This window comes from Humulus lupulus, chromosome 8, assembly GCF_963169125.1.
Source record: "Humulus lupulus chromosome 8, drHumLupu1.1, whole genome shotgun sequence".
Taxonomy (NCBI): Eukaryota; Viridiplantae; Streptophyta; class Magnoliopsida; order Rosales; family Cannabaceae; genus Humulus; species Humulus lupulus.
The window spans coordinates 47,037,906-47,109,994 of record NC_084800.1 but is presented as its reverse complement, the minus strand read 5'-3'; the positions used below and the strand labels follow the sequence as shown (position 1 = coordinate 47,109,994).

General features: G+C 33.8%; 1 protein-coding gene and 1 pseudogene across 1 annotated transcript; both read right to left on the bottom strand.

Annotated features, from left to right (window-relative positions):
* Positions 1–24,358: 24,358 nt before the first annotated feature.
* Positions 24,359–25,282, bottom strand: LOC133793768 (uncharacterized). Its single transcript, XM_062231052.1, has 2 exons — positions 24,634–25,282; positions 24,359–24,545 (listed from the first exon to the last, which is right to left on the bottom strand). The coding sequence occupies exons 1-2, from the start codon at positions 24,946–24,948 to the stop codon at positions 24,480–24,482; spliced, it is 381 nt and encodes a 126-aa protein (XP_062087036.1). The 5' UTR covers positions 24,949–25,282; the 3' UTR covers positions 24,359–24,479.
* A 24,392-nt stretch (positions 25,283–49,674) lies between these two features.
* LOC133795359 (uncharacterized) lies at positions 49,675–51,701 on the bottom strand (annotated as a pseudogene).
* Between the last annotated feature and the right edge of the window lie 20,388 nt (positions 51,702–72,089).

The window sequence follows — 72,089 nt, the reverse complement described above, 5'->3', positions numbered from 1 at the left end:
CCTTAATTATTTTCTTGAGTTGGAGATCGCCGAAGAGTCCAAGTTTCAGGTTGTTGAAGCTTCTAGAACTTATAGCAAAGTTCGTCAAAGTGTGGAGATGGTCAAAGTGTGGAGATGGAGATTTGTTTCATCAATGACTTTTTTTGGGAGATATTTGTCTATGTATGTTTTTGGGAGTGATGATATCACTATTTCCCAATCTATCCCTTTGTTGTTTACATTGTTTTCCCTTTAAATTTAAGTTTTTTTTTAGCTACTCATTTGATTCCCATATTCTCTATTTTTTAAAAATTATTCCGATAAAATTTAGGAAAAGTAAATCCCCACATTTTTGCAAATAGTATGAGTAAATCCAAAAAAATCTGAAAAATTCAATTTTTTTTAGTTTCAGGAATCACGCTAAAAGGGAGAGTTTCATCGAAGCCCATGTTGGTATATTAAATCGGGCTTCATCATGCACAAATCAAGCAAGAGAGTTTTGAAATTTCTTGCTAAAAAAGCCTTTTAATACAGTTATATATATATATACATTTATATGAATATAGTGTTTAGGATAAATTTTGTAAGCTATATATACATGTATATGATCGATATTTATATCTGGTATCAGATTCAGAAAATGTATTTCTGTAATTAAAAAAAAACTAAAATTCTTATTTTTGAAAATCTAAAACTATATTTTTTAAATGAAAAAAAATCTAAAAATAAATAGTTATCAAAACAAGTTTTATTTGAAACAATACTAAACAGAAAATAATTAGCTAATTTTTTAAAATTTCCCTTATCTATAAGTTTCTCAACCCATAACACATTTCATAAATAATGCTAAATAACAAAATAAAAAAAAAGGACATTTGCTAACTCAGCACACAAAACCAAGGATGAATTTTGAGTGACATATTTTTTTCCTATTACTCACCATTTTCTTTATTGAAAAATTTATGACATTAGATTAATACATGACTTAATTTTTAGGCTATAACACAATTTTAAGGAAACCAACCAACCTAATGAATTATAAAAAACCTTCTTGTTATGTTCTATTTACAAGTTACCAAATAGTATCCAAAACTACATTTAAAAAAAAATTGATAAGTTTTTAAAGTGGTTTAGGATTATGATAACTTTTAATTTTACAATAAAAATATACTTTTTGGTTATTGATGGAATTTACTTTTGAACTTTCTAGCCCGATGATAGAAAAAATACATGTTTTAGTGACTTACTGAATTTTTGAATTATACCTAATTTTTTGTTAACCAAATAGGAAAGTTACTTGTGAATCATATCACAAAACCGACGTGGAGAAAAAGTGTGGAAAAAAATATATGATATTTTCAATTTACAAACTTAAAAATCCAGTACTTTTGGGTCGTATTTTTGTAAATAAGATGTGTTTTTCAAACAAAAATGTAATTATTCCTGTACAATGACTTGTATTTATTAGAATGGGTTTATCATTAGTGTACAATCCAAGTCCAACCAACCAACTCGAAGTTGAACAGTGAAGGCCCAGTAGTGAGTAGGCCCAGAGCCGCATAAATAACCAAACAGTTCCTTGTTTAATTTCCAAGGTGTTACAAATAAATTTATTAATTAGTATATGTTGGTGGGTTTATTGGGTGTTTTTCTGAGCAATGGGTTTTTTCTGTTTGAAGATTTGATAAGAAAAATAAGAAACACAAGAAAGTCATTCTGAGCAATGGGTCTTTTTCTGTTTGAATGTGTCACCCTGTCACATTATCTTTTTCTTGACCCTACTTTGGGACTGGGGTATTCATTGACAGTGCTATTCTCTACCTAACAATCTTTGCCGACTATATTTTCAACGATTCATCTCTTTCTCTCACAAACATTATAACATAATACCACAACATAATGAGTAATAAATACAAGAGAAAAACATTGCCCAAATTTAATAATTTTTGGTCATGTCTAACCCCATAATTCATACCGACTTGAATCACCATTGTAAAAAAGTATCACGGAGACAAAAAACATTTTATTGATAAATAAGTTTTGGATTCTATTTTAGGTGAGGGTTGCAGAATTAAAGTCCCAGCTCCCCAATCATAATATATAGTTGTGCTTAGAATTCAAATTCAGTCCAAACACAAAACTCATGTTGGGTTGTCAAGAAAGGTAGTGCTGGGCCAGCTCTCTGTCTCTGTGTCACTATTCATAGAACTGTGTGCTCTGCCTAAACTGACAGTCGATAAAAAAACACAGGTTTGTGGCCCAAAACGTTGAACAGTCTTCAGGAAATTCGGAAGGAGACCTTGTGAGGACATGGATATTGAATAATGTCATGTGGAGATGATGTTAATGTTTTGACTACTCGGCTCTTTTTTTTCTTGTATTCTTGAGCAACTTGTACTTGAAACTTTCGCATGAGCCACCAGTTATTGCCTCCAATTCCCGACAATTATAACTACCAATTCTCCTAGTCCAATATTAAGCCTTGAACTACGATAGAATTCCAAACCCATCAACCACTACTCGATTTTTGTTTATTCAGATCATAAAATGTTGTAAATCCAAGTGTAGAATAGCATTTTCAAAGTCATGTTAGTCTTCTAGTTGTCATCATTGCTTGTTTATGTAAATATATATATATATATATGTTAGTAAAAGTTCTTTAGATTTATTTTTATCATTTTTTTTGGTTGGGAGTTTTGTAATTTTGAAAAATTCATGATGATTGTCTATTTTAACCAAGCAAAATGGTATAATGTATCAAACCACGAATTATCAAAGTTAAAAATATTGTACAGGGAGTTAGCAATGATTTTAATTAAGTGTGGCGCGTATATAAATATATTAGTAAAATTTATTTAGGCTTTTGAATGGGACTTTTATCATTATTTGTTTATTAAAGAGTTTTGTAACTTTGAAAAATTCCTGATGATTGTCTAATTTAACCAAACAAAATGGTAAAATGTATCGAACCACGAATTATCAAAGCTGAAACTGTAGTATAGTGAGTTAGCAATGATTTCAATTAAGTGTGACACATCACTTTACACTCTACGAGTGGACGAGAATACTCAAACAGTTACTATTACTTTTTGGCTTATTTATTCCCTTTATTTTATATGGTTTTTTTTTGGATCATCATGGCTATCTTTTCAGATAAGATAAGGAACAGATTATTATGAAAATAACTTCACTTCTAAAAGAGAAAATTCATACATAACAAAGCCAATAATTTAGTGTAACAAAAAATGTGATACATAACATCCCTATCTCATTTCTATATAATTATTTGGAATTTATTACAAATTAGAAAGTGGGGAGCAAAGAATAAGACTCACTCATGTAACATATCTTTGAGGGATTTTATTTGCCTTTAGTTCTGTCCCGAGCGTAGTTTTGGACCTTCCAGTCCACACCACACCGTAGGAGATTTTCTACACGTGGGGCTCAGAAAGGTACACGTGCGAAGAATACTGAAAAAAGTTATTTATTTATTTAAAAAATAATAGAAATAATTAAAGTTAAAAAAAGAAATTAAGCCTTTAAAAAAAAGAAGCAATTATTTGATGACGAGAGTATAGGACACAAAAATTGAAAATATGTCTGGACTTGGTGGTGGTAGGGTGATGAGTGAGTACTACGGAATGTTGTGTAGAGTTAGACGCCGCAAATCCTCGAGTGTGGCTCCTCATATATGCTGTTCCTCACCTCAGCGTAACCCCACCACACCGCCCAGCCTTTTTCAATGCCACGTGCACCAGTAATATCATTAGAGTCAGTGTTTGACTATGGACCCAAATCTTCTTAACCTATGACCAAGCCCCAAAAGGGCTTTACCACCGTGGATATGACCCAATCTTATTGTTGATCGAGCGGCTCACAACCCATGCTGGGATCGTAGATTTTCCAATTTGGGTGGTCGGCAAAATCTGGTTGGTGCAAACCGATGGGGCCCTGTATCTTTGTGCCTCTTCGTTTCTTCAAATATCAATAATTAAGTGCGCAATTTCTTGGGGACCCATTAAGTAATGTGGTAGGTGTTTTAGGCCCATCAATCCCTTCTTGACCCATTTCCAATTTCAACTCCTTATCTCTCTCTGTCTTCTTAATTTCTTTTTTGTCAGAAAAACAAATTGCTACGCAAAAGGAAATGCGATAACCTCACATTCTTAAACAGTTGATTTTTCTTCCAAAAAAATTATTGAAAATAGTTGATAATTATCAAAAGTTGTATTATTCATTCTTTAGTCAAAAGAAAATAAAAAAGCATGTCGATGTGTCATGCACTATATTCACAATTTTCCTTAAAAAAACTGTTCATTATTAAATCTTCTTACAGATATTATTTATAATAAGTGGAGAAAATGTATATTGCTAGCTAAAAGATGCCTCTTGTCCTCTACACTGGTAAAAGAGCAATGTATCTTTATCAAAAACAAAAATAATTGAAGTATCTTTGAGGGTCTGCGAGAACAGTCGATCATCATTGCTCTTTGATTACGTGCATTTTTTTGTCCATAAAAACATTGATGATTATTCATTACTAATGTTAGAAAGAAAGAAAAAAAGATTATTATACACTATATATGTATATATCATGAAAGCATTTATCTCATGCGAAAAATAATAAATAAATAATAAGATAATCTATAAATATAATCAAGTGTAACTTTTATAAGGGAATAATTTATGGTTGGCATGGTGAGGCGTCGACATATATAGAAATATAACTTAGAGCCAAGATTTTTTTGTTAAAAAAAGAAAACTTATTAGGAACGACATAAACACACATCATTTCTTTGTTGAAAAATAACAATTTATCTCTGAGGTTAATTGTCGACCTGTTGTCCACAACTAAAGACTAAGCCAATTGCAAAATAATAAAACAAGACATATATATTAAAATATATAATCTTTTTTTTTACGCAAACATTTTAATTTGAACCACTATATGGACAAATTGCACTTTTGGACCAGATTATTTTCATCATGCCCTAGCTCCTTTCTTGCATTGCATGCATGTATGAGAATCTTATTTCCAGTACTATTGTCTGGCTCTCATTATTTTCTTCCATTCCACCTTAAAATATATATATATAAAAAAAAAATTCATCATTGTCCAAAAAAATATGTGTTGTTGGATCATCTAAATTTTGTCCCTTAAGAAGAATAAAAAAAAAACATGTGCCGAAACAAAAAGGTTAAAGATGTACACGAATATTATTTTGCTTTTAGGGACTATTATGCAATACTCGAAGGGGTCTCATGCAGAATTATTAGTTCCATGACAAATTTTATAAGTCAACATAAAGAAGAACGACAACTTCTCGAAAGTGAAATATTGGAGAAAAATAGGGTCCCATTTCCGTAAGAAAATTTTCAATTATTCTTCGTTTTTTGTTTAAATAATGGAATTTTTAAAATTATGCAATCGAAAATTCAAGCTCCCCAATCCTAATATATGCTATATGAAAAATTAAATGTTAACGGTCGTACTTTTTCTTCATTATCCATCAGGATCAAAATTGACCTGATGTAACATTGTTTATATATTTATTGTTTTGAGAATGATGTAACATTATTTATGATGCATCGCTGTTATTAGGTGTATAAGTGTTGAGCGGGACATTGATATACTGACTAATCCTGATTATTAAATTTTACATATTTTAGAATTATAAATATAATTCTAAAATTTTCTGTTAACGAAATGATTACAGACTAAGTTTTTTGTTTGTTTGTAATAACAATATTTCTGTTTGTAAACATAATTATATAAATTCCTTACTAAAAATATATAAATTGTAAATATGATTAATTAAATTATTAAATTTGGTTAGAGGTTGTCATTTTTTTCAAATATATATGTTATTAACCTTTTCATCAATTAAAAAATAATACTTCATTATACTAAAAATTCACTCACATACCTCTATAATCATTTGCATTTTTTTATACTTGTAACGATTCCAAAATAAGTAACTACACTATATATTATTTTTAGTTCGAGACACCGATATATGAGGAGGTTTAATAGTAATAATCAGTCCGTTACGATGTTTTTTGTTTTTATTTTGTACAAAGTTGAAAGCAAAAGCAAAAAAAAAAGTTTTCTAACTCGTGCTGCCAACCTGGAATAAAATCAATATTAACCAATTTTGTTTAAAACTATTAATTAATTTGATAAGTATAACATTTCAGGATTAAGCCCATCGTTAAGTAACTATCGAAAGCTCAAAGTCTCCAACCGAAGCCCACTTCAGGCCCAACCAAATACACAAACGAAAGGTCAAACCTTTGTCAATTTTTTTTACAGCCGCAAATCTTGAAAATTTTAAAACAAATTAAAAAGGCACTTTGTTTTGTTTTATTTAAATATATATTTTAAAATATGAAAAAAAAAGTAAATAAAAAAAATAAGAGATATTATATTTGTACTCCAATATTTAATTAATACACCTCATTTTTATTAAAAATTAATATATAATATATTTTTATGTCAACTTATGATTATATTTTTTTGATTTTTTTCTTTTATATAATTTAAAAAATATATATAAATAATATTTATTTAAATAATAAAAAAATTAAACAAAAAATATAAAAACTTGTTAAAGTATGAGTTTTTTTTTTTTTTTAAATTATGAAAACAAAATAAAACAAAATGCTAAAATTGATAAAAAAGAAATTAAAGAATGTCAAAAAAATTATTGGGAAAAAATTATTATTTTTTTAATTAATGAGGTACCTATTTATATTTTTAGAGTACAAATTATGGGTATTCATTAGTACGTTTGGTCGGATTGTAACATATTTTAATCAATCAAATTTAAAAATCGCATTGCAAAATACAACTTTAACCCATCCAATTAAGAAAAAAAAAATTATTCCGTTCAATGTTTTAGGCAGTTTGGTCAGGTTAACCCGCCCAAACCAATCTTAATTTTTTTAAAAAAAAATTCAAATAATTAGATTCAATAAACTAAAAATATAGGATACATCTTCTAAACTTAGACATAAATTCTAAATTGAAATTTTAAAACATTATTTTAAATTAATTGTTAAAAATAATATTTAATATTACATATAATATATGTAATAATATACGTAATATATTTATATATAAATAAAGAAAAAAAATTCTTAATTGATTTATTCATGTTATTTAGGCATGTTGATAGAATTTCACAACCATCTAATTAATTGGACAGTTTGAATTTGTATTTTTGGTCGATTTTTTTAATTTGTTCGGACAATTTATTCGGACTGAACACTTAACAAAAACTTTTTCACAACCTGAATACAAATATAATGACCCAAAAATAAAAATGAAATGGTTCAAAAAAATTGAAATGAGGAAATGGACAGTTTTACCCCTCTTAGCCAGCATAGGGAGTAGGGACCAATGTCCCCTGATCTTTAAATAGTGGGGAGAAAAAAAGACTTGTGTATTAGAGTGAAGAAGAGTCGACGGGGTATTCGAGAGGCCATGCCAGATGGTTATATATGAACTTTGAAGTGTGCACGTGCAGTGACCTCCCAATGCCGACAGTCACTGTTTATTGGCCACTGTCCCTTTCACAAGTAATTTTCTTTTAAAATGAAAAAAATAAAATTAAAAGAGTTAAATTTTTGTATGACCGTCACCAGTAACCACCTGGAGTGGTAAAGAGCAACAGTCACACGCCCCAGACGCGGTTCCTACGCCGATGCCGTGGCCTCTCTCCCGCCAAAATGAGAGGCAGCGGTGCACGTGACCTGACAAATCATTACACGTGTGTGTTTTTACGTGCGTGAGAATGCTGATGATATAATAAATAATTAATTAATTAGGAATGTAATTAAGTAAATATTGACAGAAGACTAGGAGTCTAGGGCTGTTAAATGCTGATTATTTGTGTATATATGTATTCATCATTGTAGTTTGGAATAATTGTGTACTTTATATTAGACTTAAAATGAAAATAGACGTGTAAGTCGACAAATGGGTGTTCGTGGTGATGGTGTTGCGGGATTTTGTTAATTTATTGGACCACATTGCATGTGTGGTTTGAGTAATTCTTCAAACCAACCATACCGTATGGACTTCAAACCAAATAAACTGTATTGCAAAAATTAAGTGTGGTACGTTACGGTATAGGCACTTTACATATATCGCAAAATAATTTATACAAATAATAAAGATTCATTATAAAGTTGATAACCAAAGATTGTTTAACAAAACAATAACTATGCAACAAATTAATATCTTTTAGCCTAGTCATAAAAAAACAACAAACTAATAGAAGTAAAGATTTTGATTAAGAATGAATATTTTTATGTTCAAGTAGAATATGTGTTAGTATCATATGAAGTATAATAATTTTTCTAGATATTGTATATATTATAATATATAATATATAATATATATGCATTAAGTTTAAATGTAGTAAAATTGAAAAAAAATATAAAAAAAATTAATACATATAACGTTGTGGTGCGGTGCAGTTTGAACCGCATTTATGAAATTTAAAAACACAAATCGCACCACATCGTGCAGTTTGGCAAAAATGCAAACTGCAACCACACTGCGAAGGGTAATAATTTTGCAAATAGACAAAGGAGATTTGAGAGATAATCAAAAGGGATGCTATGTTTTCATTATGTCATTAAGATAAGAATAAGAGTACAAGAGCAACAAAATATATAGCCAAAATAATGAGAGGCTAAAAGACTAAATTACCCTTACATATTAATAAAACTTATATTATTAACATCCCCTCAAACTCACGATGCATTTGCAGGAAGCATCGAGAGTATGCTAACTAAGAAACGAAAATGAGAAATAGAATGAGCCTTCATAAACAAGTCGGCAATCTGCATAGTAGAAGTGACAAATGGTAAGGTGATGGTCCCATTCTGATAGTGGTGACGAGTAAGATGACAATCTATCTCAATATGTTTCGTGCGCTCACGAAAAACGGAGTTGCGAGTAATCTGAATAGCACTAACATTGTCACAATGCATCGGAGTGGGATTTGAGAGAATAACACCCATATCGGCAAGTAACCAACGCAACCAAACAATTTCAGCGATAGTGGAGGCCATGGTACGATATTCTGCTTCTATAGATGATCGAAAGACAACAGTCTATTTTTTACTCTTCCAAGAAATAAGAGAATCTCCCAATCTACACAAATCCGATCTCACTCGTATTGATCCATTTGATTCTTGTACTATTGATACTCTTAACTTTGCAGATGTCAGTTCTCAGCTTGTCGAAGTCCCTTCTGTCCCTACTACTGCCCAAGATGTTTATGAGATTGTGCTCAACAAACACAATATGACAAGAAACATAGAGATTTTTTACTAACAGGATCATAACATCGATATCCTTTTTGACCTTCACCATAACCAAGAAATACACAAAGAGAGGAACGAGAAGTAAGCTTACTACGTTCAACATGAGGACGGAGAACAAAACAAGTGGAACCAAAGAATCTCAATGAAGAATAATCAGGAGGGTGACCATAAATTTTTTCAAAGGGAGACAGACCTGAAGTGACAGATGATGAAATTCTATTGATTGAATGAACTGCAGTCAGAATGACTTCCTCCCATAACTCACTAGGAACATAATCAGACAATAAGAGAGAACGAGCAATTTCAACAATGTGTCTGTGTTTTCTTTCGGCAACCCCATTTTGCTCTGGTGTATCGGTACAAGAGCTACCATCTAAAGCAAGCAATTCAAAGAAATGATTGGAGGTATATTCACCACCCAGATCACATCGAAAATATTTGATAACAGCATTATGTTGAGTTTTAACAAAAGCACGAAACATATGATAAATCCTGAGGAAATTAGAACGATGTTTCATAAGATAGACCCAACAAAAACGAGTATAATCATCGAGAAAAGAGACATAGTAACGTGAGCCTCCTTTTGTTAGAACGGGTGATGGCCTCCACACATCAGAGTGAATCAAATCAAAAGGTGCTAGAGAAACAGAAACACTCTTATAAAAGGGTAAAGCATAAAATTTTGCCAATTTGCAACCACAACAATCTGAAATATCATGAGTTTGTAACTTTCCTAATGCTCTTGTGGAAGCTAAGTACTTTAAACGTGAACCAGAGACATGTCCAAGATGAGAATGCCATATATAAAAACTAGACGAAGATGAACTTAAACAAAATGAAGACAAATTGACATTAAAAGCTGCAACATCAGGAACTCTAAGCTCATCTAAAATGTAAAGCCTCCCTTCCTACGGCCTGTCCCAATCAGCTTCTTTGAATGAGGATCCTGCACATAATAACAAGAATTGGAGAAAATAACTTTGAAACCAGAGTCACATAATTGACCAACAGAGACAAGATTCAAAGTAAGATTTGGAATATGATATACATCAGAGAATGACATTTTTGGAGTGCAAATCGAGCCAATCCCTGCTAATGGCATGGGAGTGCCATCAACGGTCATGACAGATACAGAGGGTGCTGATTTAATGGACAAGAAAGAATTGGAATTAGGTGACATATAGAGGACTCATATAGAGGAAGATATACCTGGTGTGCTACTAGAAGGCAAACCTATGTGTGAGGGGGCTGACATGGTGTGTGGCTGCGAGGCAATGAACTTCTGAAATTGCTCTGTGAGTGTAGCAATCGATGTACTAAGAGTGCTTCCAAAATCTGCAGGTGGAACAATAGATGCCATATTCGAAGACATAGAGTGAAGAGATCGGTGAGCTTGGTTGCTAGATTTCCAGTGAAGAGGCTCATTCGGTGATTGCACCCTGTTCAGCAGTTTGGGACAATGAGCCTTCCAGTGTCCTTTTTGCTTGTAAAATCTGCATTCGTCATCGCCAACCTTGGCTTGAGTCTTGTGTTGAGTGTTGGAGGCTGGCCGACGAGGAACTGCAAACACAGAGGGGTTCGGAGAAGGAAGAATCCCCTTTTCTGCCCCCCTTTATCAACTCGAGACTACAAGCGCTTCTCTTTTGCTCACAACTCATTAACCACTGAATCAACCGACGGAAGAGGACTGCGATACATGATTGTTCTACGAAGACCTTCAAACTCATCTCGAAGAGCCATAAAAAACTGAACTAGACGTTGTACGTCTCTCTGAGCAATGTAAGGGGCAAATGCCCGTAACTCCACTGATTCAGTCAAAGCAAGCTGATCCCACAGATTAGACATAGCAGAATAAAATTCCGAAATATTCATGCTATTCTGTTGAAGGGCCCGAATGTCAATCTCCAACTGATACTGTAATGCCCCGAATTTCCTAATAAGGATTAGGACCTTGATTAGGAGGCCGAGAGGGCCATAATTGAATTATGATGCTATTTAATGATCATATGCATGTTCATGTGAATTATATTATTATATGATGGTAAATGCATGCATATGGGTGTATTTATAATTATAAGGGTAATTTGGCCGCTGTGGGCGTAATTGTGTATTTTGGGTGCATGGTTGTGATTAATTAATATAGCCACATTATAAGGTGGATTGGTTCGAGCTATTCGGCATGAGACGATCATGAAATGTAAGTGTTCGGTCTAGTCATAACGGGTTTAAGTTCGGGGCTCGGGATGAGTCTCGGGGTCATTTTGATGATTAGAACATTACCGGGAATAAAAGGGTAATGGGATATGATTTATAGGCATTTGAGATTGTTGAGAATAGCGGGAATTGGAGAGCGTTAATTATAATTAACGAGATAAACGGGAAAGGACAGTTTTACCCTTGGGAGTGTTTAGGAGCCTTTATTTGACCTAGGGACAAAATGGTCTTTTCACCCCTAAGTTTTATATCAGCCTTTGGGAGAGTTTAGAAGGCTGTAGAAGTGTAAAAAAAAAACAGAGCATCATTATCCTCATCCTTCTCCCTCACCCGTACACCATTTTCTCTCTTTCTTCCTTTGGAATTTCGAAGCTAACTTGAGGAGTTAAGCTAGGAGATCAAAGGTGGGAGCTTAGGGACGTGATTCAGCCATTGAGGGGGATTCAAAACTAAGTTTGAGGTAAGTTCCAGCCATGAATTTTATGGTATACTCTGTTTTTGAGTTAAGTTTTAGTTGGTGATTTATTGATGGAAAGTTTGGATTAATGGAAGTTTTGATTGATGTTTACTTTGGGTTTTGATGAGGGTGAGTTGTGGATGGTGTTTAATGGTTGAATTGGGTGTTCGGTTGAGGTTTGGGACTGGTTTGAAGGATTGGTTTCGGGGAAAAACGCAGGGGAAGCAAGCTGGTGGCTTGCTGGTTTGCGAAAAGGGCCGCGGCCTGGCTATGGTGTGCCGCGGCCTGGGTGTGTTTCAGGGGAGGATTTTGCATCTGTTTGAAGGTGAGCCGTGGCATGGCTAGGGAGGGCCGCAGCCCATAGAGGCAGATTTGGCCAGAATAGGGTTTTTAACTTGGGGATGCTTGCCATAGGCCTCGGGGTTGATCCTACTACTTGGTTAAGTGTGGATTGATGTCCCGGAGGCTAGATATTGGTTTGAGAAATTATATTGATCATTTTTATTGATGGTGTCCTATATTTGGTTATGACTAGGTGACCGCTAAAGGACTAAAAGTTGATCGTTCTCAATGGTCGTTCTTTTAATCATTCTAGCTCGACTCTGAGGTAAGAAAATTGCACCCTGCGTAAATGTGACATGCATGGCTATTATTGATGCATGTTGGTTGGTTATTAAATGTGACATGCATGGATATTATTGATGCATGTTGATTATTAAATGTGATATGCATGGCTGTTATTGATGCATGTTGGTTGATTATTAAATGTGACATGCATGGCTATTATTGGTGCATGTTGGATTATTAAATATAATGCATGTGATGCACAAGAAACATGTGATTAGGACATGCTTTGAGTTCTGAGTATGATATTGTTCAGAGCTTGTGCCTCTGGGTTTGCGCATGGTCCTAATTGTACTAGTACCTGTTAAGTAAGCATGTTGAATACCTTGTTTATTAATGCTGGACCGACCCTAAAGTCGATGAACTTGCATTGAATGGCTCTATGGCATTAATGCTGGACCGACCCTAAAGTCGATGAACTTGCATTGAATGGCTCTATGGCAATAATGCTGGACCGACCCTAAAGTCGATGAACTTATACGTGCTTGCCTGGTCTAAGACCAAATGATCAAAGCCAGGGCATATGGCCCCGGTGACTGTTTGTCACATGGCTAGGGAACGTTGTTCCAAGATTATGACTCTATGGTCATGGGGAAAGGTTATGTTGGTGACTATTCACCATACAGCAATCCTGTTCAAACTTATGAAAGGTTCTCATATCAGTTGAGCCCTGGTGACCCTATCGTCACACGGCAAAAAGGAGTTGTACCCACTTTTGTGATTTTTGCTACTGTCACCTACTTATTTTGGGATTGAGAGTCCTGGATGATTATTATGATCATTTTTTATATTACATCATGTTATATTGTGTTTTCTTGCTGGGCTTCGGCTCACGGGTGCTTTGTGGTGCAGGTAAAGGTAAAAGAAAACTGGACCATCCTTGAGTTAGAGAGCATGGGTGATGATGTGTACATATGCAACTGCTCGCCCGCCACGGCCGAGGTTTAAAGTGGAATTAGGGTTAAACCCCGTTTTGCCGCATAGAACGGCCTGTTGTAAATATTTTGTAATGCCCCAGATTCTCTATTATGGTTAATGGTTGGAATAGTAAGCCGGGAGGGCCATAACTGTTTAATTATGCCATTAAATGTGTTTATGCATGTTTATGAGAATTATATTATAATATGATGTTAAATGCATGCATGTGAGACCACATTTGCCTATAGGGGTATTTTGGTAATTTGGCCCGTTGAGGGTATACTTGAATATTTGTTTGCGTGATAATGATATATTGTGAGACCACATTATAATGTGGATTGGTTCAAGTATTTCGACATGAGACGATCTTTAAACATGATTTATCGGTTTGGTCATAACAGGTTTGAGCTCGGGGCTCGGGGTGAGTCTCGGGGTGATATTGGTGGTTATAGCGTTACCGGGGATTTTAGGGTAATGGGATATGAACTATTGGTGTTTGAGGATATTGATATTAGCGGGAATTGGGAAGCGTTAATTATAATTAAAGGGTTAAGCGGGAAGTACCAATTTTGCCCTTGGGGTGGCTTTAGAGGCTTAAGATGACACAAGGGGTATTTTGGTCCTTTTGGAAGGATATATATGACTTAAGTGGCTTAGAAAGCTGTGGAATAAACAGAGTAAAACAGGGGTTTGCTTCTTCTCTTCCCGTACCTTCTCCTAGCTTCATCTTCTCCATTGCCTTCTTTGAGGGTTTTGAGTTCTAGGTGGGATATCAAGCTAAGGAACTTCAAGGCTGAGTTGGTAGACTTGGTTCTGCTTGTGTGGGAAGTTCAAAACAGGTTTTGAGGTATGTTTTGATCACTGAACTTAAGCTATGCTCTGTTTTCGTTTTAGCTTTTCAGTCATGAGTTTTGATGTGGAAAGTGTGAATCAAAGGGGGTTTTAATGTTAGTTTGATTGGGGTTTGATGTGAGTGAGCTAAGGGAGTTGTTTGGGGGGTTTAATTATGTGTTTGGAGGAGGTTTAAGGATGGTTTGAGGGACTGGTTTGAAGGGGGAAACGCAGGGTTAAAATTCTGGTTCGTGTGTGGCCCACTTAGCCGTTCTGGGCTGAGCGCCGCTGCGCAGCAGGGGAGCGCCGCGGCCCTTGGTGTCTATCAGGAGGGAGCCCTTCTATCTGAAGGGCGCGCCGCGGCGCATCAGGAGAGGGTCGCGGCCCTTAAGGCCAATTTTGCTAAAATATGGTTTTTAGCTTGGGGATTCAAGCCATAGGCCTCGGGGTTGGACCTAGTACCCGGTTGGGTAGTATTTGATGTCTTGGGGGGCTGGGATTTGGTTTGGGAACCCTCGGTTATCATTTTTATTGATAAATTCTATAATTTGGTTATGACCAGGTGACCGTCAAGGATTTTAAAGGTTGATCGTTCTCAGGGGTCGTTCATATTATAATCCTCACTCGAACCAAAGGTAAGAAAACAATGTATGAATACAGTTGCACCCTGTGTAGATATATGGCATGTATGGTTTGATATTTGAGGCATGCTGGTTGACATATGTGGACATGGATTGCATATTAAATGCTATTGAACGCTGATTACCTGCTTGAGACACTGACTAGTCAGGGACCGACTCTAAAGTCGAGAATCATGCATTGAATGGCTCTATGGCATTAATGCCAGACCGACCCTAGGGTTAAGAAACTTACAAGCGCTTGCCTGGTCTACGACCAGATGACTATAGCCAAGGTATATGACCCCGGTGACTGTTTGTCACAAGGCTAAGGGACGTTGTCCATAGTTTCGACTCTAGAGTCGTGAGGAAGGTTATGTTGGTGACCAATCACCATGCACCTGTCCTGAACAAGCTTATGGAAGAATCACCTATCTGTTAAGCCCTGGTGACTCTATCGTCACATGGCTAAAGGGAGCGATGCTCATTATTGTGACTTTTGGCTATTGTCACCTATTTGTTGGACTGATAGTCCTGAATGGTTATTATGATCGTTGTTGATATTATATCATGTTTTATTATGTTTTCTTGCTGGACATTGGCTCATGGGTGCTGTGTGGTGCAGGTAAAGGAAAGGAAAAGCTTGGCCAGCCTTGAGTGGAGAGCTTGGGCGATGTAATGTACATACAGGGCCGCTTGACTGCCACAGTCAAGGAGTTCTCAGAGGGACTAGGGGTTTACCCTATTTTTCCCGCTTAGGCCGGCGGGGATTGTAAATCTGAAACTGTAGCAACTCTTTTGTATTACGAACTACTTGTAAACATTTTAAAAGGCTCATGAGCAGTTTATTTACTTAATGAAATGTACCCGTTCTTTTTTATTGGTTTTTCACCTTAACCTGTTAATGGTACCTAGATCACGTTTTTAACCAAAGGACTCGGGTAGCGAGTCAAATTTCCGGTTCACCGTTCACCGTAACTGTTCTGGGGTAACCAGGGCGTTACATATTTTCTTGTAGTAGACTCCAAAATTATACTTTTGGGCTCCCAGTATATGTGTTAAACGTTCTAATGAAACGTTACATCTTAACCAGAATTTTTAATCCCTAAACCGCTGATCACACTTAGTTACACAATTTTGGCCAAATGACTCGATTAGTGAGTTTAACACTGTTTACAAGGCACACCGTAACGGTCCCTGGAGTTGGGGCGTTACAGATACTGCTTTGCGAAATTAGACTGTGAATACAACCTTTCCAAGTGCTCCCAAACTTCCTTCGCCGTCTCATATTTCGTCAGCTGGATACCGATTGATTGTTGAACCGAGTTGTTGATCCAAGTGATGATTTTCGAATTGTTGGCATCCCAAAGATACAACTGTTCTGCAAAGCTCTCATCCTTATCGTCCTTCGGTTTCGTGGAAGTTCCAGAAACATAACCCCACATACGTTTCCCTTTCAGAAAAATTTTCATGACATAATGCCAATACGAATAATTATGCCCATTCAATTGCACATTGATGGACTAAAGCGAATCATCTTTTGCGCCAGCTATGACGAATAATCGAAATCCCAATAGACAGAACAAAGTGCGAAATCCCCAAGATTGATGCAAAATCCCCAAAATCGGTGCGAAAACCGAGACCATAATCTTAGCGCAACCAAATCGAGGGTACTCAAGAACCTTGCTCTGATACCATGATAATTTTGCAAATAGACAAAGGAGCTTTGATAGAGAATCAAAAGTGAGGCTAGGTTTTCATTATATCATTAAGATAAGAATAAGAGTACAAGAGTAACAAAATATATAGTCAAAACAATGATAGGCTAAAAGACTAAACTACCATTTCATATTAATAAAACTTATATTATTAACAAAGGATTCCAAACTATAAACTGCGGCGTGGTGTGAGCGGTTTACGCAATGTGGACAGTTTGATGAACACCCATAATTGGACGGGAATGCCTCTTCTGTTCCTGCCCCTATTCCTCCTTGCATAATTTGTAGCGAGTGGGTGGAAAAATAAATAAAATTATTCAAAATTATATAATACATTAAATATATTTTAAAAAAAGTATATGTATTACATAAACAAACAGAAATTAATAAAATATTTTTTTAAATATATACATATAATAAAAAAAAACATTCTCAATAATAACATGAATAGAATGGGGTGTGCCACTACACATGCATTCGGGAAGAAAAATGTTCCCTCCAATCCATTCCTCATTTTTCACTTTAGGCAGGCCATTCCATTAAAGGCGACCGGAGATCGTCCTATACGAAAAAATTTCCTTCCTAATAACAAATTTTATTTCTTTGTTTGTTTGTTTTTTTTTAAACGAGACTCAAAAGTAGTTTGGCTTGAATGAAAGTAGTCTATATCCAATGTCCAATTATATTGATTAAGACATTTATTGTTGATTGTAATAATCCTATATTCTAATCATTTGTTTGTCAAACTTCATTGGCTCGTGTACTCTATCACAAATTAGTTGCTCTTCTTACTCAAAGTCACACACACTAGGTCGTTATCCCTTTAGCATTTGAGCCGCTCACATAAGTGTCCCATGCATACATACTCTTGTTATTTTACTTATACTTTATGCAACGTGTTTCTTCTACGAGCTAAAACTGTTTCATCATGTATTGGCTATTTTTAAATTGCTCGTGAAAGTCTTGTCTTAATGACAACAACTTAAGAAAATGATGATAAATGAGTTTCGGCCACTAGCACAATAGCCTGAGTACTCCAAGTATCTTTTAGTATTTGTCTTATTATTCATGTACGTAACATTTGTTTCCAGCCAATTCTGTCACTCTTCTTCGTGTTAAATGCTCCGAGAGTAGGCACATCACAAATAATTAGGATAATTTCTCTTGAAATATATACCTATAGTGAAGAGTTTGATGAGAGACCAAGGTTCAACTTGAAGGGATGTCAAGGTTCAAGGCTGAAGAGATTATACAACAATTTCACTAAAGGGATTATTCTATAATTCAATAAACGTGCAAGTGAAAAGCTCATTGAAGTGTGAGTTTGTACAAATTAAGTTTAGATTTAAAGTAATTGTGGTTATGGTAATTAATACTTTGATCATATAACAAATTCTTAATTGTGTACTTTTAGATAAATGTTACATTTGATAACTATTATTTTTTTAAAAAAAATATCAATATACTTCTCTTAGAATTTGGTAAATTACATCATTTTTAGTATGCATGTATGAATTTTCATCAACTTTGATAGTCACGTATTGTGGAATTAATTATAAGATTCATTCTAGGACATTTCACCAACAGAATATTCGCTTCATACGATGTCTATGTAAGTAGTTATGATTTTTGTTATTATATGTATAATAATATAATCCTCGTTATATCTTGATTATAATTTTACCATGCATCACTCTCACTTTATGATTATCATAAACTTTAATAAATACTTTATTTTGTCGTGTTGTTTAATATGGGGGACCGGAGTGGTATTTTTTTTTTCTTTCTAAAAAGAAGCTTAATATTCGTTGGACCCACACGAAAATGGCTTGTGAAAAAGCTTTGGTAGTCGCTGTAGCCTATATGGAAATAATATGGTTGGATGGAGCCTTTTCTAAAAAGAAAAGTTTAGAAAAAAGCTTGGAGATCAAGGCGAGTAAATTATTAGATAGTAACGTCAGTCAAAAAGTACCCAATATTGTCGTTTTCATATCTAATCTCTGGATTATATAACATGTAGATAATATATAAGAAAATGGTTCAATAATGAATTAACAAATCCCTAATCACAACTTTTAATTAACTGTAGAAGCTAATCAATGCGCATGCCCCGTGGACACTTACGATTAGATAATAGCTTTCTTGTAAATTATCTTTTTGCTTCCTTAAAGATCGATTGTTCATTAAACTATTTAAGGAGAAATATGGACCAATGTAGGAAATTGGTGATATATAATACATACTTAATTAAAATATAAATATACACATATTTTTCCAGTTGTGGGAAGCGTTTTCTGCATTAATATATATGTTTTTAATACTCCGAATTATTGTTAACTAATTAAGTATAGTTTATTCCTCAGTAAAACTTGTTATTTTATAATAAAAGATAAGAGATTCTAATAATAATATATTAGACTATGTTTATAACTAAAATTGTTTTGTTAGTGTTTTTTTTTTAAAAAAAAACGAAGAATAACTCTGCGTGGACTGCTGTAATAGGTATGTACCTAGAGTGCGCCAAAGCAATATAGGATCCATTAAATTTTGGTTAAATGAGCATGCTGCACTATGTTGTCTTATCTATAAAATGAAGTTTCAATCAATTCACTTTAATTATTAACACATAAATTGTTAATGATTCAGAACATTTGAGGTCCCATGCAAGTAATGTTTATCTGCTATGATCAATCTCATTTTGTTTGCCTTTTAATTTCTTATGAAATTTTACTTCTATAATTCATTATTTTAATAAATATATTTTGAATGTATATTATTATTTATAATGTTATAGGATAGGACCTTATTGAGAGGACTACATGCATATTCCCATTACAAAATATAAATAAAAAAATTTAGTCACAAAAAATGAAAAAATATATATAACTAAAAGAAATAACATTATAACTTCCCAGTTACTAAAAATTTCTTGATTAAAAGTCGGAAATTTAGTCATTTGATACCTTGTATTTTTGTAAAGTATTGTTTTGGTAGTTTCTTTTTTCAATAATGTTTATATGGTATTTTGTATTTTCAAATCATATATATTAGGTACCGTAGACTCAGATTTAATAAATAAAATTGTATCAATATAAATAAATTGTCATCAATTATATATAATTAAGTAATTAAATTTGAATTTGAAACTCATATAATTTAGAGCAGTTTAATTAAATTGACAAAATTTTATTAATTAAATTTAAGTTTAGAGAACAAAATATGTACAATTTCAAAATACAGAATACCAAATAATCATTATGGTAAACACATAGTACCAAAAACAATACTTTACAAAAATATAGAGTAACAAATGGTGAAGTATTAGTTATAAAAATTATAATTTGTTGTGACTAAATATATTGTCACAACAAAAAATATTAATATATAATAAGTTGTGATTAAAATTATATTAGTAACAATTCATGACTAAATGTTATTTTTAAGTTACATATAATTTTTTGTTATAACTAAAAAATTGTTATTAAATAATAATTTTTTAGTGTCTATTCCTTTTATATGATATATGGCATGTAATTTGCATAGATCATAATAGGGTCATAAATATGGAACAATGTGGATTAACATTGTTCTGTATTTTGTAAAACACGATTGGTACAGACAAAATCCTATGCTCTTTATAAATGGACTTAAAAGTTAATTTGCAGTTAAACATGTAGACACTAGACATAATGATTACGTGCCAAAGCAATGGATTATATGGCCATAACCAATTATTTGTGATATTGTAATAAGTATATATAGTCAAAAGTATCTAATTGCTTGTTAACTTTTTTCTTCTTTAACTTTCAAGTTTTCAAATCATTAGTGATCGATGCAAGTACTGGTGTTGATTAATTAGAGAAAGACTATTCTCAGTGGGTGTGAAGAGTTAAAAATGCTTACGTGTCATTATGCCATATTCACTCGATTGCCAATTACAATTTGTGATTTGGATTATCTTGTTAATGATGGCAAATGTTTTTTATTTCTTTTTCTCTTAAATGATGGCAAATGTTACTTCTGAAATAGTTTCAACTTTCATGCACACATGTATTCTTACATCGGCATTACATCATGGACAACATTTGCTACTCTTCAACGTGTTGACATGTACTGCATATGCATATTTCATCTTGTTTGATTATGTCGTTTAATTAATTCTAAGAGTTTATAATTAACTTAAGTACATTGTTAATTTGGAGTAAGTATTAGTAATCATAAGAGCATTACACTGGTCAACAATGTGTGTTGAGGAGTTGGATCAAACAAAGTGTGAGTACGATGACCACTACTAAAAAGGCGAGAATCAATCACTTTTGTAAAACTACATAAATATCTAACTTACTATTTTCTTTGCATTTTACCATTTGCAAAAAAAAAAAAAATCCCCATAACAGTGGATTAGACTAAATTTAATTCAAATCACGTTAAAAATATATGTATTAGTACTCATACAGTAAAAACTCTATATACGAATACGAATACTCTATATAAGAATTACTTCTATTTTATTATAAAAAAAATTAGTTCTAATTTAGACCAATTATAAATAAAAATAACATCTAAAATGTAATTAGTTATACATTTTTAAGTCACTACAACAAAATAGGGGTTTTATGACTTTATTTGAGAGACATTGAAAGTCTACAATGTCTCCCAATTGGGTAGACATTGTAGGCAGGGTCATTGAAGGTATAGGTCTCACGTCTCCTATTGGGAGAGGTGGCAGACTTCCCACGTCTCCCAGTGGGAGAGGTTGAAAGTCGACGTTGGAAGTCTAAAAAGTTGGGAGACTTCCAACGTCTCCCATTGGAAGAGGTGGGAGACTTCCCACGTCTCCCAGATTAAAAATAAATAAATTTATAATTAATATTATTTAAATTTGATTTATTAATTAATTAAATTGAAATGATTTTAATATTAATTTAATAATTAATTAAATTGAAACCAATTTAATATTAATTTAAATTAAAATTGACATAATTAATAAAATAAAAATATGCAAGAAACACAAAATTTGTTAGACATATACAAGAAATACAATATTTGTTAGACATATTCAAAATTAACAAATATTGTATTGTGTATGAAGAAAAATGTAAAAAATAAAAAAACCAAATACAATATTTGTTAGACATATTAAAAATTAACAAATATTGCATTTATGTATGAAGAAAGAGGTAAAAAATAAAATAACCAATCAACGAGGTCGGTTACTTTGGATTATTGGTAACATATATGTCGCCTATTCTTGTCGCAACTCATCAATTTGTGCATCTGTATATGCCGTACTTGTTAGCTGCAAAAAATATAAAGTAAAATATATTAATTAATTATTTGATTACATTTATATATATGGTTTCAAAAATAATTTGTAAATTTTAATTAATAATACCGTTCTCAAGTAATGTCCGGGACTCGTATGTTCATTCAAATCCTTCAACATCCTCATTATGTAGTATCCACATGCCACATTGTCCGGTTGGTGTGGACACTAATTATTTAAAAGTATCAGTAATTCATTATTAAATTGAAACTTGTTAAAAAATACATACATATTATTCTACTTAACAAATTGTAAAAGTTCAAAATTTTAAGTTGTAATTACTTACCTGAGGTTGCTTAATGCGTAGAGTATCAGGGATCTCGACGTCAAGAAGATTCATAGAGAAAAAAAGATTGAAAGCGCTGACGATCACTGATACAATCTCCTCATGGTTATTCAGATCTGAATTCACCGGATCACAACAATAAACATGATATGCATACGGTGCCAAAATAAGCAACTTCCAATGTTCAATGTATAAGAAAAACCAAAAAAATTATAACTCAAATGTTAAACAAAGAAAGTATTGATATGGGTCAGAAAAATGATAACTTTTTAAACTTACCCATGGTTCCAAGGGACAAGCATAACTTGTTCTTTTGATTTTATGTCATTGCATCGTCTGAACAGATTTTGAACACAATCGTCGAATGAACTCCCTTGAGTGGCTACAATATTAGGATTGACAAATAAAAACTTATTTTGGCGACCTTGTTGTACCACATATCTGTAAATGAACCTAATACAAAAATATGAAAATTGTTATATGATTGAATAAATCAAATTAGAAAATTAAATTAACGAACTTTGTGAGATGATGATATATACCTCATGTAGCTAACGACCATTACTTGTCCAATCTTATCCTTTCGAGCAAACTGAAGTATGTCATCCTTAAATATATAACAGTGAGACATATCTTGATCAAAAACTTCAGACTCTATGCCTAGATTGACACACTCTCCATCAGCCCAATGAGATACGATATTTTGTAATCGTTCCAATGGAGTGTGGGGCAATTGTGTTGGAGGAGTTTGTGGTCGTCTTCTTTCTCGTGGTTGTTGTGTTGATGGAGCTTTTGGTCGTTGTGATCTGGTCCTACTTGTAGAGGGAGCCTGTATACAACAATATCAACAATTAAAAAAGAATGCAAACAAATAAATATAGAATTGTAAAGATAATTATGTAAAAATTTGGCATCACCTCATGATATATATCTTTAGATATAATGACCAAATCCTTAGGCCACGCTATTGGCGTCCCAATGGCTTGAGCAACTATGTACATGTCCAAATCAGGATATGCAAAAGGGAGAGGACAGGTTGGCTTAATAACGCTAGTAATCATAACTTGGTAGTTGTTGCCTGCCTCTCTTTCAATGAGTTTACTTGATGCAACAACGTTTGAAACCGAACCAATTGCTAATTGGCATGCTCGGCCCTGCACAAGAAACATATTATATACAAATAAGCATGTTGAAACAGTAAAGAAATTTATTTGGTTTCAAAATATTCAAAAAAGTTTAATTACCTTTTGCAAAAGCGGTTGTAGTGCAATAATTTGATCTTCTGCTTGAGGCACTAGTGGGTCAGGAGTATAGTAGGATGCATGCGCTGGTGGCACTGGTGGGTCGGGCACATAGTATGATGTTGGTGCTGGTGGGACTCCAACGTTGGATTCTGACCCACTCTGTTGGGCCATGAATTTTCTCAAGAGCTCATCTTGTTGTTGAAGGCGCTTTTCTAAATGTTGTGCTTGTTGACGATGCTCTTCTTCTTGTTTTCGAAATCTTTCTTCAAACTCCTTTCTAATGTCGTCATTCGAAGAAGAGGATTTCGATTTATTTTTCGTTGAGGTAGGTGTTGGAGTATTCCAATATACTGTGCGGGACACACCGTGTCCTCCAGCCCTAACACGTCCTCGGGGCTCAGGAGTGCCCAACGCCCTCGTCAGCACATCATCAGGACCATCAGGTGCCCATTTACCCTCGGCTTGGAGTTGTCGATAATGATCCTGTGAAACAATATTCACATAAAGTTATATATAGAAGCTAATATATAATTTGATATATCAACATTATTAAATATGAACACTTACAATATTTTTTTGAATCTCAGAGGCCTCTCCAACTAGCTCTCCTTTTGCATTCCGACGACCCATGCTCCACAAGTCTGCCTTGTCAAGTTCAGTCAGACTTTCCCCACTTTGTTCCATTAACATCTCTTCAAATAGCCTCCTCTAGAGAGATTGTGATTGTATTTATTCAATGCTCGATAATTTTGCATCTCTTCTCTCTTTCTACGCCACTCGGCAGTTAATCTTAAGTTTACAAACTTTAACCATTCATCTGGAATTATGACATTCTCAAATCCAAGTGGAATAGCTGGCGGGAACTCATTTGGGAATTTTTTCATAGCGTCATACACGTGTACCCTTGTGAGATTAGTCTTCCAATTTCAGAAGTACTTTCCCGCATCCATCAACATTTGTTTCTTATGTTTGGGGTCCAAATCATAAGTTTTCTGCAAGTTTGAGAGTAATAAGAATCATATTATCAAAACAATATATATTTTAAAAACATTAAATGAATTATAATTAATAAAATCATACCTTCATTGTATCCCATATTATATTTTTATCCACCATACTAACATCGTTCCAAGTGTTAGTGTTGATGGACACAGTGGCTCGAACAATAGCTCCAAGTTGTGATGAAACATTGCTTCTAGTCTCACCAACTATTTGACCATACTCGTTGTATTCAACAGGTGTAAGATGTCCTTCACTCCTTTTTTTGGTGTTTTTAGACATCCATGTACGTCCTCTCGCAGTTTTTTGTTCTTGTTCCACTGGCTGAGAATGAGGGCGATGCTCCCCCTCATCAGAATTACCACCAAAAGGATCACCCTCCATCTGTAACAACATAAATATAATTATTATAACAATTTTGGAACCTCATAATCATAAAAAAAAAGTTATACAAACATTTGAATTAAAGATGAAACAAAAATATGAAACTAAAAATTTCACATATCATAAACATATCAAACTCATTAAATGGTACCTCAAGACCCATTATCATCAACCCATAATCCTTCACCGTTTTCACGGAAACAAATACAATCATCATCAACTTCATCATTATCTTCTAGTGCGGTGAATGTGACAAGTTCTTCTTCGAGAGGTATATCATGTAAATCACCATCTTTAATGTTCCATTCTCTTGTTTGCATTGGAAGAACAATTGACCATTGGTTGTCTGAAGGATCATTCACATAAAATACTTGTTTGGCTTGTGAAGCTAATATAAATCGGTCAGATTTGTGCCCAATTCGGTTTAGATTAACTAATGTGAAACCATAATCTTCATATATTATGCCGCTGTCACTTTTCACCCAATCACAAAAGAAAACAGGTACTCGAGTCGTGATATAATCTAACTCCCAAATTTCATTAACTACTCCATAAAAAGTCATATCACATTCAACTGGATTTTTATCTTTTGCACTAGAGACTTGCACAGTTTTAGCAACAAGGCTAACACCACTGTTTTGTGTGATTTTGTTGCTATCGCGCTCCCTAGTGTTAAATAGAGTACCGTTAATCATGTATGATGAAAACTTGATGACATTAACACAAGGTCCTCGAGAAATCCACTTAGCGATGTCTGAAACCTTATTTGATGTGTTTTGTAATTCTGCCACAACCTATTAAATCAACATACCAAAAACAAATCACTAAAAATAACCAACCATGTCATCTTGTAATTACCAATTAATGACAACTTTCCATAATCAATACAGTTTACCTTTTGTTCTATCCAACTAATAAAAGTTTGATAATGTTCGTCTTGTAACCATTTTGAGGTCCTTGATTTGGATGGAAATTTGGTCTTTATCCAATTAAAATGTTCCCTTCAATTATACATATATGTTGTTAAACAACTGAACATACAAAATTAAACAACTTAAACTAAAAGTATTATATGAATATAACTTACTCGATATAAGGTTGAATTTAATTTATATTCTGCAATACAAGACGATGCGCTTCATCTAGTATATCTCGACTTACTGTGCATACAACGCTACCACGACGACTCTGAATCTCAACATTTTCAACATCATTTAACCCGATTCTTTGTACACCAGTCAGGTATTCAGAACAAAATTCAACTGCCTCTTCTGCAATATAACATTCGACGATGCATCCTTCTGGCCGACTTCTATTCCTAACATACCCCTTAAGAATCTTCATATATCGCTCAAATGGATACATCCATCTTAAATAAACAGGACCACAATATCTTAGTTCTCTAACCAAGTGAACTGTCAGATGGATCATTATATCAAAAAATGCCGGCGGAAAATATTTCTCCAACTCACACGGTACCTCAACAATTTCATCTCTTAACTTAGGTAACTTAATTGGATCAATCTCCTTACAACACAATGACTTGAAAAACAAGCATAACCTTGTGATTACATCTCGAACCTTCCTAGGCAACACAGATCGAATGGCCACTGGTAGTAAATGTTGCATTAGAATATGACAATCGTGAGATTTCATACCAGTCAGAATACAACTTTTCATGTCGACCAATGACCTTATATTTGAGGAATATCCGTCTGGAACTTTTATATTAAACAAACATCTACAAATGTCCATTCTTTCCTCTTTAGTCAGAGTGTAAGCAGCAGGAGGTAAATATGTTCGTCTCTTATCTGGTTTTGAAGTTAATTCATCCCTTATACACATTGCAACCAAGTCTTGTCTAGCCTTAATTCTATCCTTAGTTTTCCGAGGAATATTCAACAAAGTGCCAATCAAACTATCACATACATTTTTCTCTATGTGCATAATATCTAAATTATGGCGTATAAGTAAGAAATGCCAATATTCAAGTTCGAAGAAAACATATTTCTTTTTATAACACCCTTTTGGCTCCTCCACAACCTTAGCCTTACGACTATGTTTCATCTTTGTAGGTGTATGAACTTTAGGCTTCCCTAACTTGAACACAATTTTAGACATCTTCTCAAGTACTTGGATCCCATTCAATGGCCCAGGAGCCTCCTCAAACTCTTGTTTACCATTGTATGCCTTCTTCCATGTTCGAAGTTTATGTGTATTAGGCAAGAACTTCCTATGTCCCATATAACATATTTTCCGAGAGTGTTTCAAATATTCAGAACATGTTTTTTCTTCACAAACAGGGCAAGCCTTATATCCTTTCACACTAAACCCAGATAAATTTCCATAAGCAAGAAAGTCATAAATTGTCCATAATAAGATCGCTATAAGATTAAATTCTTCCTACCTATACGCATCATAAACCTTAACCCCTTCATCCCACAAAGTTTTCAAGTCATTTATAAGAGGAGCTAGATAGACGTCAATGTCATTACCAGGTTGTTTAGGTCCTGATATCAATAAGGTCAAAAGCGTAAACTTTCTCTTCATACACAACCATGGGAGTAGATTGTAAATAACAAGCATAACAAGCCAACAACTATACTTACTGCTAAGAGATGCGTGTGGATTAAACCCGTCAGTTGAAAGACCTAGACGAATATTACGAGATTCATTTCCAAAAGAATGCCACTTCAAATCAACTCTTTTCCAAGCTAGGGTGTCAGCTGGATGTCTTAATTTACCATCATTTATTCTTTCATTAGCATGCCATGACAAACTGTTATATTATTTTATGATATAATGTAATATTATATTATTTTATAATATAATGTTTTAGATTAAATAAATGTGACATAGAGTGTCACATATTGTAACATATAATAGAGAGTTACATTATTTGGATATATGTGAAATATCCAAACATGTAACTCCTAAATATCACCCATTATTGTGTAGATTTGTTGTTACACAATATTGAGATGAATTTCTTAAAGCCATATGAGAAATGGCTGATAGAGATGTGATTTTAACTCCCATATTGTGTATGGAAGTTACAAAATCAAGTGGGAATAAATTGGAACGTTTTGGAAAAAACTGAAAAATGTGTTGCTGAAATTGACTGAGGGCCGCGGCGCCTGGAACTAGCGCCGCGGCCCTAATGCCTGACAGCTTCTATAATTTCAGTTTTTTATCAAACTTTGAACGATTCCAACAGCTTAGTAACTCCCAATTCTCTATTTTAATTCCATAAAACATCCAATTAATCATTGGTAACAGCCATGGGGGTTGGTGGAATTTGAAATTCAAAGGGTGTCTCTAAACTCTATAAATAGGAGCCTAATGCTCACTTGTAAGACACACCACTTTCTATCCACTAGAGCACTTGGCTAGAAACACCTTGAGGCTTGATTATTCCAGAAAACATTTCCAAAATCTGAGAGAGATCCCTTAGTGCTTGAGTTAGGGGGAAATAAGCTTTTGGACAAAGGTTTTAAACCTTGTTCAAGTTGGTGATCCCCAATCCTCTTCACTTAGGTTGTGTAAGTGAGAGTTTGTTTGTGGTTTATGTTCTTCCTTTTATTCTATTGTTCTTCTTCTTATTCTCTTGTTTTATTTACTTATATATTTTGTTTAAGAGTTGTAATCTCTTCATTTGGTCCAAACACTTTATTTTACTTGTAACTTTTGTTTTGAGTTGTACTTTACTATTCTCTTCTTCTTCATCATCTTCTTCATTTCCTTTGTTTTATTTGTATTTTCAGTTATAGAGTTGTAACACTTTATTCAATCAATCTTGTCCATTGTAATATTTTGCATAGAGTTGTAACATTATCTTACCTTTTCCATTGAGGCAATATTATTTTTCCTAACACAAACTTTTAGCATGTTCGGCATTTCTAAACAATCGGATGAACCGAGGAATTGGCGGAAGGTACCACAAAATTTTGGCAGGTACTCCTTCCTTGGCATCGTCACCATTTCTTTTCTTTATACATCATGACTCACCACAAGTAGGACACGATTTTGCGTCTGGAAAGCTATTTCGATATAATATGCAATCATTAGGACATGCATGAATTTTTTCGTAATGCATGCCTAATGAGCATAACGTCTTCTTTGCCTTATAAAATGAAATTAGAATCTCATTATCTTCGGGCAATACCTCCTTCATAAAACTAAATAAATCAGTAATGCTTTTATCACTCCAGCCATGTTTAGCTTTTAGATTGTACAACCTAAGAAGCGCGGATAATTTTTTAAATCTTGTACAACCAGGGTAAATTGATTTCTCAGCATCATTAAGGAGTGTCTCAAACTTATTTGGGTTTACTCCTGATCCAAAATGTGCATCGTCAATCATTTCATCTAATGGATCCCAGTTATCCTCTACTATATTTCTCCTCACTCTTTTTTGTCTACTTGGCAGAGTTGGAGCTATCTCCCCATGGTAATACCAAATTGTGTAACTCTTGTCGATCCAATTGAAATATAAGTGTTCTTTAATCTTTTTAAGATCCATCTTTTTAACATTTCCACACTTAAGACATGAACAATAAGTAAAATTTGGGTATTTCACATTTTCCGAACAAAACCTTAAGAACAAATCGACCCCGTTCCTATATTCCGCAGATAACCTATTCCCTGACATCCACTGTTTATCCATATATTCTCCCATGCCTATCAAAAAGATAAGAAACGTCACTAAATAAGCACTTGATAAAGTTAGATGTCTATATAAAACTAATCGTTTATTATCCTAAATAAAATCGGGCAGCATTTCCCCTATAATAGTGACCTAACCATCTGCATGTGAATAGCCAAACAAACAATGCAAACAACATACAATAAGTTTCTTCCTTATAGGATGTCTATATAAAACTAATTGTTTATTATCCTAGATAAAATCGGGCAGCATGTCCCCTATAATAGTGACCTAACTATCCGCAAGTTTATAGAAAAACAAACAATTCAAACAACATACAATAAGTTTCTTCCTTAATTATAGGATGTTTATATAAAACTAATTGTTTATTATCCTAGATAAAATCGGGCAGCATTTCCCCCATAATAGTGACCTAACCATCTGCATGTTTATAGAAAAACAAACAATTCAAACAACATACAATAAGTTTCTTCCTTATAGCTTTGCAGCACACAACCAAATTTCTCAGAACCTACTTCACTAAAACACACAAGTTCTCAACCTTCCGTTATCACCGCAACACACAATTTTAATCTCAGAACCTACTTCACTATGGATAAATATTTAAGATATTCAAACTCCTCTAACATTTGTTTAATAATATTAAAAGTAGAAGTAATAGAATATATATTTACCTCTTGCAATTAATAATCCAAAAGCTAGTAAAATTACTTCACGTAGTAATCGAATTCGCTATTAAATCCACAAACCAATATAATTAAATTAATAAATAAAATATCACAAAATATCTAGCAATATATAACTTATTATTGTAATTTTAGAAACTTAATTACCTCAAATGTGTGATTGATATTGAAATTTTTATGCAAAATACTCTCTAAAATCTCACCACCAAAATCACAACCTACGAAATTAAATTAATTAATATGTTAAACATTACTAAAAAAATATCACTAAATATCTAATAATAGTAAATGATTGGTAAACAAATAAAAAAAACTCCAATGTGCCACTAATTATAACCTAAACAAAAAATCACTAAAAAATTTCATAACCTAAAAACTTAATAATCAACAAAAACATAAAAATTTTCATATATTTATATTTTAAAAATTATTTAATAAATTTATTTTAACATAACTATATATATAACAAAATAGTTACAATTTAAAAAAAAAAGTTTAAATATATATACAAAAATATATCTAAATTTTGAAATAAAAAATGATAAAAATTTAAAAAAATCATGAACATATATACTCTAATGAAATCTATACAATGTGATAGGTTAAATTAAAAAAAAAAACTAAAAAATCATAAATCTATAAAAAACTTCCATGAAAAAATTAAAAAATCCTACAATGTATATAAAAAAATGCATAAAAATATAAAACTAACACAAAATCATGTATATTACTCATCCTAATGCTAAACCTATGATTTTTTTTTTCAAAATAATTAACTAAAAATCAATAAAATTAAAAAAAAAAACTTACCTTAAAACCCTAAAAACACAGCTTGCTCTCTGGTTCGCGTGTGTGAGGAAGAAAGGAAGAAAACAAGTAAATATATTAGGGAGACATCCAACGTCTCCCATTGGGAGACGTGCCACGTGTCCCACGTCTCCCAGTGGGAGACGTTGGATGTACTCCTAGCCACTTCTTCAGCCTATTTCCAACGTTTTCCACTATTTTTAATGTCTTCCAATTGTAGTCATTAATAAAAACTTTCAATGTCTTACACCATTAGACATTTAAAACACATGATAAGTTTTAATATCTTACACCAATGGTAAGACATTGTGACGAGTCATTGTATATCAAATTTGTTGTAGTGAGTCTTGCATTAAGAAAATATACCTCTATATAGTAATAATTATATATACAGTTAAATAAATATATATTGTGACATTTATTTATACACAAATGAGAAAATCAATGATTTATTATACATTTGAATTACTAAGTTACTTTTAAATATGTAATAATTATTATGAAGTTTTATTGTAATTGTTGTTAAAGTTGATATTTTTGAGTGTTTGAAATTTTTTTGTACCAATACCTCTATTCAATTATAACATTTCAATTAAAGTAAAATTAGTTTGGTCTCAAATTTATTTCTTATATAGAAGTTTTATTGTATATGATTAATCTATTACAAAATTTAAACGAACAGTTATGCTGCCTTAATAAGTTTAATAGGATATGCATATGTTGACTCTTAGCTATAATAACCAATAACATGCATATTCCAAACACTTGGTAAAAAGGACCACCATTTGCTTAACTTAGTGGTGGCCCATTTAGCTTTGTAACTAAATGACAGCAAAAATTTTATATATTTATATACTTATAAATTTGTACCTCAAATGGTGGTGCTGCTAGTCCTCCTGTAGTAGTGGTTAAGGTGCTGGTGTCCCTTTTGTTGGTGGCGATGTTGGACATTCTTTCATCCAAATGTGTATATATATGTCTTATGGTAGACTGTGTCAGATTAAAGATTGTAAATATATTATGAGGATCATTAACATGTTCTGAGCTGTATAGATGTACATCATATATTGTAACATGTAATGAATATAGAAAAGAAAAAAAAAACAAAAAAACACTTGGTAAAAAGGAAAACAATAGTGCAACTGCGCACATCTTTTTCATTCGAATGAAACGTTATTAGGTGTGAAGTTTTAAAAAATATTTTGGAAACATGAATAAATATATTTCATCGTTTTTTTCCCCCTCAGCATATATGAATTTAGTGGGCCAAAAGGTTAGCTACAAAGTAATGTTATCTTTTAATATTGTTTAATCCAAATACTTTATATAACCGTCCAAATTTATGACGTGGCCATCTGTGAATTATTATGATACATAACTTTCACTTTTTTTTCTTTTCTTTTTTCCTTTGCTATAGGTCCTCTGTAAAATGGCTGAGTTACACTTCAAATCAAACCCTTAAGAAAAGAAAAGAAAAAAGGTTAAAGCATGCATAAGGTTTCATCCGAAAAGGACAGAATGTACTATAGGACATCTTAATATAAGCTACCTAACCTAATATGCTTACCCTAATGCTTCTCCTATTATTATTATTAATATATATATTTTTTGAAATGGCTTCTCCTATTATATTTTCCATTATCGAGTTTCCCAGTGTAATCATTATAAAATCCAAATAAAATAACGAGGTGTTTTTTGCTAACAAAAGTTAAAATTTACATTGAATTACACAAAAATTTGAAGCTTAACAACCCTATTTTTGTCCTTAAACGCGTTAAGGTGGTAGTATTTGATGATAATTTAGTGTTTTCTATATATATATTTTTTACTTTTTAGCATAAAATATCAACTTTCATTTAAAGTAGAACTTATGATTTTGTCCATCCAGAAAAGAGGCAGGCGCATGATAGAAGGATCTTGGCAATTGGCTCTCCCCTAATTTTATTTTATATATTTTTTTCGATTTTCTTAAAAAATTATCCATTCAACCCCTCCTTAATTTTGTTTTAACATTTTGGTCCCTGAAATTATCTTGCTCCATCTCAAGGTCAATTCAATTTTAATAGCTCCACTCACCATGTGCGACATTTCAAATAACAATAGTAGTAGTATGCTTCTGTGTGTATATTTACTACAAAAAATCTCACTTTTGCCAGTGCAACGGCAAAAGTCATATAGGTTTTGCCGATGCAAATTTGTGCCGAAAAAAGTTTGCGACGTACCCCGTTGCTAATTTCACTTTTGTTGACGCAAAACGTAATGTGCCGGCAAAAAATTTTGTCGCGTTGTTGTGGAAAACACTTTTAGCAGCGCAAAAATACGCCGGCAAAAGATGAATCTTTTAGTGGCGTGTTTTTGCGCCGGGAAATGTGTATATATGTAGTGAGGGTTGAGACTTTTGCCGATGTAATTTTGCGCCGGTAAAAGTATTTTTTTAATAATTTTTTTTTATTATATTACTAATTTTATTTTCAATATATTAATATTAATTAATAAATTTCGATTTTAATATATTAATAATTATTTAATTTTTTAGTAATATTATTTACTTAGAAATAAAATTAAAATTAAAATTTTATAAATAAATAAAATTACAACTATTAATATTTATTGTCTCCACCAAACATGAAAATATAAAAGTAGTTTAGTAAATTAAATGTCTAATAAATTAAACTTTAAATAAATAAATAAAAAGTTCTATAAATGAGTAATGCCCGCCTCATCATCCCCGCCCCCGTCAGCATCATTGTCCTCGTCTGAATCCTGTTCTGATAAGTCAACACTAAAACCAGGAGTCATTTCACCAACCTGCTTCAACAAAGCACTAAGCAGGACATCTTGACGCCGTTGATGACTCTCAAGTTTAGTCGTATGCTTTTTTAGGTTCAGATATTCTAGCATAATGTCCTGATTTTGCTGCAAAATGGTGTCCACTTCAGGTGGCAATTGCCCGGACGTTTGAGAAGTTGACGAAGATGCTGCCCTCTTTGCGCCAATTGCCTTCAACCTAGGCAAACCCCCAAACCCTTTCTTATAACGTGAGCGGGGTCCAAGGACATCCGTGACAATATCCATATTAGGCGGGAACTGACCGTCACATTATCGCCGACACAAGAAGCAGCAGATGATACAGGGGCCGTACTCTGGGATGCTCGACGCTCGGTCATCTCAGTCTGCACAATAAAAAGCACGTATCTCAAATTCCAATATAACATTATTTGAAAACCTAAATTATAAAATTTTAATATAACAATATATAAAATATAACTTTATTATTTATCTGCCAACATTCTATCATTAATGACTGCAGACAACTGATTGAAAAAGAATGTAATTAATTTTGTTCCTGTATCAGGGAGCAAGTGAGCTAAAGTAAATTTGGTCATGAAAATCCATATCTAAATCAAAATCATGAAGATGTTGTTGATATATACAGTAAGTGCAGTTAATTCCATTAATGGGGAATTTACGTCTCTAAACATATACATCAACTATATTTGCATGTTTTTTATTTAGATATAGATTTTCATGACCAAATTTACTTTAGTCCACAAGCTCCCTGATACGGGGACAACATTAGTTATATTCTTTTTTTATCTTAGTTCACAATCATTAATCATAAAAAATATTGGCACATAGATTATAAAGATTTAATTGTTAAAAATTTAATTAATAATTAATAAATAATTACTAATTGACAACAACCAATTAATAATTAATATTTATTAATTATTTACTAAACTTTTTTAAAGTTAAATGATCATAAATTAGTCAAGGTTATGCAACTTACTATGTTTTGTCGCCGCTACATCACTAATCCACTTATCCTTCTTCTTGTGGAGGTGCTTGAATGTGTCGATCATGCTCAGGAGCTCGCCAGTACATGGGTCCATCTAAAAAAGCAAATTATTTAAACATTGTGACATTAATAATATTTTTGTAAATGTAAGGATATAGGTTATTATAATTTACGTGATCATAAACATGGGCAACGACGGATTTGGAACCGTGTTCTCCTGGTATGGTTATTTTTGCTCGAGCTTCTTTATTTTTCTTCGATATACGCTTCAAACAAAAAATAGTACTTATTAATCTAGATTGTAATTTTATAATTAAAAATTAATTTAAAATCTACGGCATACCTGCTGAGAATCAGAAGCCCAAAAATCGCATAGAATTGCCCAATCAGAAGAAGTAATCGACCCAAAAGGTTTTGATTTCGCTCTCTCATTGTCCACCTCTCCTCCAACCTCTACCCAGTGTTTCTTCATCGTGTGGTGCCAATCAGTCAGATGTTTTTGCATTTGTCTTACCATGGCATCTTTGATTACAAGATTGTCTTGTGGATAAATGAATTTGTCCTAAAATCACAATTAAATTTGGAATTTGTTAAAATATTATGAAGATAGACAAAATATTTAATAGTGAGTTATTAAAGGTTTAAAAAATGCTTACAGATAGCCTATTTCGAATAACTTGGATATCAGCTGGTTTTACTTGTTCCCAAGCTAGTGTAGTTGGGGATACGGTGTTACGCAAATAACGAGCCATGTAATTGTTGAACCACTTGTCGTACGTTTGAATAGCTTTTCCAGTTTGTGCATCAAACTCTACTTTCAAATGACTAACTTTTTTGGTGGCCAGCTCCTTCTCGATATTGGCACCGTAATAAGCTCCCCTGCCCCTCTTAGAGCCACCACTTGTGTCATTACTTGGTTCGACCATTCTACATTAAAATATTCATTAATTAACTAATTCAAATTATGTATGTACGTTGTTTTTTGTTATAAAATTAACATTTATTCATTATGGTCTTACCCAACCTACCCTATTCCAACCTAGTGGATCCCTTGGAGATTGTAAGCAGTCATGTACTTTTCCACATTTTTTCAAGATGTTTCTCAAACATCTTGAAAAAATGCGGAATAGTACACGAATACATTGGCTATCCCCAATGCATCCACTAGGTGCATGTCTATTACTTTATATATATATATAAAATTAACATTTTATTACTTATGGTATTTCCAAACCTACCCTATTCCGACCTAGGGGATCCTTTGGAGAAAGTAAGCAGTCATGTAGTTCTCCTCATTTTTTTAAAATGTTTCAAACATTTTGAAAAAATGAGGAGCAATACATGAATACATTGGCTATCCCCAAGGCATCCACTAGGTGCATCACTATTGTTTTTTGTTATAAAATTAACATTTTATTACTTATTGTCTTTCCCAACCTACCCTATTCCGACCTAGTGGAACCCTTGGAGATAGTAAGCATTTATGTAATAATTCTCATTTCTTCAAGAATATCTTGAAAAAATGAGAACCAGTACATGAATACATTAATTATCCCCAAGGCATCCAATACGTGCATGTGTACCTATATCTGATACTATCATTAATTAATGATAATAAATAAAGTTTTCATTGAATTAAATAAAAAGTTACATATACTTGTTTAAATTACATATCATTGTCCTCATCATCACTAACTACAACATCATTACGAACATCACTATCACTATCGACTAGAACATTGTCGTCATCCTCATCGTCTTCATACTCGGCCAACGAGTCGTCTTCAAATTCAACTTCATCATCGACAACAAATTCATCTGAACCTTCGCCAACCAAATCATCGACATTGTACACTTCAGTGGCATGGACATCAACCCGATCATATTGAAGATTATCAAAAATTGGAAGCTCTACCCACAATTGAAATGAAGAAGAATTAACTTCTTGCAATATTGGTATTTCATTTGTGGTCTCAGTATTATCAACATCAGAATTTGAGAAATCCCATACATTCCTCGGAATGTATTCATTAACGAGCCTCCAACCATCCCCATTTTTCACATCTCGAAGATAATACACCAACTTCGCTTGAGATGCGAGAACGAAAGGATCATCTTTATAACATTCTTCCTTCACATATACGCTCGTAAGATTGGATTCCACTTTAATTCTACTTGTATTGAACCACCTACACTTGAATAGGACAACATTATAACCCATCAAGTAGGACAATTCAATTACTTCTTCCAGAACTCCATAGTAGTTCACTCTTTCCTCACTTGGCACCATTACACTGCAATTTTGTGTTTTAAGCTTCATATCACGAACATGAATCACAAATTTTACACCATTCACTATCATCCCTGGATATGAGAACACAGTGTCGCTTGATTTGTTTACGAGAGCATACAATTCATTATTCACTTCAGTAGGTGTTGACTCATGCAAACCGTTCACCTATCAACATTAACATTGAAAGTTAGTTTTGGATTGATTAAGTGGGGTTTCGGAAAAGAATTGACTAATATACCTACTTTTTCTTTGAACCACTGAGGAAAATCAGCTTCTTGTTGAACTTCAAGATTCGAGCCCCCCCATCTTCTTAATTCATCCATATGCTCACTACAAATGGACAACAATGTTATGATTTTGGCCTTTACTCGGTATATAAACCAAACAAATTTATTGAAAAAAGACTAGAAAACACACCTAAGGTACTCCTTAATTTCGGCACAATTGTTCAAGATATACCACTCAGCCTTTTGCTTTAACTGTGGATTGAGGAGCTTACTTGATTTCTTACCAAATCGACGACCAACAGCCTTATAAATAGAATATTCCCGATTTGGTTAGGATTCAACGCGATTGTCATTCCTCCCAGGTCAATTGAATCGAGTCTCAACCCCCCGAAGGTACATTGAGAAAAAGGTTAAGACCTCGTTGACCACATAAGCTTCTGCAATTGAACCTTCCGGACGTGCACGATTTCTTAAATATTGTTTATAAACCGCCATCGAATGTTCAATGAGATACATCCACCTTGTTATCCAAAGAGCAGGTGTGGATGACGTGGCAAACATTTTTAACACGTGGTTGACACCTGGCAGAGGTTCTGTTCAACCATCGACCAGGGAGATTCCCCTGACATAACATTTGGATTTTATATACGACCAGCTTGGTCGTATACTCCGTATATTTTGAGAAGATCTTGTGCAATTGTAATCATATCCGAGATTATCTCCCATAATTCCCGATTATCCGATTATTTAGGAAAGAATATCTGTAACTAATTCATGTAATCCTCCTTGAGCCTATAAATAGAGAAGAAATAGCTAAAGGGAGGGACAGAGACATTTTGGCTGATTTGAGTTTATGCTTTACAAGAGAATTATAGCTATTGCCTTTCGATTGTATTATTCATCTCTCTAAGGCTTGTGAAACTCGGAGAACCCTAGTTCTTTGATCACTCATTTGAGAATCAATATCAATAATAACTTAAGTGGGCGTAGGTCATTACCAATTCGTGGGGCCGAACCACTATAATTTGTTGTGTCATTTACTGTTCTTTCCATTAGACTTATTTCAATACTTCTTGTCACATCAAGCATTTGACTCCGTGTCAGTTGACCAAAATGAGGGTCAACACACCTAAAGTGCACGGGATCGCCAAGAATTGCCTCTTTCAGAAGATGCAAAACCAAATGCACCATAATGTCAAAAAATGCTGGAGGAAGTATCATTTCCAACTTGCAAAAAATGGTGATAATGTCTGTCTCCATCTTCTCAAGGTCTCTCACATTCAAAGTCCGTGAACAAAGTTTTTTGAAAAAACCGCACAACTCAATAATTGGGATCCGAACTTCAGGAACCAAAAACGACCTAATTATGGTGGGCAACAACTGCTGAAACAACACGTGGCAATCGTGTGATTTCAGCCTAGTTATCTTGCCATCATTGACATTGACATTCTTCGAAAGGTTTGCAGCAAAATCGTCTGGGAATTCAACTGACTTCACAAATTCATAGAAAACTCGACGCTCTGGGACATTGATGATGTAACTGGCATGCGGTTTCTTCCACTTGTTTCCCTCTTTGCGGAGGTGGAGTTTTTCCCTAATTTTCATGTTTGCTAGATCAAGTCTTGCCTTGTCAGTATCTTTAGATTTTCCCTCTAAGTTCAACAAAGTTCCCAAGACACTGTCGCAGACATTCTTCTCAATGTGCATTACATCCAAGTTATACCTCAGCAATAATTCCTTCCAATAATCAAGCTCGAAAAATATGCTCTTCTTCGACCAATTAAGTTTAATCGAAGCCCTTTTGCATTTCAAACCACCAAATTCTTTGTGTTTCCCAAGATGTCTAATCTGCAAATTCTCTAATTGCTTCAACACATCATCACCGGAGTAATCTTTCGGTGGTGGCCTGAGTTCTTTGTTACCGTTGAATAATGCTCGTTTGCTCCTCCACTCATGATCGATATCAAGAAACCTCCTATGGCCAATGTATGCAATTTTACTTCTAATCCCTACAGAGGGAGTTTCTTCATTGCATACAGGGCACGCCTTGTACCCTTTTGTGCTCCACCCAGACATCATAGCATAAGCTGGGTAGTCGTTAATGGTCCACAAGATTGCTGCACGCATATTGAACAAGGTATTATTGTATGCATTTCGTGTCTCAACACCATTCACCCATAACTCCTTCAACTCGTCAAGCAAATGTCTCATATAGACATCGATATATTTTCCAGGTGAAGAAGGACCTGGAATTAGAATAGACAACATTAATGAGTGTGGTTTCATGCACTTCCACAGCGGCAAGTTGTATGGGACAAGTATCACAGGTCACATGCTGTAAGAGTTGCTCATGTTCCCAAAAGGATTGAAACCTTCTGTAGCCAACCCAAGCCTAACATTTCGAGGTTCGGCTGCGAAAGATGGCTACAACTCATCAAGGTGCTTCTACGCCTTACTGTCAGCGGGGTGCCTCATCACACCATCTTCCTTTGGCCTTTTAGAATAGTGCCATCTCATATCCTCTGCAGTATATTTGGAACTGTACAGCCTTTTCAATCTCGGCGTCAACGGAAAGTTCCACATGACCTTATGGGCCACTTTCTTCCCGTTCACACGATTATCTTTCCAGCGACACTCACCACAAACTGGATAGAATTCCAAATTCGCATTCTCCTTCCAAAATAGTGCACAGTCATGCTTGCAAGCATCGATGGACTCATATCCCAATCCAATACTCCGCAACTTTGCCTTCGCCTCATAGTTAGACTTAGGTAAAATTGTTCCGTCAGGCATAGCGTCGACTAACAATTCCAGCAAACCATCAAAGTAATGATTGCTGCACTTGTTAATAACTTTCAGATGCATCAGCTTCACCAAGAAGTTCAACGCGGAATACTTTCGGCAACCCGGGTACAGTTCACTTGACATCTCTTTAAATAAATTGTCATACTTGTCGCGATGTTGAGGATCATTATAGTTTCCAGCGGGAACGTCACCTTCAGCGTAAACATCCTCCAGGATATCCGCTATCTCATCTCTATCATGATCTCGTACCACAGCTGGTGGCGACGGCAGCGCCTCTCCATGGTAATGCCACACTTTGTAGGACTGTATGATGCCATTGTTGAATAAATGCATCGAAATTGCATTTATAGGCTGGAACTTAACATTCCCACATTTCTTGCACGGACAACGAACCAAACCCCGATCGTTCAACTGATTTTTGGCGATATCGAAGAACTCCTTAACACCATTTCTATACTCCAGAGACCAACGATTCCTCGCACTCATCTAGCTTCTGTCGCTCGCCATCTTTAAGCGAAATAATTAAGAAAATATTAATAATTGTCTTAAAATGAGGGAAATGATAGTTAAAATATTTCATGACTGTTTGTCCCCCTAATTATCACTAACTGATAATAATATCCTATCTCTAGCAAAAATAATTATTTATATTTACCAAAAAAATGTAGCTAATTATTAATTATTACAATTTTTTAAATCATTTACTTATTTATTACTTTTATTTTAAAATTAAATTAATTATACATTAATTACATTTTGTAATTTTTTATTAAATTCTTCAATTTGTATTGGATTATTTACTTAATTAATAACAATTTTATTATATTTATATTTTACTTAATTATATTTTATTAAATCATTTATATTATTTAATAATTGATTTATTATTTGTTTGAATATTTATACAGCAGGTATTTTAATAAAATAAATATCATCTTTGTCAAACTAATTTAGTAATTCATATATATATATACATACATATAAGTTAGTTTATTTAGTTTTATTAATTTATTTTATTAAATTAAACAAATAAATAAAACGCATTGACATCATAATTTTATATATTATCTTAATATATTAAATCAAGCATTTATTTAAATTTTCGTTGGCCATAAATTTGACAAACAATTTATTATCTTATCAAATAGTATTGAACATATAAAAAATCATCACTTTTTGAACATTGAATTTGGGGGCCTGCAATTGATAATAATTTTGGTGATGTGTGTAAAGCTCAATACATTTTTCTTTTTCAATGTACGTGAATAAATTTAATAAATTCCAAAAAAAAAAAACAATTGCAATTTGAACAAATTATTTTAATAATATGAATATCATGGATGGATTAAAAATTTAATATTTTAATATAATATATCACACGTTTTAATATAATATGAATATCCTACGTGACGTTTCTGATAAGTTGAAATGTCGCATATCCTACAGTGTTTGTACTATTGTAATTCAATTATATATATACATAAGTTTAGGGACAACCAAGTCATAAGGTTTAAAATTATATAAGTGGCTTTGAATTTTCTTAGGGAGGGTTATAAAAATTAAAAAAGTGGACGCTACAAATATTGACCGAATGCATTTAATACAAAATGCTCAGTTATACCCAATCAAATCTAAAAATTATATATATATTCTCTCATATTTTGGACATGAGCGCATACATCATCATTTCTTCGGATGAAAGGTCCGTATCTATATATATATATATATATATCATACAAGTGTTGATTTTTCATATTTAAGTAATTTTGGTGGTTATTGTTGCTTCATTTTGCGTGTTGTGAATGAGGTAGTTCATGCACTTACTATTTTTATCATTAGTTCTTTATGTGAATGTCTTTAGGTTGATTTTTGTGCTCGTTTACTATGTTCATATGTCACAGTTAATTTTGTTTGTTAATGAATATCATTTTTCTCAACAAAAAAGACACTACAATATTTTTCGAAACATTAAGCCAATTAATAATATTTGTTACTAATACTAGCACAATATAAAAATACTTTAGTATTTCAACTTGGCATAAATGTGAGTAGGGATGATTGTCCAATTCAACAATTTTACTTCTATCTAATTGCAATCTGATTTTGCCAAAAAATTTAATCAAATCAAATCTAATTGCAATTGGATATCTAATTTTTCGTAATTGGATTAATTTGGGTTGGTTCAAGGTAATTACATTGGTTTTGATTTTGAGCAAAGGATGAGTCACAAATAATAGTTTGGCAATTATTTTTGGTTTTAATGTGTGTAGATAACGGAAATTCTTGTTTTGAATATATAAAAAAGTGTGTAGATAACGAAATTTTTTAGTTTTAACGGTTTGTTTGGTTAACTTTAATGCAATATTCTAAATATTTAATGGAATATACATTTAAAAATAACTAAAAATATATATTTATTAGTTATATTAATATAAATTCAAATATTATAAAATATCATTATTATAATAATATTTAATATAAGACTACATATATAATAATTATATTAATATAAATTCAAATTCAAATTCAAATATTATAAAATAATATTATTATAATAATATATAATACAAGACTATATATTTAATAATTGTTGGTTTTAATGGTTTGTTTTTTTAACTTTAATGGAATATTCTAAATATTTAATGGAATATACATTCAAAACTAGCTAAAAATAGATATTTATTAATTATATTAATATAAATTTAAATAATATTTAATATAAGACTACATATATAATAATTTAAATTCAAATATTATAAAATATCATTATTATAATAATATATAATATAAGACTAGATATTTAATAATTATATTGATATAAATTTAAATGTTATAAAATATTATTATGATAATATTATATAATTCTAATTTTTTACTAAATATATTAATATGAATTCAAATATTATAAAATATTATTATAATAATAATATTTAATACAATACTAGATATTTAATACTTATATTAATATAAATTTAAATATTATAAAATATTATTATAATATTATATAATACATAATCTTAATTTTTATTAAAAAAACTATTATCATATTATATATATTTAAAAAAATTATAAATAATATTTTGATTTAATTTTTCATTTAATATATATATGTCAATTTTTTTATATATAATATTGTTTATTATTTAAAATATATATGAAAATAATACTAATTTAATAAAATAAATTAATAAATCTTATAAATAAAACTAAATAAACTAACTTATATGTATGTATATATATATGAATTACTAAATTAGTTTGACAAAGATGATATTTATTTTATTAAAATACCTGCTGTATAAATATTCAAACAGAAAAAATAGAGTCTAATGATTTGTTTTGCGAATTAGTGTTTAGTATATAATTCGAATTTGGTATTTACTTGGGTTTGAATATTGTATATTTGGATCAATAAATCTGGGTTTGATTTTTTGAATGAAGTTGAATATTTGGGTGTGACTACTTTTATTGTTGTAGATACAAACTGGTATTTTTCTGGGTTTAAGGAAACGTGGGGAAAAGGAAAGAACATGGGGAGAGGTCACTATAAATATATTATTATTTTTTCTGGGATTTGGCTTTTTGGATTTTTTTTCTTCTGGTATTTTGTTTTTCTTTTTAGGTATGATTACTGGTTAAGATATGATTTTGGGCCGTGTTTTCTATCCATTTTGGTGAACGAACAAAAAAGTTGCAGAGCTTAACTCAACAATGGTGGCCAACCAGATCTGGGGAAGAGAAGAAAGAGTAAAAGAATAAAGAGGAGAGAGTGAAAAATTTGTCTTTAATTTTATTTAGATTTTGTTTTTAATTCAAATTAGTTATGATTTTCTTTAAATTTGATTTAATTAAACAATTATTTCAGTTTGTCAAATTTTTTATTGATTTAAAATTTAGTTTTAATTTTTTAAATTAATTTAATATATTTAAAATTAAATATTTAATAATATTTTAGTAATATTGAAAAATATTTTGACCGAAATACAATTAAGGATACTATTTTGAACAATTTTGCAAAACACATGATCTGAATTATCATTTAACAAAACATAAGGGCCGATCAAGTATTCGAGAAAAACATAAAGACCAAAATAATATTTTTCCTTAAATTAAAAAATAGGCTTATTAGGATTTTTTTTCCCCCGAACTATTACCGATCCAAATTGCGCCCCCCAAATTTTTTAAGTTGTTGAAATCTCCCCCTGAATTATTGACGTTACTAAAATGTGGGACTTCCGTCCAATTTCTCTAAGGAAATGGTGATGTGGCAGTTTGGTGGCCAATGTGGTATTGCCATGTCAATGCATTGTTTATAATATAAAGAATAAGTATGATTTTTGCTCCCCGAATTATTACCATTACCAAATTGTGCCCCCGAATTTTAAAAATTTAAAATTTACCAATCTTTTGAAAATTTAAAAAAAAAAGGAAAAAACCCCTTAAAATTTAAACAAAAATGGTGACAAAAAATTGGTTTGGGTGTTGGGTATGCGTCAAAATGAGCTCAAAGTTGGTTGGGTAGCGACATCGTCAATAGACTAGGCTCTTGTGAGTCCTTGACGACATTCAGCTTTGGTGTCGCCTATGTCGCCTCAAGTTTTTATTTTGTATGATTTAATTTAATTTAAATGAATTTTTAGTTTAATGCTTTTTTATATTTTCTTTTTAATATTCAAAATATTGTTTAAATTTTAAATTTTGGAATTCGAATGGCATAATTTGCTAATGGTAAAAGTTTGGGAGGTAAAATCCTATCTATTTTTTAAATTATACACGTGTCAATCCACATCAGCACTCCAATGTCGCCATATCACCATTATGTTAGCAAAATTAGACGGAATCCCACATTTCAGTAACGTGAAGAGTTCAGAGGGAATTTTTAACAAGCCAAAAAATTCATGGGGCACGATTTGGTAGTGGTAATAGTTCGGGGGGAAAAAAATCGTAATAAGCCTAAAAAATATTACTCCACATATTTCTCAAAACCTCTTACATAATCAAAAAAGAAGAGAAATTTGCAGCATTAATATTTATGTAGTTTGTTTTGTTGTACTTAAATGCTTAAGTAAAATTTTTGGCAGCAAAAATACCTACCGTTACACTCTTGGTGCGGATGTTGGTCCCTGGCCATTAAATCCGATCATTCACCTACATGGTAGTCACGTGTCGGTATTTGATTGACACAATTATTTTTTATTTTTTAAAACATTTTAATTATAATTTTTTAAAATTAATTAATAATTTAATCTTCAATTTTAAAACCTAATCTATCATAACCTATTTTGTTTTTCTTTAAAATTTTAACACAAATTTTAAACCTAAAATTTAAAAAACAAAAAAAAAAAAATTAGTATACCCTATAAACGTCTTCGCCTTCTTCCTATCACCTCCATATCTTCTTCTTCTTCTTCTTCTAAGGGTTGGTAGAAACTCAACAATGCGACAGCCATGGGCAGAAACTCGACTCCGAGATAGCCATAGGCTATGCGTTCACGGGAATGATGAGATGTGGTGAAATAATGAATAACTTGATTGGTTTAATGGGGTTTACCGTGGAGATGGCGATGGTGACAATGATGTGGGCAAAGACGCGATAGGGTTTTCTGGATTTGGGCTTGACGGGGCATTCTGGATTTGGGTTCCAATGGGATGAGATTTTGTGGGTTTGAAGTGTGAAAAGGATGAAGTTTTTTGGGCTTGGAGAACTAGTGGAAAATCTCCATGCCATCTGAGCAATGGGTCTAAGCCAAGAACATATAAGCATTTTAGAATCGAATTTTTGGGTTTGATTTATAATTTTTTTTTTGAATAATTTTCATTTGGATTGAGTTGATGAAAGACTGTAATTGTATTTTTGTTTTTGCGTTTATGTTTTGGATCATAGATTTGAAATTGAACACTATATAAAATATGGGTTTTGAGTGTTGAAGCTAACAATGAGTCTTTTGTTCTTTGTCTGGTTTTGTTAGTGTTGAGATGAATACCGTTTTTATTTTATTTTTTAAAATGTTAGTTTTAAATGCAAATTAGATTAGAGTTTTAATAAGTTCTAAATTTAATGTTTAGATGTTGTTTTAATTAAATTAAAAATTAGATCTTTTCAAAATTAAATTTTAGATTTTTTTTAATAAATTTTAAAATATTCAAATTTTAAATATATATTTTTATAATATTTAAAAAATAAAAAATAATTTGGTCAATCAAATATCGACACGTGACTGCCATGTAGGTGTTTGATCAGATTTAACGGGCAGGGACCAACGTCTACACCAAAAGTGTAACGGTAGGTATTTTTGCCAACAAAAATTTTACTTAAGCATTTAAGTGTAACAAAACAAACTACATAGGTATTAATGCTGCAAATTTCCCAAAAAAGAATAACAAAAATTAATTTTGTTATGCAAGCATACCCACACGAACATCGTTACATGCGACCACTTCGCGTACTTATCAAGCTCTAAGTTCTCACTAAGAGCAACTCCAATGGTGGCTACCCCATTAGTTGCTTAACATGTCCAAATCATCCAAAAATATAATTTTTTATTTTCTATCTCATCAACATCACTTTTGGCAACTTTTTTCATAAATGTAACGCCCTAAACTCCAGGGACTGTTACTGTGTGCCTTGTAAACAGTGCTAAACTCGCTAAACTAGTCATTTGGCCAAAAACGTGAAACTAAGTATGTTTAGCGGTTTAGGGATTAAAATGTTTGGTTAAGATGTAACGTTTCACTAGAACGTTTAATTTATACATTGGGATCCCAAAATATAATTTAAAGGTCTATTACAAGAAAATATTTACAGCAAGCCGATTTAAGCGACAAAACAGTGTTAAACCCTAGTTCCCCTTCAAACCTCGGTCGTGGTGGTCGAGCAGCTGCATATGTACACCTCATCATCTAAGCTCTCCAACTCAAGGATGGTCCAGCTTTCTTTTGCTTTTACCTGCACCACAAAGAACCTGTGAGCTGAAGCCCAGCAAGAAAACTTAATATGCTCATGAAGAGTAATAACATGTCATCAAATCATAAGGCACACGCCTAGCAGGTATAGCCCTAATCAGGCAGGCAATTGAGTTCACGAAATGTTGAGTATAATACATCAACCAATGATCATAATAATCATCAAGGACTTTCAGTCCAAAACAAGAGAGTGACAGTGGTACAGTCACTAAGGTGGGTTCCGTTCCCAATAGCCACGTGACGATAGGGTCACCGAAGCTTATAGATAAGTGATTATTTCACTAGCATAACAAGATAGGTATCTGGTGAAATAGTCACCAGCATAACCTGTTGAGTAAATAAGTGATCCTTTCACTAGCTTAGATAGGATAGGTGCATGATGACTAGTCACCAACATAACCTTCCTCGTGACCATAGAGTCATAACCATGGAACATCGTTCCCTAGCCATGTGACCAGTAGTCACCTAGGCCTTAGGCCCTGGCTTTGAGTAACTAGTCCTAGACTAGCCAAGCGCTTATAAGTTTCATCGACCTTAGGGTCGGTCTAGCATTAATACCCCATATGAGTCATCCAATTCTGATATCGATTAGATCTAATCTTCATTTGGCTCGGCGTTCATGACGCTATGCCATTCCTGACTCTTAGGTCAGTATCCCTGACTAGTCAGTGCCATATACAAGTAAGCATTGCCACCAAACATATATCACATATTAAATATCCGAATACAGGGCATCCAGCATGCTTACTTAACAAATACTAGTACAATTAGGATCATGCAAAAACACAGAGGCTCAAGCTCTGAACAATATCATACCCAATATACAAAGCATGTCCTAACCACATGTTTCTCGTGCATTACATGCATCACATATAAACATCCAACATGCATCAAGTACGACCATGCATGTCACATATACATAGGGTGCAGTTTTCTTACCTCAGATTCGAGCAAGAATGAATAAAGGAACGACCCTTGAGAATGATCAAATTTTAGTCCTTTAGCGATCACCTAGTCATAACCAAATACGGGACACCATTAATAAAAATGATCAACATAGGTTCCCAAACCAATATCTAGCCTCCGGGAGATCAATCCAAACTAAACCGGGTAGTAGGATCAATCCCGAGGCCTTAGGCTAGCATTCCCAAGCCAAAAACTCATTTCTGGCCAAAAATTCCTCTAAGGGCCGCGGCCCTCCCTAGCCGCGCCACGGCCCGCCCCTCAGACATAGGCGGCCCTTCCTTAGCACCCACCCTAGCCGCGCCGCGGCTCTTTTCTACAATTCAGCAAAACCAGAATTCCTCCCCTGCGTTTTTCCTTGAATCCAACCTTCCAAACCAATCCCAAACATCACCCAAAAACCCAATTCAACCCCTAAACTTCATCTACATCACACCCTCATCAAAACCCAAGTTAAACACCAACCAAAACTTCCATTAATTCCAACTTTCCACAAAGAATTCACAAGCTGAAAACTAAAGCCCAAAATAGAGTATACCATGAAACTAAGAGCTGGAAACTTACCTCAAACTCAGGTTGCGATGCTCTTTAATGGTGGAACACTCTCCCAAACTCCCAAGGTCAACATCCCAAGCTAGAATCCTCAAAAGAAGCTTGAAAATCCAAGAGAAAATGGAGAAAATCTATCAGGAGAGATGGAAGAAGGGACTCTGTTTTTGATACACTTCTACAGCCTTAATGGCTGATATAAATCCTTTAAGGGGAAAAGATCTAAATGCCCTTAGGTCTAAAATAAAACTTAACAGCCACCAAGGGCAAAACCGTCATTTCACACCTATTTCGTTAATCATAATTAACATCTTCGAATTCCCGCTATTTTCAATAATCTCAAATACCAATAAATCATATCCCATTACCCTTTAATTCTCGATAATGCTCTAATCATTAAAATCACCCCGAGACTCACCCCGAGCCTCGAACTTGAACCTGTTATGACTAGACCGAACACTTACATTTCATGATCGTCTCAAGCCAAATAGCTCGAACCAATCCACCTTATAATGTGGCTATATTAATTAATCACAAATATGCACCAAAATACACAATTACGCCCACAACGGGCCAACTTACCAAAATGCCCTTATAATTATAAATACTCCCATATGCATGCATTTATCATCATATAATAATATAATTCACACTAACATGCATATAGTCATTTAATAACATAATAAATCAATTATGACCCTCCCGGCCTCCTAATCAAGGTCCTAACCCTTATTAGGTAATTCGGGGCATTACAATAAAAATTCTCCAATGCTAAGTCACCCCAATAGTTGTCAACTATGGCCCCACACATTATCATTTAATATATTATTTTGTAATTATAAATATTGTCACACTAAATTTTTTATATCCATATATTAATATAAATAAATATTACATGAAATTTAAATTAGACGAAATTTAAAGGAGCTTTTAAAATGACGTAATCATGATTAATCAATCTAACATAATTAAAAAAAATGCTAATTAAAATGATTTTCAAATTTTGACCATATGTGCTCTACCAAGTCCGCCTGAAGATTGCGATGAATGTTTCTATCACGAATTTCAGCATTTCTTTGAAGCATCGTCGGGAAGTCAGAAATAGGTCCATGTAATACTTCAACCATTAAGGTGTCGGCGGGGCCGTCATCATAATTAAAATCAAACAAACTCTCATATGTATCTCTTTCATCCTCGACAATAATGTTGTGCAATATGATGCATGCATACATAATATCTTTGAGAACATCTCTTTGCCAAAAACGTGCTGGTCCTCGTACAATAGCAAAACGAGATTGAAGTACTCCGAATGCTCGCTCAACATCTTTGCATACCGCTTCTTGGCATCGGGCAAATAATTTTCTTTTCTCTCCTTGAGGCAGTGGGATAGTTTTAACAAATGTACCCCACTCTAGATAGATACCATTTGCTAGATAGTACCCCTTGTTGTATTGTGTGTCATTTATCGTAAACTAAACTCTCGGAGCTTTCCCTTGTATGATATCAGTGAATATTGGGGATTGATTTAACACATTGAGATCATTATTGGATCCTGGAACACCAAAAAATGCATGCCATATCCAAAGATCTTGTGACGCAACTGCTTCGAGCTTGATTGTTGGTCTGTCGTGATCACCTTGTGTGAATTGACCTTTCCATGCAACTGGGCAATTTTTCCATTCCCAGTGCATACAATCAATGCTTTCCAACATGCCTGGAAAACCACTTGCCTCCCCCATTTGAATTAAGCGACGAATGTCCCTAGCATTGGGCCGTCTTAAATATTCGGTCCCAAAAATATCATTCACTCCTCGAACGAAATTGACTAGACATTCAATAGCGGTAGTTTCACCAATTCGAACATACTCATCAACATAATCGACAGGCGCTCCATATGCCAATATTCACATAGCAGCGGTGCACTTCTGTAATGGTGAAAGCCCCTTCTACCGACTGCATCAAACCTCATATGGAAATACTCTGAATGATTTTCTAGAGCATGCACTATGCGTAGGAATGCATGTCTACGCATTCTAAATATTCTTCGAAATTGATATTCTGTATACACCGGTTCATCAGAAAAGTAGTCATCGAACAAATGTTGGTGTCCTTCTACATGACCCCTATCAATGTGGGCTCTCTTTCTTCCTTGTCTTGTTGAGCTACCCCCATCCATGAGCGTTTTGAAATATTGATCATCATGATATCCTCTAGACTCATATTGTCGTATGGATTCGGAGAATTTGGCGAATCCATTGTCGAACTTAGAGTATATGATATTTAAGAATGAAAGATGAATGGGAGAGTAAAATGAAGTATTGAATGGAGAGTTGAGTAAAAGGAATATTGAAATTTGGTATTTATAGACATGGTGACATAAAATGTAGCCGTTAAAATAAAGAATAATTTATTTAAATAAAAAAAAATACATAATAATGCGGTTGATAAAAATACATAACAATTACAACTTCAGGATATTATTTTAATATAAGTACACAAGTTTTCATGATCTTTCTTTTGTTCAGGAGTCATATGCGACGTGTCCATGATGAGATAATCCATGTATTTTGTCTTCCTAATATCTTCTGCCTCTTTTTCCTTTATTGCCACCAATTTCTCCAATGCAGATGCTTTCCGTTCCCTAATCTCTATAAATCTAGTATGTGTGTCTTTTTTTTGTCTTCCATTTTCTCTCTGCTGCCTTTTGGCCAGTAGGGCGCACGTCACGTACTTCACCATCACTGATGTCTGCAATGGAACAAGAAGTAAATGCCCCTGATTCTAACACCTTTGTTCTCTTACCACCTTTTGGTTGGTACATTGTATTCCATTTCAGCTCTTCCTTTAGCAATCTCCAACAGTCCACAAGCAGAAAATTTGAGTTGTTATTTTCAGATTTGTACAATTGATGTGCATTCTCAAGAATTTGCTCATCACTCCAACCACTGTGATGTGCTTCTTGTACTCGTTTATAACACCCATTGAAACGCGCTACCTTTTGATTCATTTTGTTCCAATGATCTTTGCATTGCCTTCCAATTCTTGCTTGCTCGCCTTTTTGGTTGATGTTGTAGTATTATGCAATCCGAACCCAAAAACGTGTAGAAGTTTGGTCATTCCCCACAATGGCATCCTTAGATGTATTAAGCCATCCACTTATCAAAAGTATAGTGGCTTCCTTGCTCCATTTGACTTTACATTTATGCCTTGATTCATCTTCATTGTGTAGAACTACATTTTCAACCCTTCAACACCATGTTCAGGTTGGGTTTCAGAGACAGAAGTCGATGATGTTTCACGATTCAAATCAATACTAGACTTTTTCATACTTGGCCTATAATTTCTTGAAACCATTTCGGGTTGGTGTAGGGAAGGCATACGAAAGGCATATGGTAGTGAATTTGTTGGTGTGAAGAATTGAGCTTGTTGGGGTGTCTCAAAAGAGCCAAAATTTTGGTAAGGGTAAGAGGACATGGGATAATTTTGAGAATTTGGAAAACTTTGGTAAAATTGAGAATATTGAAAATTTGGATTTTGAGGATTAGTAGAGGGAGTGTTTTGAAAATTTTGATTGAAGTGAGAATATTGAAAATTTGGATTTTGGGGATTGGTATGTGGAGAAAATGATGAATTTTGAAAATTTAGATTTTTGGAGTTGGTATTTGGAGAATTTTGGGAATCCATTGGTAAGAAAAGAAATTTTGTGATATTGATAATTTGGAATAAAATGTATGTAATGGTGTGAAAATTGAATGAAATAAATGAGTATTTATAGAAAAAATAATAATATATGTCACCATCGGTAATTAAAAAAACAGTAATAAAAAAATGGTAACAAAATGTTTTATATATGTAAAATGTTATATTTATATATATATGTAAAATGTTATATTTATATATGTAAAATATTATATTTATATTTATATGTACAATTAAAAAAAACAGGAGAAAGCACCGTTGCCACTGTGAGGCAACGGTTCCTTAATTTTCTTCAAGCAATCAAGGCCTCCAACTTTGAAAGTCGTTGCCTGTCAGAAATTCAGTCGACTAGCACTCCTCTAAGCCACTGCGTTGGAGCTGCTCTAAGATGCTTGTACTATACCAACAAACTTTTAACTCACTCGCAAGCTAACATGCTTGCTAGATTTTGCGTTCACTTGAATGCAATGATATAAATATACATCTTTTCTTCCTTTTGTTGATTGAAAAATTCATCAACTATAAAGCTAATTTGAGTGGACGTTTCCGTTTTAATAAAAAAGTAGAACAAACAAAATTTTATAGGGTGTATTTGGAAAGCCACTCTATAATTAGAATTTGATGTAATTCGAAATAATTACTCTATTACCATATAATTATACAGTAACCATGTAATTGAAGGGTCTCAATTACACTCTCCAATTCTCATACCCCATGAGAATTGAGTGTAATTACTAAAATCTAATAATTTTCAATAATATTTATCACATAGTATTATTTTTCTGAGTGAATACAAATTATTTTATGAAACATGACAATAGTATTTCATAAGTAATTATCACTTGATATCCAAACACAACTTTTATTTTAAAATATAATGTAATTAATAGTATATATAATTACTACCCTAGTAATTACACAGTTGCTTCCAAATGGTTCGATCCAAAATATTATAGCCTATATTTACTAGAGAATTTATTTATTATTTTCACTTTGGATTTCCGAAGGCTTTTGCTTACTTACAAAGTCTTCTCTTTTTATATTACTAGATACAACCAATGTGCAGTGCACGTTTGCTTAATTTTATTTATAAAATTCATTAAATATTTTTATTAAATTTGTACGATTGTTATATAAATTTCAAATAAACAATAAAAATAATAATGGCATAAACAATATTAAAATAAAAAAAAATATTGTTTATTATTTCTTTGTAAAAATATATATAATATAATAAACTTTTAAATTACAAACTATCATATTTAGGATACAAAACATTCATGATATTATTCAAATTACACCTTAATGGTTGGAGCTTATTTATTCTTTATAGAAGATAAATTTTATTCTAAATCCTTATGTAGTTACATAATCATTCTATTTATTTACATACAACACATATATATAATATATTTATAATATTTAATTTTATTAAATATAAATATATGTTTATATAAGTTAGATCAAATAAAAAAAATAACATGTCTTCTTTTTAAATATAAATGATAAATTTTTAATAAAAATTAAGATTATGTATTATATTTTTTTAATATTCTTATAATGATATTTTATAATATTGAAATTTATATTAATATAAATATTAAATATCTAGTCTTATATTAAATATTATTGTAATAATAATATTTTTATAATATTTGAATTCATATTAATATTATTTGTACAAAATTAGAATTATATACTAAATACTATTTGATATTATTATAGATATGATATTTTATAACATTTGAATTTATATTAATATAATTAATAAATATATATTTTTAATTTATTTTAAAAGTATATTCCATTAAGTATTTAAAATTATTCCTTAAAACCAAAATTTCATTTTCCCCAAAAATGGAGTAATTTCCTATTTTGTTATAACTGCATTCATATTTGAATTTGAAAAATTTAGAAACTAATTACTTACAAATAAATATGAATAAATAGTCTCTTAATCCATAAATTGACCAATCAAACTTAACTACCCACCCTTATGGGGTTATATAATGCCCTGGATAACCAAGACCGTTACACTGTGTATTTTAAACTGTGCTAGACTCTCTAAACGAGTCCTTTGGCCATAAACGTATAACTAAACGTGACTAACGCCTTATGACTAAAAATTTTAGACGAAAGGAATAATCATTTCATTAAAACGTTAAGTTCATACATTGAATCCCAAAATAAACATTTAAAAAGGTTATTTACAACTCAAAAGGTTACAACAAGCCGGTCTAAGCGGCAAAATAGGGTTTAACCATAGTTCATCTAAGAAACCTCGGTCGTGGTGGTCGACCAACCGCATATGTACATGACGCCACTGAAGCTCTCCAACTTATGGCTGTTCCAACTTTCCTTCCCCCCTACCTGCATCGCATAGCACCCGTGAGCCAAGGCTCAGCAAGAAAACTTAAACATGCTCAAAAGCAGTTAACAACATGTTACAAAATCATAATTAGCACGCCTAGGGTTAGTCAAGCGTATACCACGCTCCAGATTAGGCCTAACCATATCGACCAGCGCTATTGCTGCCCTCGACTCCCTATCCCATACCTACACCACATAGCACCCGTGAGCCAAGGCTCAGCAAGAAAACTTAAACATGCTCATAAGTAGTTAACAACATACTACAGAATCATAATTTGCATGCTGTAATGCCGTGGTTAGCAAAGACCGTCACACTGTGTATTTTAAATAGTGCTTAACCGCTAAATAAGTTAATAGGCAATAAACGTGCATCTAAGAGTAATTAATGGGCCAGGGTTAAAATTTCGATCAAAAGGAATGTATATTTTATAAAAAATGCTAAACTGTACATGGGATTCCATACATATGTTTACAAAGTTGTTTACAGTTCAAAATGGCCATTACAATGGCAAAAATAGGGTTAAACCCTAGTTCCCTAAGAAACCTTGGCTGTGGTGGTCAAGCGATCACATATGTACACGTCGTCACATAAGCTCTCCACTCAAGGCTGGGTAAGCTTTTCATTCCCTTTACCTGCACCACATAGCACCCGTGAGCCAAGGCTCATCAAGAAAACTTATTATTGCAAGCATTCAAGTATTAATAAATGATCATGGAATCATTATGGGGCCCGCATCCCTAATCAGATGACCATGGAGTGATCATGGGGTCATTTTCCCTGAATAGATGATCGTGGAGTCATCCTAGGGTCCTGTAACGCCCTACTTCCTTAGAGCCGTTACTAAGTGAGTTTAAAACGTGCATTCAACTCGCTAATCGAGGTTTTAGATCAAAAGTGTAATTAAACCATAAACAGAGTTATAAACTTTAAAAAAAATTCCATTTACTAAAAATCATAAAATGTTTGACATTTGGGATCCCAAAATACTGTTTAGAACTATTTACAACATATAATTACAACCAAAGTCGACTAGACGACAAAATATGAGTTTAGTTCAATCATTTCCCAAAAATACCCCTGGTTGTGGCAGCCAGACAGGCCAAACATGTACGCGCTGCTTCACGCTCTCCGTACTCATGGTTGGTCGACTTTCCCCTTGCCCTTACCTGCACCACAGAGCACCCATGAGCCGAAGCCCAGCAAGAAAACCCTCACAAGCAGAAAACATATGCATAACAAACACCTAGCATATAAATAGGCCATCAATAGGCTAAACACATACGGCCATGCTGTCCCAGGCGCTATACCAGGCCCTGAGTTTGCGGTCCACACCGTGGGGATATCCCAGGTATCCTTTAGGGTCTCGCCCTGGCAACTCGCACTCCACGTGCTAAACGCTGCACCCGGCCCCTTGCCTCCCTCGGCCTTGCACCCTACGTGCCTAACGTTGTTCCCGGCCTTGCCGACCTCGGTCTGCCCCGTTCCCAGTTCTTGCTGAACATTTACACATTTGCATTCATAGCATAATAAAGCATATACTGAACACGAACAAATTCAATCAAAGGGCTACGCCCTGCAATACAATCATATAGGGCTCTGCCTTGCATATAAGCTCTATGGGAACAGTGGTTTTCTTACCTGCATCCCGAGCTTTCCAAGCACCAATATCCCGAGCATAGTCCCCTAACCTGAGCCTCACCGAAACCCTTGTCACAACGCATTAACAATATTCATGAATCAAGTTCTAATCCATTAAATAGCTTTGAGTCATAATTATAATCCCCGGGACCTTGAATTCTATCAATCCGGGTGATAAAATCCATCCCGAGCCTTAGCAATTAAGTTCCCAAGTCAAAACCCTCAAGTCACCCTACACCTTGGCCTAGGATCGCGGCCCATTCCCACAAGCGCCGCGGCTAGCCTCAAAACAGAGGCTAACACCTCCCTGGAACACGCATGGGTCGTGGCATGCTTGGCCAATTGTCGCTGCACGCCTCGAGCACCATGGTCTACCAAGGCCTCATGTGCACACGGGCCGCGACTTACCCCTCCTAGAGCCGCAGCCCTCGCCTCCAAAGCCAGAAAAATACCATTTTTCCCTGCATATCCTTCGCGCCAACACCTCCAAAATCACCTCCAACCTCAGAATTAAACCCAGAATTCATACTTATGCAACCTAGACATAACAACAAACTCAAGAACCAATTCTCACACCCATCAAACAATCAAAACCTGTCCTAGAATCGAAGCCATGCATGTTTAAATCCTAACACCCAATAACCACACAATTCAGCTGCAATCAACATAACCCAACATATTAGAAAGCTTACCTTATACAGAGTTGAATCCTCAATTCAATTCCCTAAGCTCCAAGCCTTAGATTTCTGGTTACAATCTCCCAAATTCAGCTCCAATTTTTTTGTTCTTGCCTGGCTTTTTCCTCCAAAATACTACTCAAGTCTTCAAGTGTAAAAGAGAAAATAGAGAGAGAAAAGAGAGAGTGGGTCGGTTTAGAGAGTTCTAAATAATTCTAAGTTTTTTTTTATTCAACTTAAGTCTATAAGGTTACCTCAAGGTTCGGGGTGCCAAAAACGTCCCCGATGGCAAAATGGTAAATTTCCCCAATATTCCCTCCTAGACATTCTAACCTCAAATATATCTCCAAATATTTATTTCCTTAACCCGATAACCCCATAAGACCTCTAATACCCGAAATACCCCTTGACTCACCCCGAGTCGGATATTCAACCCCGTTGTGACTTTTTGTCTAACAGCTCCCTAGGACCGTCTCGGATCGTGTTACACAGATATATCACATTTATCACATTTATACCCTCAACGGGCTAAAATCTCAAACATACCCCTAATAACCAAACGGGGCCCACATGCATATTTAATTCAACTAAACATGCATCTCTATCACGTATGCACATAAATTCATATATTATAACAATAATTCAATTATTGCCCTCCAGGCACGCTAATCAAGGCCCTAAGCCCTATTAGCAAATTTGGGTCGTTACAGGTCCTTTGCCCTAGCCATGTGCCATCACATCACCCTGGGCTTTTGAGCCCTAACTCTAAGTAACTAGCCACAGAACTAGTTAAATGCTTCAATTTTCTTCGACCATAGGGTCGGATGAGCGTGTAACGCTCTGTTGATTAGATCTAATCATATAGACCAGCGCTCAATGCGATATTGCCGCTCTTGACTCATAATTCAATGCCATATGACCAACGCTCAGCACAATTGTCGTTCCTGACTAATAAGCCAGTGCTTTACGACCAGCTCTCAACAGTATTGCCGTTTCTGATTGATAATTCAGTGCCATTCTCAAGTAAACAATGCATCAAAGCATTCATAATGCAACATATATCCATATGTAGAGTACTCAACATACTTCATCAATAATCATATATACCTCAAGTTTGAGCGTAAAATAAATTAAGAATGACCCTTGAGCATGATCCTGGCCTTGAGCTCTTTAGCGGTAACCTAGTCATAACCAAATAAGAATCCCATCAATAATGAGTAATTAAAGGTTCCTGGACCAATTCCTAGCCCCTGGGACCTCGAATTCTACCAAACCGGGTAGTAGATTCGATCATAAGCCTTAAGGTTTGAAAACCCGCTCTTGAAACAAAACCTGGCCAGAAAGAACCAGAGGCGCCACGACCTGCCACCAAGGGTCGTGGTGCGCCTCCCAAATAGCAAACCCCCTATCTGGGTGCCTGGGGCGGGCCACGACTTGGCCTTAAAGGTCACATCATGCTAGCTAGACAGAGCCCCAACATGGCTCTGGGGTTTGCTCAGGTCGCGGCGCCCAAGAATACAGCCGCAACTTGACCCCACGAACCCAACACCCCTGTTTCCCTCAGCTCAAAATGCACCAAAAATCTCTTCGATTCAATCCCAAAATGAAAACCAAGACTCAACAAAGCATTACCACCAATCCAGCAATAAAACCCAAGCTTAAAAACCATCAAAACACTACCAAATACAAAGGAAAAACTTTAAAATTTGGCTTAGAACCATTACCTCAATCACTAAATTATCCCTTAGCTTTACTTAATCAAGAACCTAGCTCAAACTTAGCTTCAATTCCCTTAAACTTAGCTTCAAAATCAAAACAAGAGAGAGAGAATAAGAAGAATGATCGTGAGAAAAAGAGAGCCCTATTATTTTAGTTCATTCCATAGCCTTCCCCCCTTGGTCAAGTCTATCTAATAGCCTTAAATGACAAGAATGCCCCTAGGGCCAACCTTCCCTCTCATAGCCAGCCAAGGGCATTTTGGTCATTAACACCTACCCCGTTAATCATAATTAACATCTCACGATTCCCATCATTTGAAATATCCTCAAATAATTACCAAATCATTTCTCATGACCCACTAAATCCCGGTAATGTACTTGTAATGACCCAACTATTTCTATGACCTTGGACCATTAGATCTACTATACATAGCTACTATTTTGGAAAAGATACATAAGAAATAATATAACCTTATTAAATCTCAAAATATTGTATCAACTACATAATAATAGAAAATATGGCATGGGTACCCATTATTTAAAATATAAAACATAATTTTAAACTAAAGAAAATTGTTTACAAAACTAAATGTGGAAAAAAAAAAAAACATGATTTAAAATACTAAAAATAAATAACTTCATCCTCGATCGACACGCAATCCACACATTCCATCCATCCTCAACACACAAGCCAAGCTACCAAGAATCCTTCCACCTTCCATATTCATTTTCCTGCATCACACTAAAAATAAAGAAATGAGCCTAATGCCCAGCAAGGAAGACCTACTAAAAACATACATCATATATCATAAGCATAAAACTACATCATAAACATAAACTATAAAACATATGACTATAAAAACATATACCATACATCATAAGCATACACTATAAAACATATGGCTATAAAAACATATACCATATAGGACTAAAATATTAATGGTCATTAACTCATTAACATGGCATGCGATAAACCATCTAGGTCCCCTGTCAAATATCTGAGGTAGGTTAGATCACATGGTAGTATATGATAACCCATCTAGGTCCCCTGTCTAATATCTGAGGTAGAGTAAACCATAACTCTAAACCATGAAAATGATAAACCAATCTTGGGGCTTGCTATCTAAGCAAGTCATATGCTCAAGCGACTAAAAACATAATCTTGGGGCTTGTTATCTAAACAAGTCATATGCCCAAGGACTACAAAACATATCATACATATACTTATTATAGCATAAACATATCATAACATAAACATAGCATAACATATCATACAAACATACACGATCTATCCTATTTTCCTTACCAAAATACCGTGATGATGAGAACAAGGTCGGGATTTTGGAACACTCCTAAAAACCATTAATATAGAGGTGAGTATTCTAAAAGAAAGAGATGAATGAACTAAAAACCACTGAGAATATACTTACCAACAAGAAATCTCAAGTTCGAAGAACTTAGATGCCTGACCAAGAATAGAGAAGATTGGGTTAGGAATTGAGTAGAGAAAAACTATAAGAACTAATGAAACAATACAGAAAAGGAACTAAGAATAGGAATACCTTTGAAATTGCTATGACTGAACTACACCTCGAAACCGAAATACACACTATGAACCTTACTTTCCAAGGGTTTATTAAGCTTATAACCCCAACCCAAGTGTTTATCACTCTATAGTCTCACTAGCACCTGGAAGGCTCTGATTAATGTTTGAAGAATGAATGAAAAAGCTTGGTGCTAGGTCCTATTTATAGAGTTCTATTAATAAAAATCTTCTATTTGGCTTTGAATAAAAATAATGAATATAATTGAAAATATTTGAATATTCTTCAGCCAAAGGCTTAGGACTTGGTCAAATTGTTCAGAGAGATTTAAGGAGTCAAATCTTGATTTTTAAAACAAAAAAAAATAAAAAAAAAATAGAATCCTAACTTCTAACTCCCTAAATCTCGTAACTCTAAACTCATCTACAGTAAAATCAACATATCTGGAGCTGTAGAACTCTGATTGAGACTATCTTTACACCATTAGAAAGATAATTAAATTATCTACAACTGTCTAGAAATACTATTTTTCGAAATTCATAATATAACTGAGTCGAAAATAGGTCGGAAGTTATAGTACCCTAAAGTTACGAAAAATCTATTTAATTATCTAAATAACAACCTAATCTACAAATAAATAAAATTGTGATAAATATCATGCTCCTAACAGATTCTTATGAAGACTAAGTCTTATATTTACCTTATTTTATCATTAAAATAATAATTCATTAATAATCAATCATATGACAAGTGTCATAATCCTATTGGCTTTTAGGAATAACCATGCTCATGACAAGTGTCATATTCTTATTGGCTCTATCTAAACCTTAGGTTATAATAATTATCATATTAATAACCAGCAATATTAATCAAACCTTATGTTATAATTAATATTCTTAAACTATAGGTTAAACTTATAAAATCCATAACTATTGCTAGGAGTTTCCAACTAAATCCCAGCTTGAACCAAAATCCACAGTAATAAACATACAATAACTACTACTAGCTATTACTATTACTACTACTATCTAACTAGCTAAGTAAAGTTCTTGGACTCTACAGTACTAAGTACCAAATTACCCCTAGGCTTACCCCGAGCCCGGTAATTAACCCTTTTATGGCAAAACTGCTAACTTGCTTCCTAAGATCGTCTCATGTCTAATATCTAAAAAATAATCACATTATAATGTGAACTCACCCATTTATCACATACATGCACATCAATATACAAATATGCCATCAACAGGCCAAAATTATGAGAATGCCCTTCTTATAAGAGCGACCCACATATAAGCAAATACAACCATATAATAATACAACCACATAATCATGCATATAATCATATAATAACACATTAAATCATTTATTGTCCTTCTGGCCACCTAATTCAGGCACTAAGCCACATTAGGGAAATTTTGACGTTACACATGCCAAGGGTCGTTCAAGCTTATACCACTCTCCTGATTAGGCCTAACCATATAGACCAGGACTTAACGCGTGATTGTCGCCCTTGACTTATAAGTCAAGTCTTTCAACCAGCGCTCAGCACGCTATTGCTGTCCTAGACTTATAAGTAAAGCATTTTTAATCAGATAATGCAGTCAAGCATCCATCTTTTTACAATTATCCAAATACAGAGCATTCAAGCATGCTTAATCAAACAATCACATGCATAATCATAATCATGCTCATTCACATGGGCCTTGGACATGATTATAACCATGTTCAGCAACCGGGCCAAGCCCTAATCACATACATTACGTATTAAGTGTAGTTTTCTTTCCTCTAGTCCAAGCACAAGCTAAATAAAAATGACCATCGAACACGATCCCCTTCCGAGCCCTAGCTGTAACGCCCTACTATCTTAGAGTCGTTACCATGTGATTTATAAATGTGTCATTGGCTCACTAATTGAATTTTTACGTTAAAAAATGTGATTAAGTTGAAATAAAGACTTATTTGACAACACTGGTTATAAAAAAAATTTGGACATTCATTAAAATTTTAAAATTTATACATTTGGGATCCCAAAATACTGTTTGAAAATGTTTTACAAATAAAATTTTGAATACTGTCGACCTAAGCAACAAAATCCGCCATATACAACAAATTCTTCAAAATAACCCTGGCTGTGGCAGCCAAATAGGCAGAACATGTACACGTCGCTCCACGCTCTCCAACTCATGGTTGATCGACCTTTCCCTTGCCCTTACCTGCACCATAAAGCACCCGTGAGTCGAAGCTCAGCAAGAAAACTCAATGCATAAAAAATCACAATTCAATCTAATTATATACATCATAAATAGTCAACAGAATAAACATATAGCTGCCTATGCCGACCTAGGTGCTTTACCAGGCCCTGGGTTAACGATCTTCACCGAGCAGGTTGATACAACACCCTTCAAGGGTCTCGCCCTAACGACATGCACTCATCATGCTTTGTTACGACCCAAAATCACTAATAAGGCTTAAGGGCCTTGATTAGTGTGCTGGGAGGGCATAATTGGTTTGTGTGTGATTTAAATGATTAAATGCATGATTATGTGATAAACATGCTTATATGATTATGTGGATGTTGTTGGTTTTTATTGATCAAATTAGAGATTATACGCAGCGGAACAACAATCAAATTGTTAATTTAATCCCATAAGATTTCTAGATCTACTTCTTCACATGCATATATATATTGAATCAAAGACATGAACAGAAAAATTACCTCAGGTCCTTCCTTGCTGCTATCTTTTTGTATAGCTAAATCCTTGAGATCTCACACCAAGATCTTCCAAAATGTTCTCAGCACACAAAGAACGAGTGTGGGTTCACTATACAAACAATAGGCAAAAAACTATTTATCAGATGTTCTCAACACATGAGATCTGATAAAGGTTGGACCTAGGTTTTGTGAAGAACAATGACTTTTGTTTATGTCACTGTTCTCTTTCTCTGAGAGAGATTTCTAGATATTTTTCTATCCCTGAAAAGTTACGTTCTGTAAAACTGATATCCTATATTTAATATATCCAATATATTAAAATATTTGTTATTTTAAACAATTTAAAATAACTGAACAGTTATCAAATTTTTGTTTAAATAATAATATTTTAATCATATTAAAATATCTCATTATTTATTTAATATTTAAATAACTAAAATTGTAGAACCAAGAAACTGCTCATAGTCTCTTATGCATGTAGCACAGTGAGTGTGCACTGTGCCACACGTGTACCACATGCCAGTGATGGCATGTGATTTTTCCCAATTTTTATTATTATTTAAATACCAAGAATCCCAAAAAATAAATTAATTCAAAATTAATTATATTTTTGTTAAATCAAATAATTAATTAATCACACATAATTAAACAATAATTATGTTTGATACATAGAAAAATATTTTACTTATCACATAAGTCCTTTTTGCCCATTTTTGTGTTTACCTTTGTCAGTGTTTGTTTGAGCCATTTTGGGGACCATGGACCTATAACATTAATCTCCAATAAATAAACTAAATAATTAAACTCTTTAATTATAATAGTTAATTTATTAATTCTGATATTACTCCACTATAAATTCAGAATTGCACTCTTTATGTTATAGATATACTTTTATAGAAATCTTATCTTAAGTCGTCCATTGATATAACCATCTTTCAATAGTTCAACCCTCTAATTAATTAGTTCATAAATTAGAATAGAAGAATTACCATTTTACCTTTCTAATTTACTTTTTATTCCCTAAGTACCATTAATTCACTAGTGAATAATTAATCTATAATCTAATTATAGATTTGAGCTCAAAATCATTCAGTTCCAGAATTAACCCTTAAGGGAACTAATATACGATCTGTTAGGAAAGATTAGATTTCGTATTGTTGATACATATTCCCAGCCATCCATGATATTAAATCTCCAAAACAAAATTCATTAGCCTCATTCTTTAAAGAGACCTTAACAAATGAATCAAAAGATTTAATAAACATGAACAGGAGTTCATGAACACTCAGGATTTAGGTTGATCTATAAATGATCATCAGTTATTATATGAATTACAAGTCTTTATTGTTAAATGGTTTTTGGATAAAGACTTTAATTCATATCGGCCCATGTCATATATAATCATATTATATAGAGCACCTTTACCGAGATGTCTTACCACATCAATAATCCGAATCTAGATTATTTGTATTATTATGATACTCAGTAAACCGTACTTACAACTCCAATTAAAGAATTCGATAACTTTAATTTGTTTTTGTTGACTATTTTTATTCATTCATGTGATCTTAATTCTCTCGTACTTATACAAGATCACATCCTCAATAATGAATATGGAATTTTTCTGATACTTATAAAATTATTCAAACAATAATTTAACAATCTAAATATAACAATAATAATAAACCATTGTATTTATTTATTCACAGAAAAGCAAATGTCTTTACATGCTTTTAGGACATACTCCTAACAGTTGTATGAAATGCATGTTTATGAGTATTAATAAGCATGTGGGCCTTGTTTAGCTTATAAGGGCATATTTGTAATTTTGGCTCGTTGAGGGCATAAATGTGATTATTTATGGTAAATTGTTAAGACCACATTATTATGTGAGTGTATTTGTAGCATATGACTCGAGGTGATCCTAGTGAGCGGTTTAGCGAAATAGTCACCACGGGGATTAATACATGGCTCGGGGGAGCCTGAGGGTATTTCTGGGAATTTGGGAGATATATTGGAGATTTTTAGACTTTGGGGAAAATAATTGGTGATTAATTGGATGACGGTATTTAAGTGGTAAATAATAGGGACACTCGAGGAATTAGCGGGAATTGGGAGAAAATGACCAAAATACCCATAGATTGATTAAAATGTTTAGTTTTTAGTTGGGAGGGTAAAAGAGTCTTTTGATTTTTAAGGGGCATAACTGATACTTAGTTTTCCTTAGAAAATAGTAGAAGATGTTAGAAACTGAAGGAAAATGTAACGCCCTACTTTCTTAGAGCCGTTACTGAGTGAGTTTAAAAACGTGATTTCAACTCGCTAATCGAGGTTTTAGATCAAACAGTGTGATTAAGCTATAAACAAAAGAAAAACTTTAGAAAATAATAATTTCCATAGAAAATCATAAAAGCTTTACACTTGGGATCCCAAAATACAGTTTAGAAATATTTACAACATATAAATTGAACCAAGTCAACTAAACGACAAAATCTAGGTTTATTTACAAGCATCTCCCAAAACTCTCTGGCCGTGGCAGCTAGGCTGGCCAAACATTTACACGCCGCCTCACGCCTGCTGTACTCATAGTTTGTTGACCTTCTCTTTACCCTTACCTGCACCACAGAGCATCTGTGAGTCGAAGCCCAGCAAGAAAACCCACAAACAGATAACATATGCAACACATATAACAAGCATATAAATAGGCCACCAATGGGGATAAACACATACGGCCTAGCCGTCCCAGGCATTTACCAAGACCTGGGTTCACGGTCCACGCCGTGAGGATATCCCAGGTATCCTTTTAGGGACTCACCCTGACAACTCGCACTCCACGTGCTCAACGCTGCTCCCGGCCCCTTGCCATTCTCAGCCTTGCACTCAACATGCCCAACGCCGTTCCCGGCCCTTCGCCATTTTCCGTCTACACCGTTCCCAGCTCTTGCCAACCATTCACATCATAACATACACAGCATAGCAAACAAGCACAAAATTCCAGCATATTCAATTAAAGGGCTACGCCCCGCAGTTCTAACATAGTGGGCTCAGCCCTGCATACCAATTCTATTCAAACACTTTGGGCTCAGCCCTGCACACAAGCTCTATGGGAACAAGGGTTATCTTACCTGAGTCCCGAGCTTTCCGAGCACCGATGCCCCGAGCACAGCACTCTAACTTGAGTCTCGCCGAAACCCTAGTCACAACACATTAACAATATCCATCCATCAAGTTCTAATCCAATAAATAACTTCGAACCAAAACCCTAACCTCTGGGACCTTGAATTCTATCAATCCGGGTGATAAAATCCATCGCGAGCCTTAGCCATCGAGTTCCCTAGCCTAAACACCCTTAAAAGCACAATTTGGCACTAAGAGTCGCGGCCCCTCCCACAAGCGCCGCGGCTAGCCTCAAAACAGAGGCTAGCTTCCCACTGACACCCACACGGGCCGCGGCGCTCCCCTCCTAGGGTCGTGGCCCTCACCTCCAAACCCAGATTTTTCACCCTTTTTCCTGCGTTTTCTTCAAGCCCATTCTCACCAAAACCAAGCTAACAATCCTAGATAATCAACACCATCATTCCAGCTCAGTATCAACATCAAAACCCATTAAAATCTACCCCAAAACTCAACTAGATCACTCAAGAACCATTCAAACTTTCTAACATGCATACTCTAACAACCAGCTGCAATTCTAAACATAATCACTATAATTAAAGTTTACCTCTTGCTGAATTAATCCTTAGAACCAGCCCCCTTATGCTCCAAGCTCCCTAAATCCCAGCTGATCTCCTTAAACCTTCAAGTTGATTCCCAATGTTTCCCTTTGAATTTGCCTTAGAGAGTGAAAGAGAGAAGAAAATAAAAGCTATCCTTGGCTGAGAAGAAAAGTGCAAGTCGGTTTCTCTAAGTTTCTAAACAATTCTCCCTTTTGTTTTATTCACTTAAATCTATGTGGTTACCTCAAGGCTCGGGGTACCCAAAACGTCCCCCGAGGGAAAAATGGTAAATTTTCCTAATATTCCCGCCTAGACATTCTATCCTCAAATATATCTCCAAATATTTATTTTCATGTCCCAATAGTCCCGTAACACGCCTAGTACCCAAATTACCCCTCGACTCACCCCGAGTCGAAATCTCAACCCTATTGTGACTTTCCAACTAACCGCTCCCCAGGACTGTCTCAGATCGTACTGCGCAGATATATCACATATATATAGCATTTATCACATTTATCTCACTTATGCCCCTAATATCCAGACGGGGCCAACATGCACATTTAACTCAATTAAACATGCATCATTATCATATATTCACATAAATCCACATATTAGCATATTAAATCACTTATTGCCCTCCAGGCACACTAATCAAGGCCCTAAGCCCGACTAGCAAATTTGGGTCGTTACAGAAAAAGAAAGGAAACAGAGCACTCAACTTACCTCTCTCTCTTCCACACCATTTGCTTTCTCTCTCTCACCCTTTCTTGTGGATTTTGAAGATGTGAAGTCAAAGAAAGTTTAGGCTAAGTCTTGGGACTTTGATGCTTGGAGTGGCTAAGGAGTTCAACTGGAATTAGTTTCCAAATTAAGGTAAGGTTTAAGGTTTGTCGGAGATTTATGAGTTTTGTTGAGGTTGATCTCTAAATTTGGGTTTTGGATGGGAATTTAAGGACCTAAGCATGGGGATCGGAGGAACTAAAGTTTGGAAGGGCATTAAAGGAAACCGAGGGTCCAATTCACTCAGCTGAGGTAACAATTCCTAATTTTGATTATCTGGGTTTTCTGGTTTTCAGATGAAGTTCTTGAGCTTCAAGCTCAATTTTGGTTTTCTGTGTTTGATGATTCTATTAGATGAGTTTTTGATGTTGTTATGTTGTGGACTCAATTTCGAGTTTGGTTGATGATTGGAGTGGGTTTTTGGAGCTTTGGCTCGGGAAAGTTCGATGGAAAAACCCAGAATTTTGCATGTTCGGGTTGCAGCGCTAAGCTGTGTTCTTGGGGGGTTAGCTTTCTGACTGTAGCACTGTAGTGCCCCTATTGTGACGCTGTAGCGATACCCTGCCTCCAGAACTTGGTTTTTGGGAATTCTTTTAGGGTTTTTGCATGGGGGCTCGGGGGTCGATTCCACCGCCCTATTTGGTGGAATTGGGCTTCCCGAGAGCTTGGGATTGGTTCCGAAGTTGGGTTGCAAAATTGAAATTTAATAAGGGTTCTATTTTACGGTTGTGATTTGGTGTACACTAGGGCTTGAACAGGATCGTGCTCGAGGGTCGTCTCAATTAGCCAAAGCACTCGGAATCAATGGTAAGAAAACCGCACCCGTGTGTGATTGTTGGGACTAAGGGCTCCCTATATTTGAATGTGATTGTTGTATGATCATGATATGCCATGCGAGCATGAGTTAAAAGACCTAAGATTGCCAGAATTGATATTTCCGCACAGGATACGGCTCAGCCATTGGTTGCTCAGGTTAATTATATAATCACTAGGCTCGACCTAAGTGAGCCGGAGACAGTGGGTTAAATAGAGGGTGTGGGCTAAGGGCGCCGACCCTGAATATTATATGATGAATATAGTTATATTATTATTGTTGTTTGATGATTATAACTTGTTTAATACTGGGATGATTGGTTTATGAATAATTGTTTGACCTCTCTGAGTAAATGATTGTTATGGCGTGTCGATTACCTGGTTAACAACTTTGTCGATTATTTGTTTTTCGGAATTGTTTATTCTATGAATTATGGTTTTCTTGCTGGGTCTTGGCTCACGGGTGCTACATAGTGCAGGTAAAGGCAAGGGCAAGGTGGACCAGTCCTGAATTGGAGAGCTCTGGGGCAGAATGTACATAGTCAGCTGATCGGCCGCCACGACCGAGGGATGGTACAGGGACAAGAGAACCTAAAGTGCCTATTTTGCCATTAGAGTGGCTTGTGGTTGTACATAAACTTTGAAATTTTGTAAACTGACCTTTGGGATCCCATGAATTAAACGTTTATTTTAATGAGAAATTTCATGTTTTGACCAAAAAAAATTAACCCTGACCTAATTACGACTTTAGGGTCACATTTTTAACTGTATGACTTGATTAGCAAGTTTTGTACCTTTATAATCACACAGTGTAACGACCTTGGTTATCCAGGGTGTTACATGCTTTCACCGTTCCCGGCCATTGCCGTTCTTTGCCCTTGCCTTTCTTTGCCTTCGCCGCCCTTTTCCATTCTCGACCTTAATCTTTCTCGCCCCTTTGTCGTTATTGGCCTTCGACGTTTATTCATAATCATGCACAACATAGCATATTATTTACAAGTATTCACACATATACTAAACACAAATATTAGGGCCACGCCCTGAAACACAAATAATAGGGCCTTGCCCTGCTCTATGGGCACAAACAGTTTTCTTTCCTGTGTCCCGAGCTAACAGATTAACGCGATCCTGAGAACGATCCCCTAAACCCAAGCATTGACGTAAAACCTAGTTACAATGCCATAATAAATAGATATCCATCAAACCCTAAGCAATTAAAAACTTTGGAAAAAAATACTAGCCTTCGAGATCTCGAATTGCACTAAACTGGGTAACAGAATCCTTCCCGTGCCTTAACATTTGGGTTCCCGAGCTTAAAACACTCAAATGGCCAACACGTCCTATTTGAGTCGTGGCCCAGCCCTTAAGGGTCGCGACGCACTCAAATCAGAGATTCTTGGACTCTCATCAAAGGAACACGGGTCACGACGTGCCTCAGACTACACCGCGATGCTTAGGCAAAAATCTGAGGCTCCCAAGCCTTGGTGTAACTCCATCTTGACGTGTGACCCCATTTTCTTGATTCAACAAGTAAGATTATGTCGGAAAGAAAAACAATTGGTTTGCGCTATATATATATAGCCAGCTCTTAATTCACGGTGTTCGTGAGTAACTCCATCTTTATCATTTTTTTTCCAATATTCGTTTGAGTTGTTGGGGTCTTCTTTATTATGAATTTATTTTTTCCAATTTATTAGTGTTCATACATAAAGATTTGACTTTCAATCATTCATTTCTTTTCCAATTTTAGAGGTAATAAAAGTGTAGTTTGAGTAATATATCTTTCTTTTCACATGACTCTTCTGAATATGATAAGACATTAATTTTAGTCGCAATAAAATTTGTAACGAAACAAAAATAACTTTATTTATGTCATCATTAAAAATTCTATGATTAAAAATATTAGTCACAAAAATTAGAATGTGTTGTCACTAAAAGTATTTTTAGTCACAACAAACTTTCACTACAAAAAACCTTACATTTTCCGGCGCAAAGGTTTTGCGACGGGAAAAGCCATATAGGTTTTGCCGGCGCAAATTTGCGCCGGCAAAGGTCCGCGATGTACCCATGTCGCTAATTTCACTTTTGTCGACACGAAACGTAATGCGCCGACAATGGTATCTTTTGATGACGAAAAAATGCGCCGGAAAAAATAAGGACGCGCCGACAAAAAATTTTGTCGCGTTGTTGTGGAAAACACTTTTTGCAGCGCAAAAATGCGCCGGAAAAAGATGACTCTTTTAGTGGCGCGTTTTAGCACCGGGAAAGGTGTATATATGCAGTGAGGGTTGAGACTTTTGCCGACGTAATTTTGCGCAAATAAAAGTATTTTTTAAATCATTTTTTTTTATTATATTACTAATTTTATTTTCAATATATTAATATTAATTAATAAATTTCGTTTTTATATATTAACAATTATTTAATTAGAAATATAATTAAAATTTTATAAATAAATAAATAAAAATTACAACTATTAATATTTATTGTCTCCACCAAACATGAAAATATAAAAGTAGTTTAGTAAAATAAATTAAACTTTTAAATAAATTAAAAAAAAAGTTCTATAAATGAGTACTACCCGTCTCATCATCCCCCCCTCCGTTAGCATCATCGTCCTCGTCTGAATCCTGTTATGGTAAGTCAACAGTAAAACCAGGAGCCATTTCACCAACCTGCTTCAACAAAGCACTGAGCACTGAGCAAAATTAAACAAATACATATAACGCATTAAAATAAAAAACAATACATATTCGAATCTGTTTTTTTAATTTTACAAAAAAAATTAATAAATACAAAAAACATATATTTTAAAAGTTACTTAAAATATAGTTGTTATTAAGATAAACAAATACATATAAATCATTAAAATAAAAATTAATGTTAACAGCTATATTTTTTGTAATTAATGTTAATTTTCCTAAGACTAACAAAATTTGGGCAGCATAATAGCTATATTTTAAACTATCCCAAAATTTTATAAAACCTGCAAACTACACACAAAAATATACATAATATTACTAGATCAATATACAGAATATTCCCAAAGCATGCACAACATAAACGCATATTTACTTAAAATTTCTAAAATATTTTAAAATTTGATTTTTAATTGCTAAAATTTAATCTCATAATCTTAAGATTAATCGAATATTAATTAGATTAATTTGTAATTATGAGATTATATTAGATCATCTAATGTAATGATTTTTACTATACTATCATGCACAACATAAAATTTGATTTTTTCTTGTATTTTTTTTTCTAAAATTTAAAACAGAAAACGAAAATAAAATAAAAAACAGAAAACAAAAATTACATCATATATAAACAGAAATAAAAAAAATTAAATAAAAGAAAAATAAATAAAAAATAAGAAAATACAAAACAGAAAAAAAAAACATAAATATAAATATAAACATATACCATTTTAAAACATAAAAAACATAAATAAATATAAATATATATATCAGTTTATATAATATATATATGCTTTTATATATATAATATATATTTTTATATACCAAATTTTGTGGAGATCCGGTGGTGGCGGGGTGATCCGGTCGGCTGGTGGTAGTCCGGTGTACAACTGAGAAAAAAAAAAATAGAAATGAGAGGGAAAATTCATGGGCAAAACAACACAAACAATGGGGAAAATAAAATAACTTACCTTGAGCTTACCTTGTGAGGGAAAATGCGGGGTGGTTCTGTTGAAGAAGAGAGGAA

Excerpts from the sequence above, each read along its gene's own strand:
- LOC133793768 (XM_062231052.1), bottom strand. The coding sequence starts at position 24,948 with ATGTTGTTACAGATGGAGGGTGATCCTTTTGGTGGTAATTCTGATGAG. Across the intron at positions 24,546-24,633 it reads TAATATGGGATACAATGAAG|AAAACTTATGATTTGGACCC; the intron begins GTATGATTTTAT and ends TCAAACTTGCAG.